The sequence below is a fragment of the Melopsittacus undulatus genome, chromosome 1, assembly GCF_012275295.1.
Source record: "Melopsittacus undulatus isolate bMelUnd1 chromosome 1, bMelUnd1.mat.Z, whole genome shotgun sequence".
NCBI lineage: Eukaryota > Metazoa > Chordata > Aves > Psittaciformes > Psittaculidae > Melopsittacus > Melopsittacus undulatus.
The window spans coordinates 764325-833345 of NC_047527.1; the positions used below are offsets into that span (position 1 = coordinate 764325).

Consider the following 69021-nt stretch of genomic DNA (forward strand, 5'->3'; position numbering starts at 1 on the left):
TGTCAATGGATGTCAATGGTGATCAGTGGGTGTCAATGGGGATCAATGGTGATCAATGGGTGTCAATGGGGATCAATGGTGATCAGTGGGTGTCAATGGGGATCAATGGTGATCAATGGGTGTCAATGGGGATCAATGGGTGTCAATGGATGTCAATGGTGACCAATGGGTGTCAATGGGTTCAATGGATGTCAATAGGTGTCAATGGTGATCAATGGGTGTCAATGGATGTCAATTGGTATCAATGGTGATCAATGGGTGTCAATGGTGATCAATGGGTGTCAATGGGTATCAATGGAGTCAATGGGGGCCAATGAGTATCAATGAGTGTCAATGGTGATCAATGGGTATCAATGGGTGTCAATGGGTGTCAATGGTGATCAATGGGTGTCAATGGGTGTCAATGGTGATCAATGGGTGTCAATGGTGATCAATGGGTATCAATGGGTGTCAATTCCCTCCCCCAGGTTCTTCGCCTGCAGGGTCTCTCCTTGACCCCTCCCCCCCCCCGCCCCTCCCCATTGACCCCCATTGACCCGAGGTCAGGGTTCATGTTCCTGCGGGAGCTGAGCCTGCGCGGCGCCGGCTCCGGGGTCACGGATTGGCTCCTGAGGCAATAGGAGTCAATGGGTTCAATGGGTTCAATGGGTGTCAATGGGTTCAATGGGTGTCAATGGGTTCAATGGATGTCAATGGGTGTCAATGTGGGTCAATGGGTTCAATGGATGTCAATGGGGGTCAATGGGTATCAATGGGTGTCAATGGGTTCAATGGATGTCAATGGGGGTCAATGGTGATCAATGGGTGTCAATGGGGATCAATGGATGTCAATGGTGATCAATGGGTGTCAATGGGGATCAATGGTGATCAATGGGTGTCAATGGGTATCAATGGGTGTCAATGGTGATCAATGGGTGTCAATGGATGTCAATTGGTATCAATGGTGATCAGTGGTGATCAATGGGTGTCAATGGTGATCAATGGGTGTCAATGGTGATCAATGGGTGTCAATGGTGATCAATGAGTGTCAATGGGTGTCAATGGTTATCAATGGGTGTCAATTCCCTCCCCCAGGTCCTTCGCCTCCAGGGTCTCTCCTTGACCCCTCCCCCCCCCCGCCCCTCCCCATTGACCCCCATTGACCCGGGGTCAGGGTTCATGTTGCTGCGGGAGCTGAGCCTGCGCGGCGCCGGCTCCGGCGTCACCGATTGGCTCTTGAGGCAATGGGAGTCAATGGGTTCAATGGGGGTCAATGGGTGTCAATGGGTTCAATGGATGTCAATGGTGATCAATGGGTGTCAATGGGTGTCAATGGTAATCAATGGGTGTCAATGGGTTCAATGGATGTCAATGGGGGTCAATGGGCATCAATGGGAGTCAATGGGGATCAATGGTGATCAATGGTGATCAATGGTGATCAATGGGTATCAATGGGTATCAATGGGTGTCAATGGGTATCAATGGTGATCAATGGGTGTCAATGGGTGTCAATGGGTATCAATGGATGTCAATTCCCTCCCCCAGGTCCTTCGCCTCCAGGGTCTCTCCTTGACCCCTCCCCCCCCCCGCCCCTCCCCATTGACCCCCATTGACCCAGGGTCAGGGTTCATGTTGCTGCGGGAGCTGAGCCTGCGCGGCGCCGGCTCCGGGGTCACCGATTGGTTCCTCTGGCGCATCCTGAACTCCTCATCGAGGCTCCGGAGCCTGGACCTGAGCGGGTGCAGCCGCGTGACCCCCCCCGGCCTCATGGCCCTGCCTGCAGGTGGGTCACGTGGGGGTGGGCATGGGATGTGGGGTTGTGTCATGTGGGGTTGGGTTGTGTCATGTTGGGTTGTGTCATGTTGGGTCATGTGATGTTGGGTTGTGTCATGTGAGGTTGTGTCATGTTGGGTCGTGTCATGTTGGTCATGTGATGTTGGGTTGTGTCATGTTGAGTCATGTGATGTTGGTCATGTGATGTTGGGTTGTGTCATGTGAGGTTGTGTCATGTTGGGTCATGTGGTGTTGGGTCATGTCATGTCAGTCATGTGGTGTTGGTTCATGTGGTGTTGTTGGTCTTGTCCTGTTGGGTCATGTGGTTTTGGGTCATATTGTGTCGGTCATGTGATGCTGGTTCATGTCATGTAGGTCATGTCCTGTTGTCCATGTGGCGTTGACCATGTGATGTTGGGTCATGTGACGTTGGCCATGTGCTGTTGTCTCATGTGAATGTGACACTGACCATGTGACGTTGACAGTGTGACATTGGTCATGTGATGTTGGCCATGTCATGTTGGCCATGTGATGTTGTGTCATGTCCAGTTGGTCATGTGACATTGACCATGTGCTGTTGGCTCATGTCATGTTGATCACGTGACACTGGTCATGTGTTGTTGTCTCATGTGACATTGGCCATGTAATGTAGGCTCATGTGACATTGGGTCATGTCCTGTTGACCATGTCTCATTGGCCATGCGCTGTTGTCTCATGTGACATTGACCATGTGACGTTGGCCATGTGCTGTTGTCTTGTGTGACATTGGTCATGTGCTGTTGTCTCATGTGACCCTGTCCACGTGCTGTTGTCTCATGTCCTGTTTGGTCATGTGACGCTTCCCATGTGACAGTGGTCATGTGACGCTGTCCATGTACTGTTGTCTCATGTGACACTGTCCATTTGACACTGTCCATGTGCTGTTGTCTCATGTGACCCTGTCCATGTGACGCTGTCCATGTGACCCTGTCCATTTGCTGTTGTCTCATGTCCCGTTGGTCATGTGACCCTGTCCATGTGCTGTTGTCTCATGTGACGCTGTCCATGTGATGCTGTCCCTGTGCTGTTGACCATGTGCTGTTGTCTCATGTGACATTGGTCATGTGACACTGACCATGTGACACTGTCCATGTGCTGTTGTCTCATGTGACATTGGTCATGTGACCCTGTCCATGTGACATTGACCATGTGATGCTGTCCATGTGCTGTTGTCTCATGTGACCCTGTCCATGTGACGTTGACCATGTGACCCTGTCCATGTGCTGCCCCAGAGCTGGAGGTGCTGTCCTTGGCTCTCCCGGGGGGCTCGGAGCAGTTTTTGGCCCCCCCCTATGGCAGCTCCAAGGTCACGTGTCGCTGGGGGCGGAGCCTGCGCGAGCTGGACCTGAGCGGGCGCCAGTTCAATGAGCGGGACCTGGCAGAGGCCATGGCTGCCCTGGGGCCACAGGCACCACTGAGGGCACTCAACATGGCCAACACCAGGGTCAGCGCCAGAGCACTCAGGTATGGGGGTAATGGGGATCAATGGGTGTCAATGGGATCAATGGGTGTCAATGGGGATGAATGGGTGTCAATGGGGAGCAATGGGGATCAATGGGTGTCAATGGGGATCAATGGGTGTCAATGGGATCAATGGGTGTCAATGGGGAGCAATGGGGATCAATGGGTGTCAATGGGGATCAATGGGTGTCAATGGGATCAATGGATGTCAATGGGGATCAATGGGTGTCAATGGGATCAATCGGTGTCAATGGGATCAATGAGGATCAGTGAGGACCTGGCACAGGCCATGGCTGCCCTGGGGCCACAGGCACCACTGAGGGCACTCAACATGGCCAACACCAGGGTCAGCGCCAGAGCACTCAGGTATGGGGGTAATGGGAATCAATGGGATCAATGGGATCAATGAGGATCTATGGGGATCAATGGGTGTCAATGGGATCAATGGGTGTCAATGGGATCAATGAGGATCAATGGGTGTCAATGGGGATCAATGGGGATCAATGGGAGTCAATGGGATCAATGGGTGTCAATGGGATCAATGAGGATCAATGGGTGTCAATGGGGATCAATGGGTGTCAATGGGGATCAATGGATGTCAATGGGGATCAATGGGTGTCAATGGGATCAGTGAGGATCAGTGAGGACCTGGCACAGACCATGGCTGCCCTGGGGCCACAGGCACCACTGAGGGCACTCAACATGGCCAACACCAGGGTCAGCGCCAGAGCACTCAGGTATGGGGGTAATGGGGATCAATGGGTGTCAATGGGGATCAATGGGGATCAATGGGATCAATGGGTGTCAATGGGTGTCAATGGGGATCAATGGGTGTCAATGGGATCAATGGGTGTCAATGGGGATCAATGAGGATCAGTGAGGACCTGGTACAGGCCATGGCTGCCCTGGGGCCACAGGCACCACTGAGGGCACTCAACATGGCCAACACCAGGGTCAGCGCCAGAGCACTCAGGTATGGGGATCAATGGGTGTCAATGGGTGTCAATGGGGATCAATGGGTGTCAATGGGATCAATGGGGATCAATGGGATTAATGGGTGTCAATGGGATCAATGGGGATCAATGGGTGTCAATTGGGATCAGTGGGTGTCAATGGGATCAATGGATGTCAATGGGGATCAGTGGGTGTCAGTGGGATGAATGGATGTCAATGGGGATCAATGGGTGTCAATGGGATCAATGGGTGTCAATGGGGATCAATGGATGTCAATGGGGATCAATGGATGTCAGTGGGCTCAATGGGTGTCAATAGTTGTCAATGGGGATCAATGGGTGTCAATGGGATCAATGGGGATCAGTGAGGACCTGGCACAGGCCATGGCTGCCCTGGGGCCACAGGCACCACTGAGGGCACTCAACATGGCCAACACCAGGGTCAGCGCCAGAGCACTCAGGTATGGGGGTAATGGGGATCAATGGGATCAATGGGTGTCAATGGGGATCAATGGGGATCAATGGGTGTCAATGGGGATCAATGGGGATCAATGGGATCAATGGGTGTCAATGGGGATCAATGGGGATCAATGGGTGTCAATGGGGATCAATGGGTGTCAATGGGATCAATGAGGATCAGTGAGGACCTGGCAGAGGCCATGGCTGCCCTGGGGCCACAGGCACCACTGAGGGCACTCAACATGGCCAACACCAGGGTCAGCGCCATAGCACTCAGGTATGGGGGTAATGGGGATCAACGGGTGTCAATGGGATCAATGAGGATCAATGGGGATCAATGGGTGTCAATGCGGATCAATGGGATCAATGGGTGTCAATGGGGATCAATGGGTGTCAAAGGGATCAATGGGATCAATGGGTGTCAATGGGGATCAATGGGTGTCAATGGGGATCAATGGATGTCAATGGGGATCAATGGATGTCAGTGGGCTCAATGGGTGTCAATAGTTGTCAATGGGGATCAATGGGTGTCAATGGGATCAATGGGGATCAGTGAGGACCTGGCACAGGCCATGGCTGCCCTGGGGCCACAGGCACCACTGAGGGCACTCAACATGGCCAACACCAGGGTCAGCGCCAGAGCACTCAGGTATGGGGGTAATGGGGATCAATGGGGATCAATGGGTGTCAATGGGATCAATGGGTATCAATGGGTGTCAATGGGGATGAATGAGGATCAATGGGGATCAATGGATGTCAATGGGGATCAATGGATGTCAATGGGGATCAATGGGTGTCAATGGGATCAATGGGGATCAATGGGTGTCAATGGGGATCAATGGGTGTCAATGGGATCAATGAGGATCAGTGAGGACCTGGCACAGGCCATGGCTGCCCTGGGGCCACAGGCACCACTGAGGGCACTCAACATGGCCAACACCAGGGTCAGCGCCAGAGCACTCAGGTATGGGGGTAATGGGGATCAATGGGTGTCAATGGGATCAATGGGGATCAATGGGTGTCAATGGGTGTCAATGGGGATCAATGGGGGTCAATGGGTGTCAATGGGATCAATGGGTGTCAATGGGGATCAATGGGGATCAATGCGTGTCAATGGGATCAATGAGGATCAGTGAGGACCTGGCACAGGCCATGGCTGCCCTGGGGCCACAGGCACCACTGAGGGCACTCAACATGGCCAACACCAGGGTCAGCGCCAGAGCACTCAGGTATGGGGGTAATGGGGATCAATGGGTATCAATGGGGTCAATGGGGGTCAATGGGGATCAATGGGGGTCAATGGGGGTCAATGGGTGTCAATGGGATCAATGAGGATCAGTGAGGACCTGGCACAGGCCATGGCTGCCCTGGGGCCACAGGCACCACTGAGGGCACTCAACATGGCCAACACCAGGGTCAGCGCCAGAGCACTCAGGTATGGGGTAATGGGGATCAATGGGTGTCAATGGGATCAATGGGGGTCAATGGGGATCAATGGGGATCAATGGGTGTCAATGGGATCAATGGGTGTCAATGGGGATCAATGGGTGTCAATGGGGATCAATGGGTGTCAATGGGTGTCAATGGGGATCAATGGGGATCAATGGGTGTCAATGGGATCAATGGGTGTCAATGGGGATCAATGGGTGTCAATGGGGATCAATGGGTGTCAATGGGATCAATGGGTGTCAATGGGGATCAATGGGTGTCAATGGGATCAATGGGTGTCAATGGGATCAATGGATGTCAATGGGATCAATGGGTGTCAATGGGGATCAATGGATGTCAATGGGGATCAATGGGTGTCAATGGGTGTCAATGGGATCAATGGGGATCAGTGAGGACCTGGCACAGGCCATGGCTGCCCTGGGGCCACAGGCACCACTGAGGGCACTCAACATGGCCAACACCAGGGTCAGCGCCAGAGCACTCAGGTATGGGGTAATGGGGATCAATGGGTGTCAATGGGGATCAATGGGGATCAATGGGTGTCAATGGGGATCAATGGGTGTCAATGGGGATCAATGGGTGTCAATGGGTGTCAATGGGGATCAATGGGTGTCAATGGGATCAATGGATGTCAATGGGGGTCAATGGGTGTCAATGGGGATCAATGGGTGTCAATGGGGATCAATGGGTGTCAATGGGATCAATGGATGTCAATGGGGATCAATGGGTGTCAATGGGGATCAATGGGTGTCAATGGGATCAATGGATGTCAATGGGGATCAATGGGGATCAATGGGGATCAATGGGTGTCAATGGGTGTCAATGGGTGTCAATGGGTGTCAGTGGGTGTCAATGGGGATCAATGGGTGTCAATGGGATCAATGGGGATCAATGGGGATCAATGGGTGTCAATGGGGATCAATGAGGATCAGTGAGGACCTGGCACAGGCCATGGCTGCCCTGGGGCCACAGGCACCACTGAGGGCACTTAACATGGCCAACACCAGGGTCAGCGCCAGAGCACTCAGGTATGGGGGTAATGGGGGTCAATGGGTGTCAATGGGATCAATGGGTGTCAATGGGATCAATGGGTGTCAATGGGATCAATGGGTGTCAATGGGGATCAATGGAGTCAATGGGGATCAGTGAGTGTCAGTGGGGTCCATGGGTGTCAATGGGATCAATGGGGATCAATGGATGTCAATGGGTGTCAGTGGGGATTAATGGGTATCAATGGGTGTCCATGGTGATCAATGGGTGTCAATGGGTGTCAGTAGATGTCAGTGGGTATCAATGGGTGTCAATGGGTGTCTATGGGTGTCAATAGGTATCAATGGGTATCAATGGTTATCAACGGGTGTCAGTGAGTATCAGTGGGTGTCAATGGATGTCAATGGGTATCAATGGGTGTCAGTGGGTGTCAATGAGTATCAATGGGTGTCAATGGATGTCAGTGGGTATCAATGGGTGTCAATGGGGATCAGTGGGTATCAATGGGTGTCAATGGGTATCAATGGGTGTCAGTGGGGATCAATAGGTATCAGTGGGTGTCAATGGGTATCAATCGGTTTCAATAGGTGTCAATGGGGATCAATGGGTATCAATGGGTGTCAATGGGTGTCAGTGGGTGTCAATGGGTATCAATGGTTATCAGTGGGTATCAATGGGTGTCAATGGGAATCAATGGTTATCAATGGGTGTCAATGGGTGTCAATGGTTATCAATGGATGTCAATGGTTATCAGTGGTTATCAATGGGTATCAATGGTTATCAATGGATGTCAATGGTTATCAGTGGTTATCAATGGGTATCAATGGTTATCAATGGATGTCAATGGTTATCAATGGTTATCAATGGGTATCAATGGTATCAATGGTTATCAATGGCTATCAATGGTGTCTCCCCAGTGTCCTGCTGTCCTCCTGCCCTCACCTCTCCTTCCTGGACCTCTCCTCGTGCCGGCGCCTGCCCCGCGGCACCAAACGTGCCCATCGGGGCCGGAGCCAGGTCCGGAGGTGCCTGCGGGTGTTGGCAGGGCTGGACCCCGAGGAGGAGCCAGCCAATGGGGAGCCAGCTAATGAGGAGCCAGCCAATGAGGAGGCAGCCAATGAGGAGGCAGCCAATGGGGAGCCAGCTAATGAGGAGCCAGCCAATGGGGAGCCAGCCAATGAGGACGCAGACAGTGAGGACGCAGACAGTGAGGAGCTCCTCATCATGGAGCTCGACCAATGAGGAGCTCCCAACATGGAGCTCGACCAATGAGGAGCTCCCAACATGGAGCTCGACCAATGAGGAGCTCCCAACATGGAGCTCGACCAATGAGGAGCTCCCAACATGGAGCTCGACCAATGAGGAGCTCCCAACATGGAGCTCGACCAATGAGGAGCCCCCCAAACATGGAGCTCGACCAATGAGGAGCCTCCAATGAGAAGCCATCCAATGGGGAGCTCCTCTGCATGAAGCTCGACCAATGGGGAGCCCCCAAACATGGAGCTCGACCAATGAGGAGCCTCCAATGAGAAACCACCCAATGTGAACCTCAACCAATGAGGAGCCCCCCAGCATGGAGCTTGACCAATGAGGAGCCCCCCATTGAGGAGACCCGCCCCCAACAAGGAGCCACCCAATGAGGAGCCCCCCAACGTGGAGCTCGACCAATGAGGAGCCTCCAATGAGCAGCCACCCAATGGGGAACTCCTCTGCATGAAGCTCGACCAATGAGGAGCCCCCCAACATGGAGCTCGACCAATGAGGAGCCTCCAATGAGAAGCCACCCAATGGGGAGCCCCCAATGTGAAGCTCAACCAATGAGGAACCCCCCAACGTGGAGCTCGACCAATGAGGAGCCCCCCATTGAGGAGACCCGCCCCCAACAAGGAGCCACCCAATGAGGAGCCCCCCAACATGGAGCTCGACCAATGAGGAGCCTCCAATGAGCAGCCACCCAATGGGGAGCCCCCCAACATGAAGCTCGACCAATGAGGAGCTCCCCAGCATGGAGCTTGACCAATGAGGAGCCTCCAATGAGAAGCCATCCAATGGGGAGCCCCCCAACATGGAGCTTGACCAATGAGGAGCCCCCCAATGAGGAGCCCCCCCCAGTGAGGAGCCCCTCAATGTGAAGCTCAACCAATGAGAAGCCCCCTAGCATGGAGCTTGACCAATGAGGAGCCCCCCAATGTGAAGCTCAACCAATGAGGAGCCCTCCATTGAGGAGACCCGCCCCCAACAAGGAGCCACCCAATGAGGAGCCCCCCAACATGGAGCTCGACCAATGAGAAGCCTCCCAACATGGAGCTCGACCAATGAGGAGCCCCCCAACATGGAGCTCGACCAATGAGGACACCCCAAGAGGGGCTCCCCCCCCCCCATGAGGGGCTCCCCCCCCCCCCAAGAGGGGCTCCCCCCCCCCCCCCAAGAGGGGCTCTCCCCCCCCCCCATCTCCCCCCATCTATGGGGTGCCCCCCACAATAAAGCCTCTTCCCCACACGTGACTCCGCCCCCTGGGGGAGGGGCTATGGGGGGGGGGAGGGGGGGGTGGTCACGTGGGGTCTCGCCTGGCAGCAGCCGAAGTCATTTGCATATTGATGACCCTTAATGAGGGGGGAGCAGCTGGGGCCATGGGCACTCATTAAGGGGCTAATTAACCCCACCCCCACCCCAGCTGCACCCGACACCGCAGAGCCCCATTGGTCAGCCCTGAAACCCCATTGGGCAGCCCTGACCCCATTGGGCAGCTTCAGCACCCTATAGGGTGCCCCCTAAACCTCATTGGTCAGCCCTGACACCCCATTGGGCAGCCTGACACCCCATTGGGCAGCTTTAGGACCCTATAGGGTGACCCCTAAATCCCATTGGTCAGCCCTGACCCCATTGGGCAGCCCTGGCACCCCATTGGGCAGCCCCAGCACCCTATTGGGCAGCCTTAGGACCCTATAGGGTGACCCCTAAATCCCATTGGTCAGCCCTGACACCCCATTGGGCAGCCCTGACACCCCATTGGTCAGCCTCAGAACCCCATAGGCAGCTTTAGGACCCTATGAGGTAACCCCAGTACCCCATTGGTCGGCCCTGGCACCCCATTGGGCAGCCCCAGCACCCCATTGGGCAGCTTTAGGACCCTATAGGGTGACCCCTTAAACCCCATTGATCAACCCTGGCACCCCATTGGGCAGCCTTAGGACCCTATAGGGTGACCCCTAAACCCCATTGGTCAACCCCAGTACCCCACTGGGCGGCTTCAGCACCCTATGGGTAACCCCTGAGCCCCATTGGGCAGCCTGACACCCCATTGGGCAGCTTTAGGACCCTATAGGGTCACCCCTAAACCCCATTGGTCAGCCCTGACACCCCATTGGGCAGCCTTAGGACCCTATAGGGTGACCCCTAAACCCCATTGGTCAGCCCTGACACCCCATTTGGCAGCCCCAGGACCCCATTGGGCAGCTTCAGCACCCTATAGGGTGACCCCTAAACCCCATTGGTCAGCCCTGACACCCCATTGGTCAGCCCTGAACCCCATTGGGCAGCTTTAGGACACTATGGGGTGACCCCTGAACCCCATTGGTCAATCCTGACACCCCATTGGTCAGCCCCAGCACCCCATTGGGCAGCTTCAGCACTCTATGGGGTGACCATTGAACCCCATTGGTCAACCATGGCACCCCGTTGGTCAGCCCTGGCATCCCATTGGTCAGCCCTGGCACCCCATTGGGCAGCTTTAGGACCCTATGGGTAACCCCTGAACCCCATTGGTCATCCCTGACACCCCATTGGGCAGCCCTGACACCCCACTGGGCAGCTTTAGGACCCTATAGGGTGACCCCTAAACCCCATTGGGCAGCTTCAGCAGCCTATGGGTGACACCTTAACCCCATTGGTCAGCCCTGACACCCCATTGGGCGGCTTTAGGACCCTATGGGGTAACCCCTGAACCCCATTGGTCAGCCCTGAACCTCATTGGGCAGCTTTAGGACCCTATGGGTGACTCCAGCACCCCATTGGTCAGCCCTGACACCCCATTGGGCAGGTTTAGGACCCTATGGGGTGACCCCTAAACCCCATTGGTCAATCCTGACACCCCATTGGGCAGCCCTGATACCCCATTGGGCAGCTTTAGGACCCTATAGGGTAACCCCTAAACCCCATAGGGCAGCCCCAGCACCCCATTGCAGAGCATCGGCACCTATGGGGCACCATCAGTGCTCAATGGGGCACCCCCTGCACCCCATTGGGCACCCCCAGGCCTCAATGGGGCAGCCCCAGTGCTCAATGGGGCACCCCCAGCATCCCATTGGCCAACCCCTCCTCTCGCAGGTGCAACCCCCCCCCCCTTCATCCCCACCCCCCCCATTGCTCCACCCCCCCCTCCCAGGACCACCTAATGACATGCTAATGATATGCTAATGAGATGCTAACGAGGCCTCTCACACACACACTCCCCCTCCCCCCTCCCCCTCCTCTCCCCAAGGGGCTTTCCCGGGATTCCCCTCCCCCCCCACCCCGGGCTTCCCCCTCCCCCCCCAAGCCCCTCCCCCCCCAAGCCCCTCCCCCCTCCCATGCCCCTCCCCCCCCTCCCCCCCCCCCCCCCCCCCATCCCCGTTATAACGGACTCTCCTCCGCCGCCGTTCGCAGTCGCTGCCTCCTCTCCAAGCCCCTCCCTTGGCCACGCCCCCTCCTCTTAGCCCCGCCCCCTTTCCCCCCCCCCCCCCCTCGGTCCGGAGCTGTCCCCTCCGCCGGTGCTGAACGGGACCCACGGGGGGCTCCTTCCCCCCCCCCCCTCCCTCCGCCGGTGCCGAACGGGGACCCCCCCCCCCCTTTTTACCCCCCCCCCCCCCCCCCCCCCCCTTTTACCCCCGGCCCCCCCCCCTTTTACCCCCGGGCCCCCCCCGCTGATGCCCCACGGCGGGGGGGGGGTCGAGGCCTCGCCCGTTGCACAAAGGGCTCCCTTCCCCCCCCCCCCCCCCCCCAAGGGGGGGGGTCCCCTTTGTGGCCATGCCCCGGTCCTTCCTCGTGAAGAAGGTGAAGGGAGATGATTCCCAAACTGGGATCCCAGTTCCCTACGGCAGGAACCGGCCAGAGCTTGGATCCAGGCTGCACGGGAAGGGTGAGATGGGAACGGGAATGGGAACGGGAATGGGAATGGGAATGATGGGGATGGGAATGGGAATGGGAATGAACGGGAATGGGGATGGGAATGGGGATGGGAATGGGAATGGGGATGGGGATGGGAATGAACGGGGATGATGGGGATAATGGGGGGGGAACCGAACCGGCCCGAGGTCGGCTGTAATGCAAAGGTGAGGAACGGGAATGGGAACGGGAATGGGAATGGGAATGGGAACGGGAATGATGGGGATGGGAATGGGAATGATGGGGATGGGAATGGGAATGAACGGGAATGGGAACGGGAATGAACGGGGATGGGAACGGGAATGAACGGGGATGATGGGGAAGGGGGGGGGGGACCGAATCCCGGCTGCACAGTGAAGGTGAGGAACGGGAATGAACGGGAATGGGAACGGGAATGGGGACGGGAATGGGAACGGGAATGATGGGGAAGGGGGAACGGAACCGGCCCGAGCGGAGCCTTTTGTCTGCGGCTCCGCTGCTGTCGCGATAGCGGCGCCGGTCGCGGCCTTTGTGCGTTGCGTAACCGGCACCGGACCGGGGTGACCTTGAGAGGGAGGGACCGGGAACGGGAACGGGAGAACGGGAACGGGGGGGGGGGGACGGGAGATGGGGATGGAGGAAGGGGATAGGGGCAGGGATGGGGATGGGGATGCAGGAAGGGATGGGGACCAGAGAGGGATGGGAGCAGGGATGCAGGCAGGGATGGGGATGCAGGCAGGGATGCAGGAAGGCATGGGGATGGGGATGCAGGAAGGGCATAGGGACAGGGATGCAGGCAGGGATGCAGGCAGGGGACAGGGACAGGGATGGGGATGCAGGAAGGGGATAGGGACAGGGATGCAGGCAGGGATGGGGATGGGGATGGGGATGCAGGAAGGGATGGGGACCGGAGAGGGACGGGAGCAGGGGATGCAGACAGGGAGGCAGGCAGGGGATAGGGACAGGGATGGGGATGCAGGAAGGGGATAGGGACTGGGATGCAGGCAGGGATAGGGACCGGAGAGGGACGGGAGCAGGGGATGCAGACAGGGATGGGGATGGGGATACAGGCAGGGGACAGGGACAGGGATGCAGGCAGGGATGGGGACCAGAGAGGGACAGGAACAGGAGATGCAGGCAGGGATGCAGGAAGGGGATGGGGACCGGAGAGGGACAGGAGCAGGGATGGAGGCAGGGGACCGCAGGCAGGGATGCAGGCAGGGGATAGGGACAGGGATGCAGGCAGGGATGGGGACCGCAGGCAGGGATGGGTAAAGGGACAAGGACAGGGATGCAGGCACGGACAAGGGCAGGGACTGGGATGGGGACAGGAGCAAGGGAAGTGCTGGGAAACGACAGGGATGGAGTCAGGGGCAGGGATGGGGACAGGGATGCAGGGATGGAGAGAGGGACAAGGACAGGGATGCAGGAAGGGGCAGGGATGGGGACACGAACAAGGGAAGTGCTGGGAAATTACAGGGATGGAGTCAGGGACAGGGATGGGGAAGGGGACAAGGAGTTGAGGGCAGGGACCGGGATGGGGACAGAAAGAAGGGAAGAGCTGGGGAAAGGACAGGGATGGGGGTTACAGGCAGGGATGGGGACAAGGAGTTGCTGACAGGGACCGGGATGGGACCAGGGACAAGGACAGGGACTGCGGGCAGGGACAAGGGCAAGGATGGGGATGCAGGCAGGGATGCAGGCAGGGATGGGGACAGGGATGGGGATGGGGACAGGGATGGGGATGCAGGCAGGGATGCAGGCAGGGATGGGGATACAGGCAGGAATGGGGATGCAGGCAGGGACAAGGGCAGGGATAGGGACAAGAGGACAAGGGAAGGGACAGGGAGGGAGGCAGGGGCAGGGGCTTCGGGAAGGGAGCAGGATGGGACAGGAACAAGGGAAGTGCTGGGAACAAGGGAAAGTAGGAAAGGGGAAGGGATAGGGATGGGAATGGGAATGGGGACAGGGATGGGGATAGGATGGGGATGGGGACAGGGGCTCTGGGCAGGGAATGGGACAAGGACAGGGACAAGGAGCTGTGGGCAGGGAGAAGGATGGGAACAGGGAGAAGGGAAGGGACAAGGACAGGGATGGAGTATGGGACAGGGTAGGATGGGAACAGGGGCAGGGACCAGGATGGGACCAGGGACAAGGAACAGGGCAGGGATGGGAACAGGGATGGAGGCAGGGACAGGATCAAGGACGGGAGCTGCAGGCAGGGATGGGACAGGGGAAGGGATGGAGATAAGGAAGGGAACTGAGGGCAGTGATGGGCAGGAATGGGCAGGAAGGGGGCAGAGACCGGGCAGGAACAAGGCAGGGATGGGGATGGAGCCGGGGCAGGGATGGGCAGGGATGGGCAGGGATGGGCAGGGATGGGCAGGGATGGGGATGGATGGGCAGGAATGGGGCAGGAATGAGCAGGAATGGGCAGGAATGGGCAGGGATGGGCATGAATGAGCAGGAATGGGCAGGAATAGGCAGTAATGGACAGGGATGGGCAGAAATGGGCAGGGATGGGCAGGAATGGGCAGGAATGGGCAGGAATGGGCAGGAATGGGCAGGGATGGGGCAGGGATGGGCAGGAATGGGCAGGAATGGGCAGGGATGGGCAGGAATGGGCAGGGATGGGGAAGGGATGGGGCAAGAATGGGCAGGAATGGGACAGGAATGGGCAATATTTGGCAGGAATGGGCAGGAATGAGTAGGAATGGGGCAGGAATGGGCACTAATGGGCAAGGGTGGGCAAGGATGGGTCAGGAATGGGGCAGGGATGGGCAAGGATGGGCAGGAATGGGCAGAAATGGGCAGGAATGGGCAGGGATGAGCAGGGATGGGGCATGGAAGGGACAGAGACAGGCAGGAACAGGGCAGGAATGGGCAGGAATGAGCAGGAATGAGCAGGGATGGGCAGGGATGGGCAGGGATGGGCAGGGATGGGGCATGAATGGGGCAGGATCCGCTCAGGTCCCCCCATGTGTCCCCATGGTTCCCATCTCCCCCCCTCTCCCCCCCCCACCCCCAGGGTACCTCACTGACATCATGGCCCCATCATCCTACCCTGGCTCCGGCGCGGCAGCTCTGGCAGTGCCATCCCCCTCCGCCATCTACGGCACCGGGGACTCGGAGCCCCCCGACAGCCCCCACTCGGGCATGGCCGGCGGGTACATCAACGGCGACGCCGCGGTGAGCGAGGGCTACGCCGTGGACGCCTTCTTCATCACGGACGGGCGCTCGCGGCGCAAGGCGACGGCCTCGTCCTCGTCCTCCTCGGCCTCACCGCGCAGCCTCCAGCGCCACGCGTGCGGCGAGTGCGGTAAGACCTACGCCACCTCCTCCAACCTGAGCCGCCACAAGCAGACCCACCGCAGCCTGGACAGCAAGATGGCCAAGAAGTGCCCGACCTGTGGCAAGGTCTACGTGTCCATGCCGGCCATGGCCATGCACCTGCTGACCCACGACCTGAAGCACAAGTGTGAGGTGTGCGGTAAAGCCTTCAGCCGGCCCTGGTTGCTGCAGGGCCACATGAGGTCCCACACCGGAGAGAAGCCCTTTGGCTGTGCCCATTGCGGTAAAGCCTTTGCCGACCGCTCCAACCTGCGCGCGCACATGCAGACCCATTCGGCGTTCAAGCACTTCAAGTGCAAGCGCTGCAGTAAGACCTTCGCGCTCAAGTCCTATCTCAATAAGCACTATGAGTCTGCCTGTTTCAAGGGGGCTGGGAACGCGCTCAGCCCCCTGCCGCCGTGAGCTGGGTGACCCGCGGCAGCCGGCGGCGCTCGCGGCGTCCGATGCGGTCGATGGAGCTCATGGAACTCAATGGTGATCAATGGTGATCAATGGCACTCAATGGTACTCAATGGCATCCATCAGCACCCAACGGCATCCAGTGGCGCTCAGCAGCGTCCAACGCGCTCTACGGAGCTCAATGGAGCTCAATGGAACTCAATGGCGCTCAATGGAGCTCAATGGCGCTCAATGGAGCTCAATGGCGCTCAACGGCATCCAATGGCACTCAACGGCATCCATCAGCACCCAACGGCGCTCAATGGAGCTCAATGGCACTCAATTGTACTCAATGGCATCCATCAGCACCCAACGGCATCCAGTGGCGCTCAGCAGCGTCCAACGCGCTCAACAGAGCTCAATGGAGCTCAATGGAGCTCAATGGCATCCAATGGCACTCAATGGAACTCAATGGCATCCATCAGCACCAAACAGCATCCAATGGCGATCGGCAGCATCCAATGCACCCAACAGCGCTCAATGGAACCCAATGGCGCTCAATGGAGCTCAATGGAGCTCAATAGCACCCAGTGGCACAATGGTACTCAGTGGCATCCATCAGCACCCAACGGCATCCAATTGCACTCAATGGAGCTCAACAGCACCCATTGGCACTCAACGGTACCCAACAGCATCCAACACACCCAACGGAGCTCAACAGCACCCAGTGGTACTCAACGGTACCCAACGGCATCCATCAGCACCCAACAGCATCCAATGGCACTCGACAGCATCCAATGCACTCAACGCTGCTCAATGGAGCTCAACAGCACCCAATGGAGCCCAGCCCAACCCATTCACCATCACCCAAGCCAACGGCACCCAACGCTGCTCAACGGCACCCAACGCGCTCAATGTCACCCAATGCAACCCAGTGCCACTCAGTGTCACCCAGGGTGTGGGGTGACACCCCCAGCCCCATGGTGCGCCCCAAGACGAGGGTGACCCCCCTATAGACTTGCATGGGTGCCCCAACCCCACGGAGCACCCATCCCTGGGGTCACCCCAACGCTTTGCATGGGTACCCCATGGTGCACCCCAAGATCAGGGTGACCCCCCCCTCCATAGACTTGCATGAGTGCCATCACCCTGTGGTGCACCCCAAGAGCTGGGTGACCCCCTATAGACTTGTATGGGTGCCCCCACCGCACGGAGCACCCAACCCTGGGGTCCCCCTCCTCTTGCATGTGGTGCACCCCAAGAGCTGGGTGACCCCCCCCATTGACTTGCATGGGTGCCCCGTTGCCGTGATGGACCCCAATGCTGGGGTCACCCCTCTTCGTTGCATGGGTGCCCCATGGTGCACCCCAAAACCAGGGTGACCCCCCACCCATTTTGCATGGGTGCCCTGGTCCCATGGGGCAGCCCAGCCCTGGGGTCACCCCCCCATTGCATGTGGTGCACCCCAAGAGCTGGGTGACCCCCCCATTGCCTTTCATGGGTGCCCTGGTCCCATAGAGCACCCAAAGATCAGGGTGACCCCCCCCCCATAGACTTGCATGAGCGTCACCACCCCATGGCGCATCCCAGCGCTGGGGTCACCCCATTTCTTGGCATGGGTGCCCCATGGTGCACCCCAAGAGCTGGGTGACCCCCACCCCCCCCCCCATAGACTTGCATGGGTGCCCTGTAGCCATGATGCACCCCAAGATCAGGTTGACCCCCCCCCCCCACCCCTTGCATGGGTGCCCCCACCCTGTGGTGCACCCCAAGACCAGGGTGATCCCCCATAGACTTGCATGAGTGCCATGACCCCCGTAGTGAACCCCAAAAGCTGGGTGACCCCCCTATAGCCTTGCATGGGTGCCCTGGTCCCAAGGTGCACCCCAATCCTGGGGTCACCCCCCCCCCTTCCCCTTGCATGTGGTGCACCCCAAGAGGAGGGTGCCCCCCCATAGACTTGCATGGGTGCCCTGGTCCCATAAAGCACCCCAAGACCAGGGTGACCTCCCCATAGGCTTCCATGGGTGCCCCCACCCCATGGTGCACCCCAAAACCAGGGGCCCCCCCATAGGGGCCCCCGGCCTCACGCCATAGCCCAAACCGGGGTGCCCCCCCCCATTTTATATGGGTGCACCCCAAGACCAGGGACCCCCCCCTCCCTTCGCATGGGTGCCCCCACCCCGTGGTGCACCCCAAGATCAGGGTGACCCCCCCCGATTCCTCGCATGGGTTCCCCTCCCCCCCTGTGCCGTCCCCCACATTAAGGGTGACCCCCCCATTGCAGGGGTCCCCCCACCCCGCAATAATCCCCCCCCCCCGGCACAGAGTTAAACCCCCCCCATAGCACCCGGGTACCCCCAACTTTGCAGGGACCCCCCCCAATCCCGGGTACCCCCCCCCCCCACCCCGCATGTCCCCCCCCCTCCCCTCCCCCCCCCGGGGCACCCCAACCTCGCAGGGGGTGCCCTCATTTTGGGGATCCCCCCCCCCCCCTTCCACGGGTGCCCCCCCCCCACATCCGGGTACCCCACAATAGATACCGGTACCCCCATCAATGGGGGGCTCCGACCTCCCCCCCACCAGAGGGCGCCCCAACCTCCCCCCCGTAGGGGGCGCCCTCCCCGCAGAGCACAAGCCCCGCCCCCTCCCCCTAAGCCCCGCCCCCTCCCCCTAAGCCCCGCCCCCTCCCCCCTCCTCAACGATGCCAAAGCCTGAAGGGAGGCGGATAAAAGGGGGGGGGGGAGGGGAAAAGGGGGGGGGTGGGGGAGGGGATTTGGGTGCCCCTCCCCCTCCTCCATCCCCTCCCCCCCTCCCCTCCCCCCCCCGGGGGGGTCTCTGCATGCGAACCCCCCCCCCCCCCCCCCCCCCCCGCTCGAGGCTCTTTCCCATTCAGTTTTGCCAAACTGTAGATAGAGGTGGGGGAGGGGCAGCCCCCACCCCTCCCCCCACCCCCCCCCGAGCCCCTCCCCCCCCCCAACCCCCCCCATGAGCAATAATTGGCACCACAAAGGGGCCGGGGGGGGGCGGGGAACCCCCAACCCCACCCCCGTGGGGCTGCTGATATCAGGGATGAGGCCGGAGTAGCGCTGCCCCCCCCCAACCCCCCCCCCATCCCCCACCACCCCTGACCCCCCCTGACCCCCACCCGGGGACCTCGTACATGCCTCGCACACGCCTGGTCACGCGTGTACATGGCACAGACATGGAGAGCACACACAGAACATACATGGGACATACACAGCACATACATGGGACATACATGGCACATACATGCCATGTGCAGTGTACATGGAGAGCACACACAGCACATACATGGGACATACACAGCACATACATGACACATACATTGCATGTGCCGTGTACATGGAGAGCACACACACAGCACATACATAGCACATACATGGCACATTCATGAAGAGCACACACAGCACATACACAGCACATACATGACACATACATGGCACATACATTGCATGTGCAGTGTACATGGAGAGCACACACAGCACATACATAGCACATACATAACACATACATGGCACATACATGGAGAGCACACAGCACATACATGGCACATACATGGTATGGTCAGTGTACATGGGGAGCATACACACAGCATATACATGACACATACATGGCACATACATGCCATGTGCAGTGTACATGGAGAGCACACACAGCACATACATGGGATATACACGGCACACACATGGCACATACATGGCACACACATGGCACATACATGGCACATACACAGCACATACATGGCACATACATGGCATGTGCCGTGTACATGAAGAGTACATACATGGCACATATATGGCATGTGCAGTGTACATGGACAGCACACACACAGCACATACATGGGACATACACAGCACATACATGACACATACATTGCATGTGCAGTGTACATGGAGAGCATACACACAGCACATACATGGCACAGACATGGCACATACATGGCATGTGCAGTGTACATTGAGAGCACACACACAGGACATACATGGCACATACATGGCATGTGCTGTGTACATGGAAAGTACATACATGGCATGTGCAGAGTACATGGAGAGCACACACACAGGACATACATGGCACATACATGGCATGTGCAGTGTACATGGAGAGCACATATATGACACATACATTGCATTTGCCGTGTACATGGAGAGCACACACACACGGCACATATACGGGACATACATGGCACATACGCAGCACATACATGGCACATACATGGCATATGCCATGTACATGGAGAGCACATACACGGCACATGCAGTGTACACGGAGAGCACACACACGGCACATGCAGTGTACATGGTGAGTACACACAGAGCACATACATGCTACATACATGGCCTGTTGGGCAGGGACCACAGGTTGAGTACTGCACACACAATGTACATGCAGTGTACATGCAGTTACATGCAGTTACATGCAGTTACACGCAGTTTATATGCAGTTACATACAGTTACATGCAGTTACACTCAGTTACATGCAGTGACACACAGCTTACACGCAGTTACATGCAGTTAAATGCAGTTACATGCAGTTACATTCAGTTACACGCAGTTTACATGCAGTTACATGCAGATACACGCAGTTTACATGCAGTTACACGCAGTTACATGCAGTTACATACAGTTTACATGCAGTTACATGCAGTTACATGCAGCTACATGCAGTTACATGCATTTACATTCAGTTACATGCAGCTACATGCAGTTACATACAGTTACATGCAGTTACATTCAGTTACATGCAGTTATATGCATTTACATTCAGTTACACGCAGTTACAGGCAGTTACATGCAGTTTACATGCAGTTACATGCAGTTACATGCAGTTGCATGCAGTTACATGCAATTACATGCAGTTACATGCAGTTACATGCAGTTACACGCAGTTTGCATGCAGTTACATGCAGTTACATGCAGTTACATGCAGTTACATGCAGTTACACGCAGTTTGCATGCAGTTACATTCAGTTACATGCAGTTACTCAGTTACATGCAGTTACATGCAGTTACACGCAGTTACATGCAGTTACATGCAGCTACATGCAGTTACATGCAGTTACATGCAGTTACATACAGTTTACCTGCAGTTACATGCAGTTACACGCAGTTACATGCAGTTACACACAGTTGCATACAGTTACACGCAGTTGCACGCAGTTTACATGCGGTTACATGCAGTTACACTCAATTACATGCAGTTACACGCAGTTACACACAGCTTACATGCAGTTACATGCAGTGACACACAGCTCATACGCAGTTACATGCAGCTACATGCAGTTACACTCAGTTACATGCAGTTGCATACAGTTACACACAGTTGCACGCAGTTTACATGCAGTTACATGCAGTGCGTGGTCTCTGTGTGCTGTGCAGGCAGCCAATGGGCAGGACAGGCAGGAAGAGCCTTCACTGCACCCACTGCACCATGGACACACGGACACACTGCAACCACTGCATCCACTGCAAGCACTGCACCCACTGCAATCACTGCACCCACTGCAATCACTGTACCCACTGCAATCACTGTACCCACTGCACCGACTGCCTGCTGCAGGTGCTGCACCCATTGCATCCACTCCATGCATGGACACCCTGCACCCACTGCACCCACTGCATCCACTGCACCCACTGCATCCACTGCACCCACTGCACCCAGTGCAGACACTGCAGACCCTGGCATCAGCACCACTGCAGATGCAGTCACTGCACCCACTGCAATCACTGCATCCACTGCACCCACTGCAGACCCTGCACCCACTGCATCCACTGCAGACCCTGGCATCAGCACACTGCAGATGCAGTCACTGCACCCACTGCAAACACTGCACTCACTGCACCCACTGCAGACCCTGGCATCAGCACCACTGCAGATGCAGTCGCTGCACCCACTGCAAACACTGCACCCACTGTATGCCCCGTGCTCACTGCAGGCCCTGCGGACGCTGCCTCACTGCAGGCACTGCAAGGGCTGCAAACGCTGCACCCACTGCATGCACTGCACCCACTGCATGCACTGCACCCGCTGCAGACACCATGGGCACTGCGCTCATAGAGTGCACTGTGGACACTGCAGATGCCACAGGCTCCCATTGTCACTGCACTCATTCACTGCACCCACTGCAAGCATAGCACCCATTGGCACTGCACTCATTCACTGCACCCACTGCAAGCACAGCACCCATTGACAAGCAGCTCCCACTGCATTCACTGCACTCACTGCAGACACTGCATTCACTGCATTAACTGCATTCACTGCACACACAGCACCCATTGGCACTGCACTCATTCACTGCATCCACTGCATTAACTAAATTCACTGCATTCACTGCACCCATTCACTGCATTCACTGCACCCACTGCAAGCACAGAACCCATTGACACTGCATTCACTGCATTGACTGCACCCATTCACTGCACCCATTGACACTGCATTCACTGCATTCACTGCATTCACTGCACCCATTCATTGCACCCATTGACACTGCATTAACTGCATTCATTGCATCCACTGCACCCATTGACACTGCATCCACTGCACCTATTGACACTGCATCCATTGCACCCACTGCAAGTACAGAACCCATTGACACTGCATTCACTGCATTGACTGCACCCATTCACTGCACCCATTGACACTGCATCCACTGCATCCACTGCACCCATTGACACTGCATTCACTGCACCCACTGCAAGCACAGGACCCATTGACACTGCATTCACTGCATACACTGCACCCATTCACTGTGTTCACTGCATTCACTGCACCCATTCACTGCACCATTCACTGCACCTGTTCACTGCATTCACTGCATTCACTGCACCCATTCACTGCACCATTCACTGCACCCATTCACTGCATTCACTGCATTCACTGCATTCACTGCATTCACTGCATTCACTGCACCCATTCACTGCATTCACTGCACCCCCATTCTGTGTCCCCAACCCCCCCCCGCAGTGGGCAGGCCCCAGGGCAAACGCGGGGGGGGACCCCCCCACCCTCACCTCAAGCCCCGCCCCCTCCCTCCCTTGGCCCCGCCCCCTCCCCAGGCCCCGCCCCCCCATTCAGGTAGCAGCACGCGGGGGGGTCCCGCGCTCCCCGCCCCCCCCCCCCCACGTGCCAGGACCCGGCTCAAGGGATCACGAGTAATAACGGTAATAATTAATGCTAATGATTAATGGTGGTCAATGATTGGTGCTCATTGATGGGTAATTAACGGATCATTAATGGCTAATTAATGGTTAATTAGCGACTGATTACTGGTTCATTGACGGTTAATAACGGTTAATTAATGACTAATTAATAGGTAATTAACGGTTATTAACGGTTAAAGGATAATTAATTGTTAATTAACTATTAACTAGCTACTAATTACTGGTTCATTAACGGTTAATAATGGTTAATTAATGACTAATTAATTATTAACTAACGGTTATTAACGGTTAATGTCTAATTAATGTTTAATTAACGGTTAACTAGTGACTGATTACTGGTTCATTAACGGTTAATAACGGTTAATTAATGATTGATTAATTGCCAATTTACGGTTACTAACGGTTAATAGCTAATTAATGGTTAATTAACGGTTAACTAGTGACTAATTACTGGTTCATTAACGGTTAATAACGGTTAATTAATAAGTAATAAATGGCTAATTAACGGTTATTAGCGGTTCGTGGCTAATTAATGGTTAATTAACTGTTAATCGACCGTTAATTAATGACTTATTAACGATTAACGGCTAATTGATGACTAATTACAGGTCATTTGCATGTTAATGGTTAATTAATGACGCGTTAATTACGGGTTAATGAGCGGCCGGTGATTGATGACCAATAAAGCACAACCCGGCCCCCCCCGGCCGCACCTCCGGGGAGGGAATCGTCAATGGAGGCTCCGTTCATTGGGAATGGCAAAGGGAAAGGGAATGGGAATGGGAATGGGAAAGGGAAAGGGAATGGGAATGGGAAAGGGAAAGGGAATGGGAATGGGAATGGGAAAGGGAATGGGAATGGGAAAGGGAAAGGGAATGGGAAAGGGAAAGGGAATGGGAATGGGAATGGGAAAGGGAAAGGGAATGGGAAAGGAAAAGGGAATGGGAAAGGGAATGGGAAAGGGAAAGGGAATGGGAAAGGGAAAGGGAAAGGGAATGGGAATGGGAAAGGGAAAGGGAAAGGGAATGGGAAAGGGAAAGGGAATGGGAAAGGGAATGGGAATGGGAAAGGGAAAGGGAATGGGAATGGGAATGGGAAAGGGAAAGGGAATGGGAAAGGGAAAGGGAATGGGAATGGGAATGGGAAAGGGAAAGGGAATGGGAAAGGAAAAGGGAATGGGAAAGGGAATGGGAAAGGGAAAGGGAATGGGAAAGGGAAAGGGAAAGGGAATGGGAATGGGAAAGGGAAAGGGAAAGGGAATGGGAAAGGGAAAGGGAATGGGAAAGGGAATGGGAATGGGAAAGGGAAAGGGAATGGGAATGGGAATGGGAAAGGGAAAGGGAATGGGAAAGGGAAAGGGAATGGGAATGGGAATGGGAAAGGGAAAGGGAATGGGAAAGGAAAAGGGAATGGGAAAGGGAATGGGAAAGGGAAAGGGAATGGGAAAGGGAAAGGGAAAGGGAATGGGAATGGGAAAGGGAAAGGGAATGGGAAAGGGAAAGGGAATGGGAATGGGAATGGGAAAGGGAAAGGGAATGGGAAAGGAAAAGGGAATGGGAAAGGGAATGGGAAAGGGAAAGGGAATGGGAAAGGGAAAGGGAAAGGGAATGGGAATGGGAAAGGGAAAGGGAATGGGAATGGGAAAGGGAAAGGGAATGGGAAAGGGAATGGGAATGGGAAAGGGAAAGGGAATGGGAATGGGAATGGGAAAGGGAAAGGGAATGGGAAAGGGAATGGGAATGGGAAAGGGAATGGGAATGGGAATGGGAAAGGGAATGGGAATGGGAAAGGGAAAGGGAATGGGAAAGGGAATGGGAATGGGAAAGGGAAAGGGAATGGGAATGGGAAAGGGAAAGGGAATGGGAAAGGGAATGGGAAAGGGAATGGGAATGGGAATGGGAATGGGAAAGGGAATGGGAAAGGGAATGGGAATGGGAAAGGAAAGGGAATGGGAATGGGAATGGGAAAGGGAAAGGGAATGGGAAAGGGAATGGGAAAGGGAAAGGGAATGGGAATGGGAATGGGAAAGGGAAAGGGAATGGGAAAGGGAATGGGAAAGGGAAAGGGAAAGGGAAAGGGAATGGGAATGGGAAAGGGAAAGGGAATGGGAATGGGAAAGGGAATGGGAATGGGAATGGGAATGGGAAAGGGAAAGGGAAAGGGAATGGGAATGGGAAAGGGAAAGGGAATGGGAAAGGGAAAGGGAAAGGGAAAGGGAATGGGAATGGGAATGGGAAAGGGAATGGGAATGGGAAAGGGAATGGGAAAGGGAATGGGAATGGGAATGGGAATGGGAAAGGGAATGGGAAAGGGAATGGGAATGGGAAAGGAAAGGGAATGGGAAAGGGAATGGGAAAGGGAATGGGAATGGGAATGGGAATGGGAAAGGGAATGGGAAAGGGAATGGGAATGGGAAAGGAAAGGGAATGGGAATGGGAATGGGAAAGGGAAAGGGAATGGGAAAGGGAATGGGAAAGGGAAAGGGAATGGGAATGGGAATGGGAAAGGGAAAGGGAATGGGAAAGGGAATGGGAAAGGGAAAGGGAAAGGGAAAGGGAATGGGAATGGGAAAGGGAAAGGGAATGGGAATGGGAAAGGGAATGGGAATGGGAATGGGAATGGGAAAGGGAAAGGGAAAGGGAATGGGAATGGGAAAGGGAAAGGGAATGGGAAAGGGAAAGGGAAAGGGAAAGGGAATGGGAATGGGAATGGGAATGGGAAAGGGAATGGGAAAGGGAAAGGGAATGGGATTGAGTGCCTGGGGCTGCTCCCCCGGATCCCCTGCCCCATAGAACCCTTGCCCCATTGATCCCCTGCCCCATGGATCCACAGCCCCATAGAGAGCCCTGACCCATGGAAACCCCTGACCCACGGATCCCCCTCACCCATAGACCCCCTCCCGACCCATTGATTCCCCCCCCCGGCCCCATAGATCCCCACACACACGCAGCCCATGGATCCCCCTGACCCACACGTATCCCCTGACCCATAGACAACCTCCAGCCCCATGGATCCCCCTGAGCCACAGACCCCCCCCTGACCTATAGATCCGGATCCCCCCCAGCCCCATTGATTCCCCCTGACCCACACATCCTCCCCCCCCGACCCACAGACCCCCTGGACCTATGGATCCTCTGCCCCATGGATCCCCCTGTCCAACAGATCCTGCCGCCCCATAGATCCCGTGTGCCCCATAAATCCCCCAGCCCCATGGATCCCCCATGCCCAGCCCCATTGATCCCCATAGATCCCCCCGCCCCATGGATCCCCCCATGCTCAGCCCCATTGATCCCCATAGATCCCCTGTGCCCCATGGATGCCCTGCCCCATATATCCCCCTGCCCCATGGATCCCCCATGCCCAGCCCCATTGATCCCCATGGATCCCACTGTCCAACAGATCCTGCCGCCCCATAGATCCCATGTGCCCCATAGATCCCCCTGGCCCAAAGATCCCCCACGCCCAGCCCCATTGATCCCCATAGATCCCGTGTGCTCCATGGATCCCCCATGCCTAGCCCCATTGATCCCCATAGATCCCCCCACCCCATAGATCCCCCCCACGCCCAGCCCCATTGATCCCCATAGATCCCCTGTGACTCGTTGATGCCCTGCCCCATAGATCCCCATAGATATCCCACCCCATAGATCCCCCCATGCTCAGCCCCATTGATCCCCATGGATCCCCATCCCCATGGATCCCCACGTACCCAGCCCCATTGATCCCCATAGATCCCCTGTGCCCCATGGATGCCCTGCCCCATAGATTCCCCCGCCCCATAGATCCCCCCATGCCCAGCCCCATTGATCCCCATAGATCCCCTGTGCCCCATGGATCCCCCTGCTCCATGGATCCCCCATGCTCAGCCCCATTGATCCCCATGAATCCCGTGTGCCCCATGGATCCCCAGCCCCATAGATCCCCCCCATGCTCAGCCCCATTGATCCCCATGGATCCTCAGCCCCATAGATCCCCCCCATGCTCAGCCCCATTGATCCCCATAGACCCCATAGATTCCCTGTGCCCCATAGATCCCCCCATGCTCAGCCCCACTGACCCCCATAGATCCCCCCACCCCATAGATCCCCCCATGCTCAGCCCCATTGATCCCATACATCCCCCTTCAGCCCCACGGATCCGGAGCCCCTCCCCCCCCCCCGGCCCCTCCCCCCCCTCGGGCCCCACCGATCCCTGCCCCTCCCCCCCCGGCCTCGCCCCTGCCCTTGGCCTCGGGTATTTTTAGCTGCGGTGGCCCCGAGGGGGGGGGCGGGGAGGGGGGGCTCTATGGGGCATTATGGGATGCTATAGGGTGCTATAGGGTGCTATGGGGTGCTATAGGGTGTTATGGGGTTCTATGGGGTGCTATGATGTACTATGGAGTGCTATGGGGTGCTATAGGGTGCTATGGGGTGCTATAGGGTGCTATGGGGTTCTATGGGGTGCTATGGGGTTACTATGGGGTGCTATGGGGTGCTATGGGGTACTATGGGGTATTATGGGGTCCTATGGGGCTCTATGGGGTCGTATGGGGCGCTATGGGTCACTATGGGGGGCTATGGTGTGCTATACAGTGCTATAGGGAGCTATGGGGTCCTATGGGGTGCTATAGGGTGCTATGGGGTACTATGGGGTATGATGGGGTCCTATGGGGCTCTACGGTGTCGTATGGGGCACTATGGGTCACTATGGGGGGCTATGGCGTGCGCTATACGGTGCTATAGGGAGCTATGGTGTGCTAAGGGGTCCCATGGGGTGCTATGGGGTGCTATGGGTGCTATGGGGTACATGGGGTGCTATGGGCCTGGGTTCAAGGGATGTTGAGCTCAGGATATGTCGGGCTGGGTTCAAGGGATGCTGTGGGGTGCTATGGGGTGCCAAGCTCTATGGATCTCTATGGGGTCTCTATGGGACCTCTATGGTCTCTATGGGGTCTCTATGGCTCTCTATGGTCCCTATGCGTCTCTATGGACCTCTATGGGTCTTTATGGTCTCTATGGGTCCCTATGGGGTCTCAATGTATCTGTAGGGGTCTCTATGGGTCCCTATGGGTCCCTATGGGTCTCTATGGGTTTCTATGTCTCTCTATGGGTCCCTATGGGGTCTCTATAGGTCTCTATGTGCTCTCTATGGGTCTCAATGGGTCCCTATGGATCCCTATGTCTCTCTATGGGGTCTCTGTGCCCACATCCGGTGGGGGAGGGGCTGTGGGTGGAGCCGGAGCCGCCCCTGACCTTGGGGATGGGGATAAAGGGGGAGCAGAGGGGATGGGGCTGAGAACTGGAGCCGGGATTGGGATCCAGGATCAAGACCCGGATCAGGATCTAGGATCGAGATTGGGATCGGCATCGGGATCCAGGACCGGGATCAGGATCGGTACTGGGATCAGGATCCAGGGTCAGGACTGGGATCAGGATTGAGACCGGGATTGAGATCGGGATCAGGACTGGGATCAGGGTCAGGACCAGGACCCAGGACCAGGATCAGGACCAGGATTGGGATCCAGGATCAGGACCCAGGACCCGGATCGGGATCAGGATCAGGATCTAGGATCAGGATTGGGTTTGGGATCAGGATCTAGGTCTGGGATCGGGATCGGGATCAGGACCCAGGACCAGGACCCGTATCCAGGATCCAGGTCCCAGATTGGGATCGGGATCAGTTCCGGATCAGTTTGGGATCAGTTTGGGATCAGTTCCGGGATCAGTTCAGGATCAGGATCTAGGATCAGGATCCAGGACTGAGATCAGCTCTAGATCAGTTCCGGGTCAGTTCCAGATCAGTTCGAGATCAGGATCAGGACCCAGAATCCAGGATCCAAGATCAGGATCAGGATCCAGGATCGGGATCAGCTTGGGATCAGCTCCGGATCAGGACCAGGACTGGGATCCAGGACCAGGATCAGTTCTGAATCAGGATCTAGGATCAGGATCAGTTCCGGATCAGCTCCAGGATCCAGGTTCCAGGACCAGGATCAGTCCCAGTCCCCATTCCCGATGCCCTCCCCTCCCCCCCCTCCCTCTCTCCTCAATGCCCCTCCTGGGTCCGGGGCCTTGGCTCAACCTCCTGCGGCTCTGGCGCCAGACGGGATCCCAGAGCCTGCACCTGAGGATGCGCGAGGCCTTCGGCAGCCTCGGGCCCATATACAGGTGGGGGCATTGATCACATTGACCCCATTGATCCTATTGATCCCATTGACCCCATTGATCCCATCCCATTGACCCCATCCCATTGATCCCATCCCATTGATCCCATAGCATCCCATTGACCCCATCCCATTGATCCCATCCCATTGACACCCTCCCCATTGATCCCCTCCTATTGACCCCATCCCATCAACCCCATCCCATTGATGCCATTGACCCCGTGCCATCGATCCCATTGACCCCCTCCCATTGATCCCATTGACCCCATCCCATTAATCCCAATGACCCCATCACATCCCATTGACCCCATCACATCCCATTGACCCCATCACATCCCATTGATCCCATTGACCCCATTGATCCCATTGAGCCCCTGCCATGGATCCCATCCCACTGACCCCATCACATCCCATTGAGCCCACCCCATTGATCCCATCCCATTGATCCCATTGATCCCATTGACTCCATCTCATTGATCCCATTGATCCCATTGACCCCATTGATCCCATCGATCCCATCCCATTGACCCCCTCCCATCGATCCCACTGACCCCCTCCCATTGATCCCATCCCATCAGTCCCATCCCATTGATCCCATTAACCCCATTGATCCCATCGATCCCATTGATCCCATTGACCCCATTGACCCCATTGATCCCATCGACCCCATTGACCCCATTAACCCCATTGACCCCATCGCTCCCATTGACCCCATTGACCCCATTAACCCCATCGACCCCATTGACCCCATTGACCCCACTAACCCCATTGACCCCATTGATCCCATTAACCCCATTGATCCCATTGACCCCATTAACCCCATCGACCCCACTGACCCCACTGACCCCATTAACCCCATTGACCCCACTGACACCATTGATCCCATTGATCCCATTGACCCCATTAACCCCACTGACCCCACTGACCCCACTGACCCCACACACAGGGAGCGGGTGGGCACCTATGAGTGCGTGAACGTGCTGCTCCCGCGGGATGCGGCTCAGCTGTTCCGGGCTGAGGGTCCATCCCATCGATCCCATTGACCCCATTGATCCCATTGATCCCATTGATCCCATTGATTCCATTGACCCCATTAACCCCATTGACCCCATCGCTCCCATTGACCCCACTGACCCCACGCACAGGGAGCGGGTGGGCACCTATGAGTGCGTGAACGTGCTGCTCCCGCGGGATGCGGCTCAGCTGTTCCGGGCTGAGGGTCTCTTCCCGCGGCGCATGGGGATCGAGGCCTGGAGCGCGCACAGGAGGCTGCGCAACCACAAGTGTGGGCTCTTCCTGCTGTAAGGGGTCATGGGGTCATGGGGGTCATGGGGGTCATGGGGGTCATGGGGGTCATGGGGGTCATGGGGGTCATGGGGTCATGGGGTTCATGGGGGGTATGGGGGTCATGGGGGTCATGGGGGGTATGGGGGTCATGGGGGTCATGGGGGTCATGGGGGTCATGGGGGTCATGGGGGGTATGGGGTATGGGGTCATGGGGTTCATGGGGGTCATGGGGGTCATGGGGGGACATGGGGGTCATGGGGTCATGGGGGTCATGGGGGTCATGGGGGTAATGGGGGTCATGGGGGTCATGGGGGTCATGGGGTCATGGGGGTCATGGGGATCGAGGCCTGGAGCGCGCACAGGCGCCTGCGCAACCACAAGTGTGGGCTCTTCCTGCTGTAAGGGGTCATGGGGGGGTCATGGGGGTCATGGGGTCATGGGGGTCATGGGGGTCATGGGGTCATGGGGGTCATGGGGGTTATGGGGTCATGGGGGTCATGGGGGTCATGGGGATCGAGGCCTGGAGCGCGCACAGGCGGCTGCGCAACCACAAGTGTGGGCTCTTCCTGCTGTAAGGGGTCATGGGGTCATGGGGGTCATGGGGGTCATGGGGGTCATGGGGGGGTCATGGGGGTCATGGGGTCATGGGGGTCATGGGGTCATGGGGGTCATGGGGTCATGGGGGGTATGGGGGTCATGGGGTCATGGGGGTCATGGGGGGTATGGGGGTCATGGGGGTCATGGGGGTCATGGGGGTCATGGGGTCATGGGGGTCATGGGGGGTATGGGGGGTATGGGGGTCATGGGGGTCATGGGGGTCATGGGGTCATGGGGGTCATGGGGGCTATGGGGCCTGGAGCGCGCACAGGCGCCTGCGCAACCACAAGTGTGGGCTCTTCCTGCTGTAAGGGGGCATATGGGGCTGTGGGGGTATGTGGATATGGGGGTATGGGGGTGTGGGGGTATGGGGGTATGGGGTATGGGGATATGGGGCTGGGGGGCTATGGGGGTAGGGGGTGATGGGGATATGGGGGTCATGGGGCTATGGGGGATATGGGGCCTGGAGCGCTCACAGGCGCCTGCGCAACCACAAGTGTGGGCTCTTCCTGCTGTAAGTGGTCATGGGGTCATGGGGATATGGAGGTATGGGGTTATGAGTGATATGGAGATAGGGGTGATATGGAGCTATGGGTATATGGGGCTATGGGGCTATTTGTGATATGGGTGATGTGGGGTGATGGGGCTATGGGGGCTATGGGGTGATGGGGCGATGGGGCTATGGGGGCTATGAGTGATATGGGTGATATGGGGCTATGGGGGATATGGGTGATATGGGGCTATGGATGATATGGTGCTATGGGGCTATGGGGATATGAGTGCTATGGGGCTATAGGTGATATGGGTGATATGGGGCTATGGGTGATACGGGGCTATTGGTGCTATGGGTGATATGGGGGCTATGGGTGATATGGTTGCTGTGGGTGCTATGGGTGCCATGGTTGCCATGGTTGCTATGGATGCTATGGGTGCCATGGTTGCCATGGATGCAATGGGTACCATGGGTACCACGGGTACCACGGTTGCCATGGGTACCACGGTTGCCATGGATGCAATGGGTACCATGGCTGCAGTGTGTACCACGGGTACCACGGGTACCACGGATGCAGTGGGTACCACAGATGCCATGGGTACCACGAGTACCATGGATGCTATGGTTGCCATGGGTACCATGGTTGCCATGGCTCCACGGATGCAGTGGGTACCGTGGCTGCAGTGGGTACCACGGATGCCATGGTTACCATGGTTGCCATGGTTACCCCGGTGTAGGAACGGCCCATCGTGGCGCTCAGAACGCCTGGCTCTGAACCCAGCTCTGTTGAGCCCCTCGGGTGCCCGGCGGTTCCTGCCCCTCCTCGATGCCGTCGCCAAGGACTTCGCGGCTGCTCTAGGCCGGAGGCTGCGGCAGAGCCCGAGCGGGACCCTCACCATTGACCCGCACCCACTGCTCTTCCGGTTCACACTGGAGGGTGCGGGGGGGGGGACGGGGGGGGCAATGGGGGAGGTCAATGGGGGAGATCAATGGGAGATCAATGGGAGTGATCAATGGGAGAGATCAATGAGGGATCCAATGGGAAACATCAATGGGAGACATCAATGGGAGACATCAATGGGGATCCAATGAGAGACATCAATGGGGATCCAATGGGAGAGATCAGTGGGAAACATCAATTGGGGATCCAATGGGAAATCCAACGGGAGATCAATGGGAGAGATCAATGGGGGGTCCAATGGGGGGATCCAATGGGAGATCAATGAGAGAGATCAAGGGGGGATCCAATGGGAGAGATCAATGGGGGATCCAATGGGGAATCCAATGGGGAATCCAATGGGGAATCCAATGGGGAATCCAATGGGGGATCCAATGGGGGATACAATGGGAAACATCAATGGGGGATCCAATGGGAGATCCAATGGGGGATCCAATGGGAGAGATCAATGGGAGATCCAATGGGGGATCCAATGGGAGAGATCAATGGGAAACATCAATGGGGGATCCAATGGGAGATCCAATGGGGGATCCAATGGGAGAGATCAATGGGAGAGATCAGTGGGGGATCCAATGGGAGACATCAATGGGAGACCCCAACAAGAACTCAATGAGATGGGATGGGGTTGGGATGGATGTGACCCTGGGGACTCCTCATCCATGAGCATGGGGGGACCCAACAGAGAACCCCAACTGGGGCACCTCTATTGGGATTAACCAATGGGACACAGCAATGGGACTCAATGGGAGAAGATGGGATGGGATGGGATGGGGATGGGGATGGGATGGGGATGGGATGGGATGGGGATGGGATGGGGATGGGATGGGGATGGGATGGGGATGGGATGGGGATGGGGATGGGATGGGGATGGGGATGGGATGGGGATGGGATGGGATGGGATGGGATGGGGATGGGGATGGGGATGGGGATGGGATGGGGATGGGGATGGGATGAGGATGGGATGGGGATAGGATGGGATGGGGATGGGATGGGGATGGGATGGGTATGGGGATGGGATGGGGATGGGATGGGGATGGGATGGGGATGGGATGGGGATGGGATGGGATGGGATGGGGATGGGGATGGGGATGGGGATGGGGATGGGATGGGGATGGGGTGGGATGGGGATGGGATGGGGATGGGATGGGGATGGGATGGGATGGGAATGGGATGGGATGGGAATGGGATGGGATGGGAATGGGGATGGGATGGGGATGGGATGGGGATGGGATGCGATGGGAATGGGATGGGGATGGGGATGGGATGGGGATGGGATGGGGATGGGATGGGATGGGAATGGGGATGGGATGGGGATGGGATGGGGATGGGGATGGGGATGGGATGGGGATGGGATGGGGATGGGATGGGGATGGGATGGGGATGGGGATGGGGATGGGATGGGGATGGGATGGGGATGGGATGGGATGGGATGGGATGGGATGGGGATGGGATGGGGATGGGGATGGGATGGGGATGGGATGGGGATGGGGATGGGATGGGGATGGGATGGGATGGGGATGGGGATGGGATGGGGATGGGATGGGATGGGGATGGGATGGGGATGGGATGGGATGGGGATGGGATGGGATGGGGATGGGGTCAGATGGGGACATGGGGACCCCCCCCATACCCCGCCTCAAATGACCCCCCCCTTACCCCTCAGCCAGCAGCTATGCCCTCTATGGGGAGCGCTTGGGGCTGCTGGGGGGGGGGGAGGCCCCGGGGGGGGCACAGCAGTTCCTGGGGGCGCTGGAGGTGATGCTGAGGACAACCCCCCCCCTGCTGTTCCTGCCCCCCCCCCTGCTGCGCCTCCTGCCCTCCCCCATCTGGCAGGAGCATCTGCGTGCATGGGACATCATCTTCCAGCATGGTGAGGGGAGCTGTGGGGCACCCCATGGATAACCCCTATGGGGCACCCCCTATGGGACACCCAATGATGACCCCTATGGGGCAGCCCATGGATAACCCCCTTCCATGTGACCCTTCCATGTGACCACATTCTGGGCTCCCCCCTTAATTCATTGACTCCCCTCCCACCCCCATCCCCCCCCCCATGACACCAGATGACCCCCCCATTGCGCCCCATTAACCCCTATTGCCCCACATGGCTCTCTACTGCCCCCCCACCCCATTGCCGCCCAATAACCCTCCCATTACCCCCCAATGACCCCCCCATTGCTCCCACTTTCCCCCCACCCCATTGCCCCCCCATAAACCCCCTTAACCCTTCAATCACTGCCCATAACCCACATGATCCCCCCATTGCACCATCATCCCCCATTCCCCCATCACCCCCCATTGTCCCCCATTGCCCCCTTCCCCCCCACCCCATTGCCCCCAGTTCTCCCCATTGCCCCACCACTCACCCCTTGCCCCACCCCCTCCCCCTTGCCCCGCCCCCCCGCCCTGCCCCTCCCCCCCGCCCTGCCCCTCCCCTCACCCTCTGCCCCGCCCCTCATTCCATAGCCCCACCCCACCCCATAGCCCCGCCCCTCACCCCATAGCCCCGCCCCTCACCCATTGTCCCGCCCCTCATTCCATAGCCCCGCCCCATCCCCTTGCCCCGCCCCTCTATCTCTTGCCCCGCCCCCCTCTCCCTTGCCCCGCCCGTCACCCCTTGCCCCGCCCCCTGGCCCCCGCCCTTCACCCACTCTCTGTTGCCCCCTTGCCCCGCTCCCTCACTCCATTGCCCCGCCCCTCACTTTCTTGCCCCGCCCCTCAGCGCTAGCCCCGCCCCCCTCTCACTCGCCCCGCCCCTCACCCCTTTTCCCCTCCCCTCTTTGCCCCGCCCCCTCACCCCTGGCCCCGCCCCACCCTGCTCTCTGTCGCCCCCTAGCCCCGCCCCTCACCCCTGGCCCCGCCCCTCATCCCCTAGCCCCGCCCCTCACCCGCTCTCTGTCGCCCCCTTGCCCCGCCCCCTCGCCACTTGCCCCGCCCCTCATCCCATGGCCCCGCCCCCTGGCCCCTCCCCTCACCCCCCTGTGTCGCCCTCAGCTGACGTCAGCATCCGGCGCATTTACGGCGCGTTCCGCAGTGGGGGCGGGGCCGGGGTGGGGGAGGGGCTCCTGGCTCAGCTCCTGCTCCAGGCCAGGCTGCCGCTCGACGCCATCAGAGCCCACGTGACCGAGTTCACCGCGGGGGGCGTGGACACCGTGAGGGGCGGGGCTATGGGGGGCGGGGCTAAGGGGGGCGGGGCTATGGGGGGCGGGGCTAAGGGGGCGGGGCTAAGGGAGGGGCGTGGACACCGTGAGGGGGCGGGGCTAAGGGAGGGAGGGGCGTGGCTAAGGGAGGGGACGGGGCTACGGGACGGGTGTGGCTAAGGGGGCGGGGCTACGGGAGGGGCGTGGGCACAGCGAGGGGGCGGGGCTAAGGGGGGAGGGGCTAAGGGAGGGGTGTGGACACCGTGAGTGGGCGGGGCTAAGGGGGGGGGCTACGGGAGGGGCGTGGACACCGTGAGGGGCGGGGCTAAGGGGGGGCGGGGCTATGGGAGGGGCGTGGACACCGTGAGGGGGCGGGGCTAAAGGGGAGGGGCTACGGGAGGGGCGTGGGCACAGTGAGGGGGCGGGGCTAAGGGGGGGCGGGCTAAGGGAGGGGCGTGGACACCGTGAGGGGGCGGGGCTAAGGGGGAGCGGCTAAGTGGGAGGGGCAAAGGGGGGGCAAAGGGGGGCGGGGGGAGGGGGATGGGGAGGGCACGGGGGGACGGGGGCATGGGGCAAAATGGGGGTCGGTGTGGATCTGTGGGGGCAGTTATGGGGCAGTTATGGGGTAGTTATGGGGCAGTTGTATGGCAGTTGTGGGACAGTTACAGGTCAGTTATGGGGCAGTTATAGGTCAGTTTTGGTTCAGTTATAGGGTAGTTATGGGGCAGTTTTAGGGTAGTTATGGGTCAGTTATGGGACAGTGGGAGTCAGTAGGTCTACACTATGGGTGTCAGTTATGGGTCTCAGTTATGGGTCTCAGATGTGTGTCACGTGACTCCCCCCCAGACCGCCGTCCCGCTGCTGTTCACGCTGTTCGAGCTGGGCCGGAACCCACGTGTTCAGGGGGCACTGAGGGAGGAGCTGCGAGCGGCGGGGGTGGGGCCAAGCCTCGAGGGGGCGGGGCCAAGGCCAGAGGGGGCGGGGCCGAGGCCAGAGGGGGCGGGGCCGGTCCCGGTGACCCCTGACCCCACGGAGCTGCTGGGCTCCCTCCCGCTGCTGAAAGCGGCCATCAAAGAGACCCTGAGGTGAGGGGGGGGCACTGTGGGGTCATTGTGGGGTCACTGGGGGGTCATTGTGGGGTCACTGTGAGATCATTGTGGGGTCACTGTGGGGTCACTGGGGGGTCATTGTGAGGTCAATGTGGGATCAATGGGAGGTCAATGTGGGGTCACTGGCGGTCATTGTGGGGTCATTGTGGGGTCACTATGGGGTCACTGGAGGGTCATTGTGGGGTCACTGTGGGGTCAATGGGGGATAATTGTGAGGTCAACATGGGGTCACAGTGGGGTCATTGTGAGGTCAATGTGGGGTCACTGGGAGGTCAATGTGGGGTCACACTGGGTGCATTGTGGGGTCAATGTGGGATCACTGTGGGGTGATTGTGGGGTCACTGTTGTGTCACTGTGGGGTCATTGTGGGTCACTATGGGGTCACTGTGGGGTCAATATGGGGTCACTGTGGGGTTACATTGGGGTCATTGTAGGGTCACTGTTGGGTCACTATGGGGTCATTGTGGGATCAATGTAAGGTCAATACGGGGTCACTGTGGGGTCAATATGGGGTCTCTGTGGGGTCATTGTGGGGTCACTGTGGGGTCATTATGGGGTCACCGTGGGGTCAATATGGGGTCACTGTGGGGTCATTGTGAGGCACTGGGCATCACTGGGGGGCACTGGGGGGCATTGAAGAACCTTTGGGGCTCACATGGGGCTCACATGGGGCTCACTTGGGGGTCACTGATGGTCCCTGTGGGGCACTGGGGGGGGGGTGTGGGGTGGTTCAGGCCCCCCCTTGGCTCCAGCCCCATTGCACCCCCCAGGCTGTACCCAGTGGGGGTCACAGTGCAGCGGTACCCAGCCACGGACGTGGTGCTCCACAAGTACCTGGTGCCCGCAGGGGTGAGTGTGGGATCAATGGGGCCGGGTTGGGGTCAATGGGGAACCCCCCCCCACACTGACCCCTGCCCCCCAGACCCTGTGCCAGGTGTCTCTGTACGCTATGGGGCGCAGCCCGGACGTGTTCCCCCACCCCGAGCGCTATGACCCATGGCGCTGGTTGGGTAATGGGGACAACAGCTTCAAGGCGCTGGCGTTTGGGTTTGGGGCCCGGCAGTGCATTGGCAGGCGCCTGGCAGAGGCTGAGATGATGCTGTTCCTTATACATGTGAGCCTATGGGGCCATGGGGGGTGTGGGTCAATGATGGTTGGGTTGGTCAATGATGGTTGGGTTGGGTCAATGATGGTTGGGTTGGGTCAGTGATGGTTGGGTTGGGTCAATGATGGTTGGGTTGGTCAATGATGGTTGGGTTGGGTCAATGATGGTTGGGTTGAGTCAATGATGGTTGGGTTGGGTCAATGATGGTTGGGTTGGTCAATGATGGTTGGGTTGGGTCAATGATGGTTGGGTTGAGTCAATGATGGTTGGGTTGGGTCAGTGATGGTTGGGTTGGTCAATGATGGTTGGGATGGTTCAATGATGGTTGGGTTGGTCAGTGATGGTTGGGTTGGTCAATGATGGTTGGGATGGGTCAATGATTGTTGGGTTGGTCAATGATGGTTGGGATGGGTCAATGATGGTTGGGTTGGTCAATGATGGTTGGGTTGGTCAATGATGGTTGGGTTGGTCAATGATGGTTGGGTTGGGTCAATGATGGTTGGGATGGGTCAATGATGGTTGGGATGGTCAATGAAGGGTTGGGTTGGTCAATGATGGTTGGGTTGGTCAATGATGGTTGGGATGGTTCAATGATGGTTGGGTTGGTCAGTGATGGTTGGGTTGGTCAATGATGGTTGGGATGGGTCAATGATTGTTGGGTTGGTCAATGATGGTTGGGATGGTCAATGATGGTTGGGTTGGTCAATGATGGTTGGGTTGGTCAATGATGGTTGGGTTGGTCAATGATGGTTGGGTTGGTCAATGATGGTTGGGTTTGGGTCAATGATGGTTGGGTTGGTCAATGATGGTTGGGATGGTCAATGAAGGGTTGGGTTGGTCAATGATGGTTGGGTTGGTCAATGATGGTTGGGATGGTTCAATGATGGTTGGGTTGGTCAGTGATGGTTGGGTTGGTCAATGATGGTTGGGATGGGTCAATGATTGTTGGGTTGGTCAATGATGGTTGGGATGGTCAATGATGGTTGGGTTGGTCAATGATGGTTGGGTTGGTCAATGATGGTTGGGTTGGTCAATGATGGTTGGGTTGGTCAATGATGGTTGGGTTGGGTCAATGATGGTTGGGATGGGTCAATGATGGTTGGGTTGGGTCAATGATGGTTGGGTTGGTCAATGATGGTTGGGTTGGGTCAATGATGGTTGGGTTGGGTCAATGATGGTTGGGTTGGGTCAATGATGGCTTGCCTTGACCCAACCATGGTTCCCCTTGACCCAATGGGTCTCCCCTTGTCCCAGTGCCCCATGGCCATGACCCAACCTCTTGCCCCCCCCCCAGGTCCTGCGGAACTTCAGCATCGAGGCCGTGTCCACTGAGGACGTTCCCACCGTGTTCCGCTTCATCCTGATGCCGGAGACGTCACCGCTGCTCACCTTCCGCAGCCTGAGCTGAGCCGCCCGGATCGCATGCAAATCAGATGCAAATCACATGCAAATCATATGCAAATCGCATGTAAATCATATGCAAATCACACCGAAGTTTCAGGCTACTCACAGGCTAATAGCACATATGTAAATCACACGTAAGTCACACAGAAACCGTGCACAGATCACCTGTAAATCAAATGTTGATAGCGTGGAAATCACACACATGTAAATCACATGCAAATAGCATGGAAATCACATACATGTAAGTAACATATAAACTATGCATAAATCACATGTAAATTACAAGCAGATCACAGAAAAATCACACACGTGTAAATTATATATAAGACATACATAAATCACATGTAAATCATATGCAGATCACATGGAAATCATGCACATGTAAATTACATGTAAGTCATACATAAATCACACGTTAATCTCATGCAGATCATACGGAAATGGCACCCATGTAAATCACATATAAACCATATGCAAATTGCATGTAAAATACATGCAGATCACTTCTAAATCACACACATGTAAATCACATGGAAATCCCCCACAAACCACACACAAATCACATATGAATCACCCACGTCAATCACATGCAAATCACATTCAGATCACATGCAAATCATCCAGAAACCACATGTAACCCTACAGAAACCACATGCAAATCACATGCAAATGCACGTAGATCACATGTAGAACATTTGCAGTTCACATGTCAATCACATGCAGATCACATGACAATCACATGCAGACCAACTCAACTGCAAATCACATGTAAATCATATGCAAATCACATGTAGATTGTATGCAAATCGTATGTAAATCACAGGAGGTGCCCCAGGGGCTGCTGGGACCCCAGACCCCCAATAAACTTCTCCTGCAGGCTCCTTGGTGGCCTCATTTGGGGGGCGCGGGTGGGACCCCAAAGGTTGGGGGGGGTACAGGAGACCCCCCCATGCACCCCCGTGCCCCACACAGTGGCCATTGCCCCCCATTGACCCCATTGCCCCCCCCATAACCCCACCTGCACCCCCCCCATTGCCCCCCATAGCCCCCATATGCCCCCCCATAAACCCCCCAGTACCCCTCCATTGCCCCCCATAACCCCCATATGTCCCCCCATTGCCCCCCCTGCACCCCCCCTTTGCCCCTCCATAGACCCCTTTGACCGCCATAAACCCCCTGTACCCCCATAGCCCCCATATGACCCCAATAACCCCCCCTCTACACCCCCATTGCCCCCATATGCCACCCATAACCCCCCATTGCCCCCCATAGCCCGCATATAACCACCCATAACCACCCATGTACCCCCCCTTTGCCCCCCACTGCCCCCCATATGCCCCCCCATAACCCTCCCTGCACCCCCCATTGCTCCCCCTAACCCCCCCATTGTCCCCCCATAACACCCCCTGTACCCCCCATTGCCCCCCATAGCCCCCATTGCCCCCCCATAACCCCGCTGAACCCCCCATTGCCCCCTATTGCCCCCAATAGCCCCCATCTGTCCCCCCCATGCCCCCCCATCCCCACTCACCCCATTCCCACCCATTGTGACCCCCCCCATCCCTCCCCTTGCACCCCAATACCCTCCATGAGGCTCCCATTGACCCCCATAACCCCCCCTGTACCCCCCACTGCCCCCCATTGACCCCCCCATAACCCCTCCTGCAGCCCCCCATTGCCCCCATAGCCCCCATTGACCCCCCCATAACCCCCCCTGTACCCCCCATTGCCCCACCTGTACCCCCCCATAACCCCCATATGCCCCCCCTAACCCCCCATGTACCCCCCATTGCCCCCCATAGCCCCCATTGACCCCCATAAGCCCCATTGCCCCCCCTGTACCCCCTATTGCCCCCCATAGACCCCACTGCCCCCATAATCCCCCCTGCACCCCCCTGAACCCCCTCATTGCCCCCATAGCCCCCATTGCCCCCCATAATCCCCCCTGCACCCCCCTGAACCCCCCCATTGCCCCCATAGCCCCCATTGCCCCCCATAACCCCCCATTGCCCCCCATAGCCCCCATTGCCCCCATAACCCCCTCTGTACCCCCCACTGCCCCCCATAGCTCCCATTGGCCATCTCCTCCCCTCCCCGCCTCCCCATTGGCTCCCAGTCCCCGCAATCCCCCCTCCCCATTGGCCCATCCTTCTCCCCGCCCCGCCTCTCCTCGCCTCCCATTGGCTGAGCGGGGGCAGGGGGCGGGGCCAGGAGCGGACACGGGGCCTGGGCCCGGCCATGGGCGACCGCGACCGCGGGCTCCGGGGGGGGGGGGGGGGGGCGCGCGGCGGCGGCGCGGGGGGGGCTCGGGGAGCGCGCACCCCCCCCCCGGAGAGGGGTCACGTGGGCAGCGAGACCCCCGAGCATGAGTTCCGGTAACGGGGGTGGGGGAGGGGGGAGATGGGGGGGAGGGGGCCAGGGGGGAAGGGGGGGCCTTGAAGGGGGGGGTTGGGGGGGGTGGGAGGGGGATGGGGGTGTTTGAAGGGGGGGTTGGGGGGGGATGTGTTTTGGGGGGGAGGGGTTTGAATGGGGGGGGAGGGGGCTGGGGGTGTTTGAAGGGGGGGTTTTAGGGGGGGGAGGGGGTTGGGGGCTGTAAAGGGGGGTTTGGGGGGGAGGGGTTGGGGGGGTTTGAATGTGGGGCAGGGGGGAGGGGGTGTTTAAAGGGGGGTTTGAGGGGGGAGGGGAGGCGGTTGGGGGGGGTTTTAAAGGGGGGGTTTGGGGGGGTTGAAGGGGGGGGAGGGGGCTGGGGGGAGGGGAGGCGGTTGGGGGGTTTAAAAGGGGGGGTTTGGGGGGAGGAGTTTAGGGGGGGGTTTGAAGGGGGGTTGGGGGGGAGGGGGTTGGGGTGTGTTTAAAGGGGGGGTTTGGGGGTGTCCCCCCCCCCATTGCCTTGTTGGGTCCTATTCCCCTCCCCCCCCCTCGGGACCCCCCAAACTGAGGAGCAAAAGGGGGGGGCAGGAAGTTTACCCCCCCCTCCCCCCCCAGTTTGGGGTGCGGTGGGGGAAGGGTTGACCTCGTGACCCCCCCCTCCCCCCCTCCTTTGGGGTGCGGTGTGGGAGGGGCTGACCCCGTGACCCCCCCCTCCCCCCTCCCTCCTTGGGGTGCGGTGGGGGTGGGGCTGACCCCGTGACCCCCCCTCCCCCCCCGTTGTTATCCGGGGACTCTGCCCCCACCACACCCACACCAGAACTGGGGGGGGAGGGGGGGGTCAAAGGTGTCCCCGGGGGGGGGAGGGGCTCTTGTGGGGTGGGGGAACCCCCCGTGAACCCCCCCCTGAACCCCTTTTACCCCTCCCTTTTGTGCCCCCCCCCCCCCCGTGTATTGGTTCTGTCCTGTGCCCATTGCCCCCAATGGGGTCCCCCCATTGACCCCATCCTCTCCCCCATTGACCCCATATCTACCCCATTGACCCCATTTTTTCCCCCCCATTGACCCTGTCCTCTCCGCCATTGACCCCATGCCCCTCCCCATTGACCCCATGTCCCTCCCCCATTGACCCCATGTCCTTCCCCCATTTACCCCATGTCCCCCTATTGACCCCATTTTTCCCCCATTGACCCCATTTTTCCCCCCCCATTGACCCCATGCCCCTCCCCCATTGACCCTATACACCCCCATTGACCCCCTTTTCCCCCCCATTGACCCCATATCTCCCCCATTGACCCCATATCCCTCCCCATTGACCCCATTTTTCCCCCCATTGACCCCATTTTCCCCCCATTGACCCCATGTCCTCCCCATTGGCCCCATGTTACCCCCCATTGATCCCATATCCCCCCATTGACCCCGTGCCCCTCCCCCATTGATCCCATGCCCTTTCCCCATTGACCTCATATCTCCCCCATTGACCCCATGCCCCTCCCCCATTGACCCCATATACCCCCATTGACCCCTTGCCCCTCCCCCATTGACCCCATGCCCCTCCCCCATTGACCTCATTTTTCCCCTCATTGTCCCCATGCCCCTCCCCCATTGACCCTGTGACCTTCCCCCATTGACCCCATCTCCCCCCACTGACCCCATGTTTATCCCCCCATTGACCCCATGCCCCTCCCCCATTGACCCCATATCCCCCCATTGACCCCATGCCCCTCCCCCATTCACCCCATGCCCCTCCCCCATTGACCCCATATCTCCCCCCATTGACCCTATGCCCCTCCCCCACTAATCCCTTGCCCCTCCCCCATTGACTCCCTGACCCCCCATTGACCCCCTGACCCCCTGTCCCCCCATTGACCCCTGACCCCTGACCCCAGGTGCCACCGCCTGCAGGACTCCCTGCTCAGCTCCGCCAGCGGGTACAGCAATTACCGAGGGGTGCTCAACTGGTGCGTGGTCATGCTGGTGAGTGAGCACGTGACACACCACGTGACACACCACGTGACACCCCTGTGGGCACCCCAACATGGAGACCCCCATGACACCCCATGGACACCCTATGGACACCCCATGTGACCCCCCCCATGGAGACCCCCATGACACCCCATGGCACCCTATGGACACCCCATGTGACACCCCATGTGATGCCCCATGTGACACCCCCCCATGGCACCCCCCCATGGGCACCCCCACATGGACACCCCGTATGGCCCCCCCATGGAGACCCCATGGACACCCCCATGGACACCCCCATGGCACCCATGGATACTCCATGGAGCCCACCATGGCACCCATAGATCCTCATGGACCCCCCCCCATGGAGCTCCCTATAGCACCCATAGATCCTTAGGGACCCCTTCATGGCACCCATAGATCCTCATGCACCCCCCCCCATGGCACCCATAGATCCTCATGGAGCTCCCTATGGCACCCATGGATCCTTAGGGACCCCTTCATGGCACCCATGGATCCATGGTACCCGCCATGGAACCCCTTATGGCACCCATGGATCTATGGGTACCCCAATGGGACTGATAGATCCTCATGGACCCCCCCCATGGAGCCCCCTATGGCACCCACGGACGCCCCCATGGAGCCCCCCATGGCACCCATAGACCCTCATGGACAACCCCCCATGGAGGCCCCTATGGCACCCATAGATTCTCATGGACCCCTCCATGGATACCCCCAATGGGACCCATAGATCCTCATGGATCCGTCTATGGAGCCCCTCATGGCACCCATGGACACCCTATGGCACCATGGACACCCATAGATCCTTAGGGACCCCTTCATGGCACCCATGGATCCATGGACCCCCCCATGGTGCCCCTTATGGCACCACCGCCTATGGATTCCCCCATGGAGCCCTCCATGGCACCCATGGATCTATAGACACCCCCTATGGCACCCATGGATCCTCATGGAGCCCCCTATGGCACCCATGGACACCCCCATGGCACCCATAGATCCTCATGGATCCCCCATGGAGCTCACTATGGCACCCATGGTACCATAGACACCCCCATGGTGCCCATGGATCCATTGTACCCCTATGGACCCCCCATATCACCCATGGCCCCCTATGGCACCCATGGATCCATGGAACCCCCCATGGCACCCATAGACCCTCATAGACCCCCCATGGCACCCATAGACCCCCATGAACCCCCCCATGGCACCCATAGATCCCCATGGAGCCCCCTATGACCCCCATTCCCCCCCATGCCCCCCCTCACCCTGTGCCCCGGGGGGGTGGGGGCAGGGCTGTGACCTCCCCTCCCCCCCCCGGGTGGGGCCCTCGTGTCCCAACCACGTGTGGGTGCTGCAACAGTGGGGGTGGCGCAAGAGGGGGGGGAGGGGAGGGGAAGGGGGGAGGGGGAAGGGGAGATGGGGGGGTTTAATGGGGGGGCAATGGGGGGGGAGGGGTTTGGGGGGTGTTTGAAGGGGGGGAGGGGGGGAGGGGAGGGGGTTGGGGGTGTTTGAAGGGGGGGAGGGGGTTAGGGGGTGTCTGAAGGGGGGTTTTGGCGGTGCCCCCCCCCCCATTCCCTTCTCCTGCCCCAGATCCTCAGCAATGCTCGGCTCTTCCTGGAGAACCTCATCAAGTGAGAGCCCCTCCCCCCCCCAAACACTGACCCCCCCCCGCGACCCCCCCAGTGACCCCTCGAGTGCCCTCCCAGTGACCCCCATAGTGACCCCCATTGCCCCCATAACCCCCCCAGTGACTCCCCCCAGTGCCCCCCAGAGTGACCCCCCATTGACCCCCATTGCCCTCCCAGTGACCACCCCAGTCCCCCCCATTGCCCCATGCCCCCCCCAGTGCCCACCCATTACCCCCCCTTTGCCCCTAGGACCCCCTCAGTGCCCAACCCAGTGCCCCTCCCATTGCCCCCATAACCCCCCCAGTGACCCCACAAGTGCCCCCCCATTGCCCTTAGGACCCCCCACATGACCCACCCATTGCCCTCCCAGTGACCCCTCCAATGCTCCCCATTGCCCCCCAATGCCCCCCATTGCCCCCCATTGCCCCCCAATGACCCCCAATGAACCCCCTCATTGCCCCCCCTTGACCCCCCCATTGCCCCCCAATGCCCCCTCATTGTCCCCCATTTCCCCAATGCCCCCCCCGTTGCCCCCCCATTTCCCCTACGACCCCCCGTGACCCCCCCACTGCCCCATCATTGCCCCCCATTGCCACCCCATTGCCTCAATGACCCCCCCCATTACCCCCTTATTGCCCCCCAGTGCCCCCCCAGACCCCTCTATGGGGCTGGGCCCCCCCCCCCCAGCCCCCCCCGGGGGGGTTCCCAATGGATTACGGGGGGGCAGTTTTGGACCATCCCATTGGGAAGCATTGGGGGGGGGGGGGGGGGGTGTGTGCCCCCCCCCATCCCATGCCCCCCCCTCTCCATGGCTCAGGTACGGGATCCTGGTGGATCCCATCCAAGTCGTGTCCCTGTTCCTGAAGGATCCCTATTCCTGGCCCTCCCTGTGCCTCATCATCGGTGAGTGCCCCCCCCCCCATTAACACACTGGGGATGGGGGGGGTCCTGACCCCCCCCCCTTTGCCTTCATCCCCCCTCACCTCCTCTTCCTCCCCCCATTAACACCCTGGGGATGGGGGGGGGCCCTGACCCCCCCCTTTGCCTTCATCCCCCCTCACCTCCTCTTCCTCCCCCATTACCAGTGGCCAACGTCTTCGCCCTGGTAGCCCTGGCCCTGGAGAGGCGCTTGGCAACGGTGAGGACTTGGGGGGGGGGGGGTACCCCCCTTTGTGTGCCCCCCCCCCATCCCTTATAACCCCCCCCCCCCCATAGGGCTCAATGTCCGAGGCCACCGGAGCCTTCCTCCATGCTCTCAACCTCATCACCATCCTCTGCTTCCCGGCCGGCACCGTGCTCGCTGTCAGCTCCATCACCCCCGGTGAGGATATGGGGGCAGGGGCCATTGATCACTAATGATCCCACTTATCCCATTGATTCCATTGACTCTCAGTGACTCCCATTGATCCCCATTGGTCCTCATTAACTCCCATTGATCACCATGGACTCCCATTGACTCCCATTGACTCCCATGGACTCCCATTGATCCCCATTGAGTCCCATTGACTTCCACTGACCCCATTGACCCCATTGATCCCCATGGACTCCCATTGACTCCCATTGATCGCATTGACCCCACTGACTCCCTTTGACCCCATTGACTCCATTAACCCCTTTGACCCTATTGACTCCATTGACTCTCATTGATCCCATTAACTCCCATTGACCCCATTGACTCCCATTAACCCCATTGACTGCCATTGACCCCATTGATCCCATTGACTCCCATTGACCCCATTAACCATATTGACTCCCATTGACGAGCATTGACTCCCACTGACCCCATTGACCCCCATTGACTCCCATTGACCCCATTGACCCCCACTGACTGCCACTGTCTCCTATTGATCCCATTGACTCCCATTGATCCCATTGACTTCCATGGACTCCCATTAATCCCCATTGATCCCCATTTACCCCATTGATCCCGTTGACCCCATTGACCCCATTGACTCCCATTGACCTCCACTGACCCCATGGACCCCCATGAACTCCCACTGACCCCATTGACTCTCATTGACTCTCATTGACTCTCATTGACTGCATTGACTCCCATTGACTCTTATTGACCCCATTGACTGCCATTGATCCCATTGACCCCATTGATCCCAATTGACTCCCATGGACTCCCATTGATCCTATTGATCCCACTTACCCCATTGACCCCATTGACTCCCATTGACTCCCATTGATCACACTGACCCCATTGATTTCCATTAACTCCCATTGACTCCCACTGACCCCCATTGACCCCATGGATTCCTATTGACTCCCATTGATCCCATGGACTCCCATTGACTCCCATTGATCCCATTGACACCCACTGACCCCACTGACTCCCACTGACCCCATTGACACCCACTGACCCCATTGACACCCACTGACCTCCCTTCCCATCCCATATCCCACAGTGGGCTCCGTCTTCGCACTCGCCATCTACACCATCCTCTTCCTCAAGCTCTTCTCCTTCCGGGATGTGAACCGCTGGTGCCGGGAGGCCAAGGACCAAGGTTTGCAATGGGGGGGTCCTGGGGGGCTCCTCACACCCATGGGGGGTCCTCATGGTCCTTGTGTCCCCCCCCCCCTTTTCCTTTCCCACAGTTCCAGAGGGCAGGAATGCCAATGGGGACGTTGGGATGAGCGAGGTCTCGTACCCAGACAACCTGACCTATAGCAGTGAGTGCTGGGGGTGAGGGAGGGGGGGCCCTAAGGTGATGATGATGGGGGGGTCCCTGAGGTGATGATGATGATGATGGTGGGGGGGTCTCTAAGGTGATGATCATGATGGGGGGTTCCTAAGGTGATGATGATGATGATGATGATGATGATGATGATGATGATGATGTGGGGGCCCTAAGGTGATGATGATGGGGGGGGTCCCTAACGTGATGATGGGGGTGTCCCTAAGGTGATGATGATGATGATGATGTGGGGGGGTCCCTAAGGTGGTGATGATGATGGGAGGGGGGTCCCTGAGGTGATGATGATGATGATGATGGGGGGTCCTTAAGGTGATGATGATGACGGGGGGGTTCATAAGGTGATGATGATGATGATGGGGGGTCCTTAAGGTGATGATGATGATGATGGGGGGTCCCTAAGGTGATGATGATGATGGGGGGGGGTCCATAAAGTGATTATGATTGGGGGCCCTAAGGTGATGATGATGATGGGGGGGGAGGGGTCCCTAAGGTGATGATGATGGGGGGGTCCTAAGGTGATGATGATGATGATGGGGGGTCCCTAAGGTGATGATAATGATGATGGGGGTCCCTAAGGTGATGATGATGATGGGGGGGGGACCCTAAGGTGATGATGATGGGAGGGGGGACTCTGAGGTGATGATGATGATGATGATGATGATGGGGTGGGGTCCCTAAGATGATGATGATGATGGGAGGGGGGTCCCTGAGGTGATGATGATGATGGGGGGGGGGTCCTTAAGGTGATGATGATGATGGGGGGTCCCTAATATGGTGATGAAGATGGGAGGGGGGTCCTTAAGTTGATGATGATGATGGGGGGGGTCCTAAGGTGATGCTGATGATGATGATGGGAGGGGGGTCCTAAGCTGATGATGATGATGATGATGATGGGGGGTCCCTGATGTGATGCTGATGCCCCCCCCCCATAGATCTCTATTACTTCCTCTTCGCCCCCACCCTCTGCTATGAGCTCAACTTCCCCAGATCCCCTCGTATCCGGAAGCGCTTCCTGCTGCGGCGCCTCTTTGAGATGGTTTGAGATGGGGGGGGCTTGGGAGGGGGGGCCTGAGTTGGGGGGGGGGCTGGGGGGCGGGGCTAGGATGAGGATGAGGGGGTCAATGGGGTGGTGATGATGGGGGGGTCCCTAAGGTGATGATGATGGGGGGGTCCCTAATGTGGGGAGGTGATGGGGGGGGTCCCTGGGGTGATGATGATGATGTGGGGGTGATGGGAAGGGGTCCATAGGTGATGCTGATGGGGGGGTCTCTAATGTGGGGGGGTGATGGGGGGGGTCCCTGGGGTGATAATGATGATGGGGGGTCCCTAAGGTGGGGGGGGAATTGGGGGGGTCCCTAAGCTGATGCTCATGGGGGGGTCCCTAAGGTGGGGGGGGTGATGGGAAGGGGTCCCTAAGGTGATGATGATGATGGGGGGGTCCCTAAGGTGGAGAGTGATGGGGGGGTGGTCCCTAAGGTTATGCTGATGGGGTGTCCCTAAGTTGGGGGGATGATGGGGGGCGCCCAGATGATTTGGGGGGATCTGGAATTGGGGGGGGGACACCTTGGGATAAGGACATAAAGGGGGGGGGGCTGGAGGTGGGGGGTCCCTGATCTGGGGGTGCTGATCCCCCCCCCCCGTTTCCAGCTCTTCTTCATGCAGCTGCAGGTGGGGCTGATCCAACAGGTACTGGGGGGGGGGGGGTCCTGGCCCCACTGTGGGGGTGCAGGGGGGGGCACAGGTCCCAGCAGCTCTTCCCTTGCAGTGGATGGTGCCGACGATCCGAAACTCCATGAAACCCTTTCGGGTGAGGGGGGGGCACTGACTGATCCCAGTGATCCCATCCCATTGATCCCAGTGATCCCAGTGATCCCATCCCTGCTGCATCCCTGCTGCATCCCATTGATCCCAGTGATCCCATCCCTGATGCATCCCATTGATCCCATTGATCGCATCCCATTGATCCCAGTGATCCCATTGATCCCATCCCTGCTGCATCCCATTGATCCCATTGATCCCATCCCTGCTGCATCCCATTGATCCCAGTGATCCCATTGATCCCAGTGATCCCATCCCTGCTGCATCCCAGTGATCCCATCCCTGCTGCATCCCATTGATCCCATCCCTTCCTGATCCCATTGATCCCATCCCTTCCTGATCCCATTGATCCCATCCCTGCCTGATCCCATTGATCCCATCCCTTCCTGATCCCATTGATACCATCCCTGCCAGATCCCATTGATTCCATTGACCCTATTCCTGCTTGGTCCCATTCACCTCATCCTTGCTCCATCCCATCCCTGCCTGTGGGACATGATTCTCTACATGATCTCATCCATCCCATCCCTGCCTGCTCCCATCCTTACCATTCCATCCCTGCCTGTTCCCATTGATCCCATTCCATAACTACCTGCTCCATCCTGTCCCATCTCCATCCATGTTTCATCTCCATCCCTGTTCCATCCCATCCCTGTTCCCATCCATCCCATCCCTGTTCCCATTGATCCCATTCCATCACCACCTGCTCCATCCCATCTCCATCTGTGCTCCACCCTATCCCTGTTCCTATTGATCCCATCCCTGTTCCCATTGATCCCATTCCATCACTGCCTGCTCCATCCCATCCCATCTCCATCCATGCTCCATCCCATCCCTATTCCCATCCATTCCGTCCCTGCCTGTTCCCATTGATCCCATCCCATCCCATCTTCATCCATGCTCCATCCCATCCTTTCCCTGTTCCCATCCCTGCCTGTTCCCATTGATCCCATCCCATCTCCATCCATGCTCCATCTCTGCTCCATCCCATCCCTGTTCCCATCCCTGCCTGTTCCCATTGATCCCATCCATCCTGCTCCATCCCATCCCTGTTCCCATCCATCCCATCCCTGCGTGTTCCCATTGATCCCATATCCATCTCTGCTCCATCCCATCCTTCCCCTGTTCCCATCCCTACTTGCTCCCATTGATCCCATCCATCCTGCTCTATCCCATCCCTGTTCCCATCCATCCCATCCCTGCCTGTTCCCATTGATCCCATCCATCCTGCTCTATCCCATCCCTGTTCCCATCCCTACCTGCTCCCATTGATCCCATCCATCCTGCTCCATCCCATCCCTGTTCCCATCCCTACCTGCTCCCATTGATCCCATCCATCCTGCTCCATCCCATCCCTGTTCCCATCCCTACCTGCTCCCATTGATCCCATCTCCATCCTGCTCCATCCCATTCCTGTTCCCATCCCTACCTGCTCCCATTGATCCCATCCATCCTGCTCCATCCCATCCCTGTTCCCATCTCTCTCCCACAGGATATGGACTATTCCCGGATCATTGAGCGGCTCCTCAAGCTGGCTGTGAGTGCCTGACCCCCCGGGGGGATCCCATTGATCCCATTGACCTCATCCCTGCCTGATCCCATTGATCCCATTGACCCCATCCCTACCTGATCCCATTGATCCCATTGACCCCATCCCTGCCTGATCCCATTGATCCCATTGACCCCATCCCTACCTGATCCCATTGACCCCATCCCTACCTGATCCCATTGATCCCATTGACCCCATCCCTGCCTGATCCCATTGATCCCATTGACCCCATCCCTGCTCCATCCCTGCCTGATCCCATTGATTCCATCCCAGCTCCATCCCTGCTGTATCCCACTGATCCCATCGACCCCATTCCTGCCTGATCCCCTCCCTGCTCCATCCCTCCCTGATCCCATTGATCCCATCCCTGCCTGATCCCATTGATCCCATTGACACCATCCCTGCCTGATCCCACTGATTCCATCCCTACCTGATCCCATTGATCCCATTGATCCCATCCCTACCTGATCCCACTGATCCCATTGACCCCATTCCTGCCTGATCCCATTGACCCCATCCCTGCCTGATCCCATTGACCCCATCCCTGCCTGATCCCACTGATCCCATTGACCCCATCCCTGCCTGATCCCACTGATCCCATCCCTACCTGATCCCATTGACCCCATCCCTGCTCTGATCCCATCCCTGTGTGATCCCCTCCCTGCTCCATCCGTTCCTGATCCCACAGATCCCATCCCTGTGTGATCCCATCCCTGTGTGACCCCATTGACCCCATCCCTGCTCCGATCCCATTGACCCCATGTATCCCATCCCATTGCAGGTCCCAAACCACCTCATCTGGCTCATCTTCTTCTACTGGTTCTTCCACTCCTGCCTCAATGTGGTGGCTGAAGTGATGCAGTTTGGGGACCGGGAATTCTACCGGGATTGGTGGTGAGTTCCCGGGATCCCCTCCCCCCCCATCCCCCCCCCTCCCCTCCCCCCCCCCCCCTCCCCTCCCCCCCCATCCGCATCCGGATCCTCATCCCATTCCCATCAGGAACTCGGAATCTGTCACCTACTTCTGGCAGAACTGGAACATCCCTGTCCACAAGTGGTGCCTCAGGTAGGGGGGGGGAGACCCCTGAGCCCCATTTATGGGGACCCCACTGTACCCCACTTACAGGTGATGGGAACCCCTGAGCCCCATTTATGGGGACCCATTGAACCCCATTTATGGGAACCCCTGAACCCCACTTATGGGAACCCCCTGAGCCCCATTTATGGGAACCCCCTGAACCCCGTTTATGGGGACCCATTGAACCCCATTTATGGGTGATGGGACCCCCCTAAATCCCATTTATGGGTGCTGGGAACACCTGAAACCCTATTTATGGGTGCTGGGACCCCCTTGAGCCCCATTTATGGGGACCCCCTGAGCCCCATTTATGGGTGCTGGGACCCCTGAGCCCTGTTTATGGGGTCCCCCTGAACCCCATTTATGGGGACCCCTTGAACCCCATTTATAGGGACCCCCTGAGCCCCATTTATGGGGACCTATTGAACCCCATTTATGGGGACCCCTGAACCCCATTTATGGGGACTCCTAAATCCCATTTATGGGTGCTGGGAACCCCTGAGCCCCATTTATGGGGACCCCCCTGTACCCCATTTATGGGTGCTGAGACCCCCCTGAACCCCATTTTTGGGTGCTGGGACCCCCTGAGCCCCATTTATGGGTGCTGGGACCCCGTTTTTGGGGTGCTGGGCCCCATGAACCCCATTTTTAGGGTACTGAGACCCCCCTGAACCCCTTTTTTTGGGTGCTGGGACCCCATTTTTGGGATGCTGGGACCCCGGATTTGGGGTGTTGGGACCCTTGTGAACCCCATTTTTGGGGTGCTGGGACCCCCCTAAACCCCATTTTTGTGGTCCTGGCCCCCCTGAACCCCTTTTTTGGGGTGCTGGGACGCCCTGAACCCCATTTATGCAGACCCCTTGAACCCAGTGTTTTGGTGCTGGGATGCCCTGAACCCCATTTATGCGGTAATGGGACCCCCCTAAACCCCATTTTTGGGGTCCTGGCCCCCCGAACCCCATTTATGGGTGCTGGGACCCTGTTTTTGGGGTGTTGGGACTCCCTGAACCCCATTTATGGGGACCCCTTGAGCCCAGTGTTTTGATGCTGGGATGCCCTAAACCCCATTTATGGGTGCTGGGACCCCATTTTGGGGTGTTGTGACCCCCCCTGAACCCCATTTATAGGTGCTGGGACCCCGGTTTTGGGATGCTGGGACCCCCCTAAACCCCATTTTTGGGGTCCTGGCCCCCTTGAACCCCATCTATGGGGACCTCCTGAACCCCAATTTTGGGTGCTGGGACCCCCTTTTTTGGGGTACTGGGACACCCCTAAATCCCTTTTTTGTGGTCCTGGGCCCCCTGAACCCCATTTATGGGGACCCCTTGAACCCAGTGTTTTGGTGCTGGGATGCCCTGAACCCCATTTATAGGTGCCAGGACCCCAGTTTTTGGGGTGCTGGGACCCCTGAACCCCATTTATGGGTTCTGGGACCCCCCTGAACCCCATTTATGGCTGCTGGGACCCCAGTTTTGGGGTGCTGGGACCCCAGTTTTGGGGTGCCGGGACCCCAGTTTTGGGGTGCTGGTCCCCCCCCGACCCCATTTTCGGGGTGCCCCCCCAGGCACTTCTACAAGCCGATGCTCAAGAGAGGAGCCAGCAGATGGTGGGCTCAAGTGGCTGTTTTCTTGGCCTCTGCCTTCTTCCATGAGGTCAGTTTTGGGGGGGCCCCCCCCTGCACCCCAAATCCCCCCCCCCCATTGCTATGGGGCTGACCCCTATCCCTGCAGTACCTGGTGAGCGTCCCCCTCAAGATGTTCCGGCTCTGGGCATTCATGGGGATGGCAGCACAGGTATGGGGGGGACCCCTAAAATGGGGGGGACCCCAAAAATGGGGGGACCCCTAATATGGAGGGACCCCTAAAATGGGGGGGGTACCCCTGAAATGGGGGACCCCTAATATGGGGGGACCCCTAAAATAGGGGGACCCCTAAAATGGGGGGGGTCCCTAAAATGGGGGGGACCCCTAAAATGGGGGGGTCCTCGAAGGGGGGGGGGCACTGAGATGATGGGGATGTGGGGAATGGTCCCCACAGGTGATGGGGGGGGCAATGTGAGGGTGATGATGATGAAGGAGGGGTCCCCAATGTGGTGAAGGGGGGTCCCCAATGTGATGATGATGAGGGGGGGTCCCCAGTGTGAGGGTGATGATGATGAAGGAGGGGACACAATGTGATGATGATGAAGGGGGGTCCCCAATATGATGATGATGAAGGGAGGTCCCCAGTGTGATGATGGGGGATGCCTAATGTGGTGATGATGATGATGATGATGATGGGGGGGCCCCAATGTGATGATGAGGGGGGGTCCCCAATGTGAGGGTGTTGATGGGGGGGTCCCAATGCGATGATGATGATGAAGGGGGGTCCCCAGTGTGGGACTGGTCGGGAGCCATTGGTGCCCAGGTCCCCTGGGACACAATGGGGCTCCTATGGGGCTGCCCCATTCCCTTCCCATTTCCATCCCATTCCCACCCCATCCCCTCCCCATTCCCACCCCATTCCCACCCCATTCCCACCCCATCCCATCCTAACCCCATTCCCTCCCTATTCCCTCTCCATCCCTCCCCATCCCCTCCCCATCCCCTCCCCATTCCCACCCCATTCCCACCCCATTCCCACCCCATCCCCTCCCCATCCCCATCCCATTCCCTCCCCATCCCCATCCCCATCCCATCCCCATCCCATCCCCATCCCATTCCCATCCCATTCCCTTCCCATCCCATCCCTACCCCATTCCCATCCCATTCCAGATCCCTCTGGCCTGGTTCGTGTCCAAGTTCCTGCGTGGGAATTACGGGAATGCTGCCGTGTGGATGTCCCTCATCATCGGGCAGCCTATTGCCGTCCTCATGTACGTCCATGACTACTACATCCTCAACTCCGAGGGCCACCGCTGACCTCCGGCATTCCCATGGGATCCAGGCCGGAGCGGAGCCCGGAGCCGCCGCTGACCTCCGGCATTCCCATGGGATCCGGGCCGGGATGCGGCTCCCGGGATCCCCTTGGCCGCAGCTTGGAGGCTATTGAAGGGCTTGGGATGAGGATGGGAAGGGACTGGTCCCATTCCTGGCCCCAAGATGATTCCCGATGGGAATGGCAGGGGGGGCTCCAGGCCCCTGATAAAAGTGGTTTTGGTTTTTCCAAGTCCAATCCAGGTCCTTGTGGGATTGGGAATGTTGGAAGTGGGAGCGGAGCCGGGAATTGGGATGCGGCAGCCCCCAAACTGGGGCTGGGAGACACAAAGTGGGGGCAAAGAAGACACAAACTGGGATCAGGAATCCCAAGAAGTGGGATTGGGAATCCCAAAACTGGGATCGGGAACCCTAAAACTGGGATCCGGAATTGCAAACTGGGATTGGGAATCCCAAAACTGGGTTTGGGAACCCAAAAACTGGATTTGGGAATCCCCAAACTGGGATTGGGAACCACAAAACTGAGATCAGAAATCCCAAAACTGGGATCAGGAACCCAAAAACTGGGATCGGGAATCCGAGAACTGGGATCTGGAATCACAAAACTGGGATCGGGAATCCCAAAACTGGGATTGGGAATCCGAGAACTGGGATCAGGAATCGCAAAACTGGGACCGGGAACCCAAAAACTGGGACTGGAAATACCAAACTGGGATTGGGAATCCCAAAACTGGGACTGGGAATACGGAAACTGGGATCGGGAATCCGAGAACCATGATCGGGGATCCCAAAACTGGGATCGGGAACCCAAAACCTTGGATCAGGAATCGCAAACTGGGATCAGGAATCCCAAAAACTGGGATTGGGAATCACAAACTGGGATTGGGAACCCAAAAACTGGGATCGGGAACACAGAAACTGGGTTTGGAAATCCCCATAACTGCAGTTGGGAACCTCAAAACTGGGATCGGGAGCCCCCAAACTAGGATCGTGAACCACAAAACTGGTGTTGGGAATACAGAAACGGATTGGGAACCCTGAAACTGGGATCGGGAATCCCAAAACTGGGATCAGGAATCCCAAAACTGGGATCGGGAATCCGAGAACTGGGATCAGGGATCGCAAAACTGGGACTGGGAACCCAAAAACTGGGATGGAGAATCCCAAAACTGGGATCGGGAACACAGAAACCAGGATCGGGAATTGCAAAATGGGGATGGGGAATCCCCAAACTGGGATCAGGAATCCCAAAACTGGGATTGGGAACCCCAAAATGGGGATTGGGAACCTCAAAACTGGGAGTGGGACCCCCCGGATTAGGATCGGGAATCCCAAAACAGATCGGGAATCACAAAACAGGGATGGGGAAACCCCAAACTGGGAATGGGAACCCAAAAACTGGGATCGGGATTCGCAAAACTGGGACCAAGAACCCAAAATGGGGATCGTGAGCCCCCAAACCAGGATTGTGAAACCCCAAACTGGGATCGGGAATCACGAAACTGGGATCGGGAATCACAAAACTGGGATCGGGAATCCCCAAACCCTAACCCTAAACCTAACCCTAACTCTAACCCATCCTATTCCTATTTCCATTCCCATCCCCATTCATTTCCCATCCTATCCCCATTCCTATTCCCATTCCCATTTCATTCCCATCCTATTCCTATTCCCATTCCATTCCCATTCCCATATGCTCGCACTCGGGCTCTGGGATGAGCCAGACGGATGCACTGGGAGCAGCTGGTGCCAGGATGGTGCTGAAGCCACGGGGCAGGGCCCATCAATAGAGAGCACTGCTCCATCCCAAATCCATCCCAAACCCATCCTAAACTCATCCCAAACCCATCCCAAACCCATCCCAAACTCATCCCAAACTCACCCCAAACCCATCCCAAACCCATCCCAAACTCATCCCAAACCCATCCCAAACACATCCCAAACTCATCCGAAACCCACCCCAAACCCATCCCAAACCCATCCCAACCCCATTCCAATCCCAACCCCATCCCAAACCCATCCCAAACTCATCCCAAAACCATCCCAAACAATCACAAACCCATCCCAAACACATCCCAAACTCATCCCAAACTCATTCCAAACCCATCCCAAACCCACCCCAAACCCATCCCAAACCCATCCCAAACCCATCCCAAACCCATCCCAATCCCATCCCAAACCCATCCCAAACTCACCCCAACCCCATCCCAAACCCATCCCAAACTCATTCCAAACCCATCCCAAACCCACCCCAAACCCATCCCAAACCCATCCCAAACCCACCCCAAACCCACCCCAAACCCATCCCAAACCCATCCCAAACCCATCCCAATCCCATCCCAAACCCATCCCAAACTCACCCCAAACCCATCCCAAACTCATCCCAAACCCATCCCAAACCCATCCCAAACCCATCCCAAACCCATCCCAAACTCACCCCAAACCCATCCCAAACTCATCCCAAACCCATCCCAAACCCACCCCAAACCCATCCCAAACTCATCCCAAACTCATCCCAAACTCATCCCAAACCCATCCCAAACTCACCCCAAACCCATCCCAAACCCACCCCAAACCCATCCCAAACCCACCCCAAACCCATCCCAAACCCATCCCTAACCCATCCCAAACTCACCCCAAACCCATCCCAAACTCACCCCAAACCCATCCCAAACCCATCCCAAACTCACCCCAAACCCATCCCAAACCCATCCCAACCCCATCCCAAACCCATCCCAAACTCATTCCAAACCCATCCCAAACCCACCCCAAACCCACCCCAAACCCATCCCAAACTCATCCCAAACCCATCCCAAACCCATCCCAAACCCATCCCAAACCCATCCCAAACCCATCCCAAACTCATCCCAAACCCATCCCAAACCCATCCCAAACTCATCCCAAACCCATCCCAAACTCACCCCAAACCCATCCCAAACCCATCCCAAACCCATCCCAAACCCATCCCAAACCCATCCCAAACTCACCCCAAACCCATCCCAAACCCATCCCAAACTCACCCCAAACCCATCCCAAACCCATCCCAACCCCATCCCAAACCCATCCCAAACTCATTCCAAACCCACCCCAAACCCATCCCAAACTCATCCCAAACCCATCCCAAACCCATCCCAAACCCATCCCAAACCCATCCCAAACCCATCCCAAACTCATCCCAAACCCATCCCAAACCCATCCCAAACTCATCCCAATCCCATCCCAAACCCTCGGTACCCAACAGGACGGATCCTCCGGTCCGGCAGGGGGCGCAAGGGAGCTGGTTCAGACGGCGCGCTGACGTCATGACGGCGGAGGCAGGAGGGTTCAATAGGGAGTGTTGGACTGGTTGTACTGGGATGGGGCATTGGTGCCTTACTGGTTATACTGGGATGGGGCTTTGGTGCCTTACTGGTTATACTGGGATAGGGCATTGGTGCCTTACTGGTTATACTGGGATGGGGCATTGGTGCCTTACTGGTTATACTGGGATGGGTCAGCAGTACCTTACTGGTTATACTGGGATGGGGCATTGGTGCCTTACTGGTTATACTGGGGTGGGTCAGCAGTACCTTACTGGTTATACTGGGATGGGGCATTGGTGCCTTACTGGTTATACTGGGATGGGGCATTGGTTCCTTACTGGTTCTACTGGGATGGGTCACTGGTACCTTACTGGTTATACTGGGATGGGGCATTGGTACCTTACTGGTTCTACTGGGATGGGACATTGGTACCTTACTGGTTATACTGGGATGGGTCAGCAATGCCTTACTGGTTATACTGGGATGGGTCAGCAGTGCCTTACTGGTTATACTGGGATGGGACATTGGTGTCTTACTGGTTATACTGGGATGGGGCATTGGTGCCTTACTGGTTATACTGGGATGGGTCACCGGTGCTGTACCAGTTATACTGGCCTGGGTCAGCAGTGTCTTAGTGGTTATACTGGTTTGCACTGGTTTATACTGGGTTGTACCGGTTTGCACTGGTTTATACTGGGTTGCACTGGTTCATACTGGTTTAAACTGGTTTATACTGGGTTGCACTGGTTTATACTCGGTTGCACTGGTTCATACTGGTTTATACTGGGTTGCAGTGGTTCATACTGGTTTAAACAGGTTTATACTCGGTTGCACTGGTTCATACTGGTTTATACTCGGTTGCACTGCTTCATACTGGTTTATACTGGGTTGCACTGCTTCATACTGGTTTATACTGGTTTATACCAGTTCACACTGGTTCACACTGGTTCATACTGGATTGCACTGGTCCATACTGGTTCATACCGGTTCACACCGTTCACACTGGTCCATACTGGTCCATACTGATCGTGATTGGCCGCCGGGATCCGGTCCCGTTCCCGGTCCTGGATCGTGATTGGCCACTGGGATCCGGTCCCGGTCCCGGTCCTGGATCGTGATTGGCCGCTGGGATCCGGTCCCGTTCCCGGTGCTGGATCGGCATTGGCCACTGGGACCGGACTGGATCGTGATTGGCCGCCGGGATCCGGTCCCGGTCCCCGTTGGCTGCCCGGCCCCCCCCCCCCCCCCCGGCTCCTCCCCTCCCCCTCCGGGATTTAACGGCCCCGGACGGAGCCGGAGCCAGACCCGAAGGGAACCGGAGAGGAGACGGAGACATGGGAGGGAGCGGGGGGTGAGCATGGGGGTAATGGGGTAATGGGGGGCAATGGGGGGTAATGGGGGCTATGGGGTGATGGGGGTAATGGGGGAAGGGGGCAATGGGGAGCAATGGGGGCAATGGGGATCTATGGGGGCAATAGGGGCAATGGGGTAATGGGGAGCAATGGGACACAGGGATGAGGCGGATAAAGGGACACTGGGAACGGGACACGGGGATACGGGAGGAGAAAGGGACACTGGGAACCGGACCACTGGGACATGGGATGAGGGGGATAAAGGGACACTGGGAATGGGACCACCGGGACCACTGGGACACGGGGATGTCGGGATACGGGAACACCGGAACACGGGGATGCAGGGACACCGGGATGCGGAGATAAAGGGACACCGGGAACGGGACACGGGGATGCGGGAGAGGAAGGGACACTGGGAATGGGACCATCGGGACCACTGGGATACGGGGATACGGGAGGAGGAAGGGACACAGGGAACCGGACCACTGGGACATGGGGATGTTGGGATACGGGGACACCGGAACACGGGGATGCAGGGACACCGGGATGCGGGAATGCGCAGGCACCGGGATGCGGGGATAAAGGGACACTGGGAACGGGACACGGGGATGAGGGGGATAAAGGGACACTGGGAACGGGATCACCGGGACATGGGGATGAGGGGGATAAAGGGACACAGGGAATGGGACCACCGGGACCACTGGGACATGGGGATGTTGGGATGCGGGGACACCGGAACACGGGGATAAAGGGACACCGGGAACGGGACACGGGGATATGCGGACCCCGGGATTCTGGGATGCGGGGACACCGGGAAGGGGACTGCAGGGACACCGGGACACGGGAACACCGGGATGCGGGAATGCGCAGGCACCGGGATGCAGGGATAAAGGGACACTGGGAACGGGACACGGGGATGCGGGAGAGGAAGGGACATTGGGAATGGGACCACCAGGATACGGGAATGAGGGGGATAAAGGGACACAGGGAACGGGACCACCGGGACATGGGGATGTTGGGATACGGGAACACCGGGATGCGGGAATGCGCAGGCACCGGGATGCAGGGATAAACGGACACCGGGAACGGGACCACCGGGACCACTGGGACACAGGGATGCGGGAACACGGGAACACCGGGAACGGGAACACGGGGACATGGGGATGAGGGGGATAAAGGGACACTGGGAACGGGACCACTGGGACACAGGGATGCGGGAACACGGGAACACCGGGAACGGGAACACGGGGACATGGGGATGAGGGGGATAAAGGGACACTGGGAACGGGACCACCGGGACCATTGGGACACCGGGATTCTGGGATGCGGGAACACCGGGAAGGGGACTGCAGGGACACCGGGACACGGGAACACCGGGATGTGGGAACACCGGGATGTGGGGGGGGGCCCTTGGGGGGGTCCCAGGGCAGCTCAGGGGGGTTCGGTGCCTCCCCCCCCCCCCATTGCACCCCCGAACCCCAGCAGCGGGGGGGGGGGGGGGGGGCAGGAGGAGCCCCCGGGGGGGGGGTTGGGTTTGGGGGTCCCTGCTCAGGGTCCCCCCGTGTCCTCCGCAGGACCCCGGCTCTGGCCATGGGTGCGCTCCTGGTGCTGGCGGCAGTGATGGCCGAGGGTAAGGGGGGGGCACCCATGGGTGCTGTGAGCACTGCAGGGGGGGGGGCACCCATGGGTGCTGTGGGCACTGAAGGGGGGGGCACCCATGGGTGCTGTGGGCACTGCAGGGGGGGGCACCCATGGGTGCTGTGGGCACTGCAGGGGGGGGGCACCCATGGGTGCTGAGGGCACTGCAGGGGGGGGGCACCCATGGGTGCTGTGGGCACTGCAGGGGGGGGGCACCCATGGGTGCTGAGGGCACTGCAGGGGGGGGGGCACCCATGGGTGCTGGGGTCACTGCGGGGGGGGGGGGCACCCATGGGTGCTGTGGGCACTGCAAGGGGGGGGCACCCATGGGTGCTGGGGTCACTGCGGGGGGGGGGGGCACCCATGGGTGCTGTGGGCACTGCAGGGGGGGGCACCCATGGGTGCTGAGGTCATTGCAGGGGGGGGGCACCCATGGGTGCTGAGGGCACTGCAGGGGGGGGGCACCCATGGGTGCTGTGGGCACTGCGGGGGGGGGCACCCATGGGTGCTGTGGGCACTGCAGGGGGGGCACCCATGGGTGCTGTGGGCACTGCAGGGGGGGGCACCCATGGGTGCTGTGGGCACTGCAGAGGGGGGGGGCACCCATGGGTGCTGCGGGCACTGCAGGGGGGGACACCCATGGGTGCTGTGGGCACTGCGGGGGGGGGCACCCATGGGTGCTGTGGGCACTGCAGGGGGGGGCACCCATGGGTGCTGAGGGCACTGCAGGGGGGGGGGCACCCATGGGTGCTGAGGGCACTGCAGGGGGGGCACCCATGGGTGCTGTGGGCACTGCAAGGGGTGGGGGGCACCCATGGGTGCTGCGGGCACTGCAGGGGGGGGGGGGGCACCCATGGGTGCTGTGGGCACTGCAGGGGGGGCACCCATGGGTGCTGAGGGCACTGCAAGGGGGGGAGCACCCATGGGTGCTGTGGGCACTGCATGGGGGGGGCACCCATGGGTGCTGTGGGCACTGCAGGGGGGGCACCCATGGGTGCTGTGGTCACTGCATGGGGGGGCACCCATGGGTGCTGCGGTCACTGCAGGGGGGGACACCCATGGGTGCTGAGGGCACTGCAAGGGAGGGGGCACCCATGGGTGCTGTGGTCACTGCATGGGGGGGGCACCCATGGGTGCTGCGGTCACTGCAGGGGGGGACACCCATGGGTGCTGTGGGCACTGCAAGGGAGGGGGCACCCATGGGTGCTGCGGCCCTGAGGGGGGGGGGGCAGCGGGGGGGGCTCTGGGGCTCACGTGCCCCCCCCCCCCCCCCCCCCCATCCATTCCAGAGCCTGTGAGCACAGCCAAGGTGGAAGCTTCTGGAGAGAGTGAGTGGAGGGAGGGGGATGTGGGATGGGGGATATGGGATGGGGGATCAGGAATGGGATGTGGGATATGGAATGTGGGATATGGAATGTGGGATGTGGAATGTGGGATGTGGGATGCAGAAGTCGGATGTGGGATGAAGGATGCAGAGGTGGGATGCAGGATGCTGGATGCTGGAGCAAAGTGCAGGAGCTGGATGTAGGATATGGAATGTGGGATGGGGGATGAAGGATGTGGGATGGGGGATCAGGAATGGGATGCAGGATGTGGGATGTGGAGTGCGGGAGTGGGATGAAGGATGAAGGATGCAGAAGTGGGATGTGGGATGCTGGAGCAAGATGCAGGAGGGGGATGTGGGATATGGAATGCAGGATGGACTGGGATGAAGGATGTGGAAGTGGGATGAAGGATGCAGAGGTGGGATGCAGGATGCTGGGAGCGGGAGTGAGATGCAGGAGCTGGATGTGGGATATGGAATGCAGGATGTGGGATGCAGGACATGATATGTAGGAGGGGGATGTGGGATGTGGGATATGGGATGTGGGAGCATCCGGAGGGTGCTGGGTGTGTGGGGCTCTGCTTTGGGGGGACTTTGGGGGGTTCTGCCCCTCCTGACCCCCCTGGTGCTGCCCCCCCCAGGTGATCTGACCACCTCAGCACAGCGCCTGGGAACAGGTAGGGATGGATGGGATGGGATGGGTGCAATGGGATGGGATGGGTGTGATGGGATGGATGTGATGTGATGCAGTGGGATGGATGGGATGGGTGTGATGGGATGGGATGGGTGTGATGGGATGCAATGGGATGGATGGCATAGGATATGGTGAGATAGGATATGATGGGATGGATGTGATGTGGTGGGATGGATGGGATGGGATATGGTGGGATGGATATGGTGGGATGGATAGGATGGATGTAATGGGATGGATGAGATGGGATACGGTGGGATGGATGTGATATGATGGGATAGATGGGATGCAATGGGATGGGATATGGTGGGATGGATGGGATGGATGTGATGGAATGGGATGGATGGGATGCAATGGGATGGGCGGGATGGGAAGGATGTGATGGGATGGATGGGATGCAATGAGATGGATGGGATGGGATGAACGGGATGCAATGGGATGGATGGGATGGGATATGGTGGGATGCATGTGATGTGATGTGATGGATGGGATGAATGGGATGGATGAATGGGATGCAGGGATCCCCTGCACTGCACATAGCCCCATGCAGTGCCCGCAGTGCCCCATGCCCTGCTCTGGGATCCCCATCCCCACATCCCAGCACATTCCCATCCACAGGAATCACCTCCTTGCGCTTCGAGGACACCCAGAGCTCATCCTCTGCTGATTCCGGAACCCGGGAATCCCATGGGAGCGACTCCTCCAGCCTGGACACCCTCAACAGCGGATCCCTCACTGTCGACACCCTCGCTGGGGAGGGCCGTGGGGGTGGGTGCTGGGGTCCCCATTGGGTACTGGGGTCCCCATTGGGTGCTGGGGTCTCCATTGGGTGCTGGGGTCCCCATTGGGTGCTGGAGTCCCCATTGGGTGCTGGAGTCCCCATTGGGTGTGGGGTCCTCATTGGGTGCTGGGATCCCCATTGGTATCCATTGGATGCTGGGGTCCCCACTGGTGCTGGGGTCCCCACTGGTATCAATTGGGTGCTGGGGTCCTCATTGCCACCACCTGGATGCTGGAATCCCCATTGGTACCATTGGGTGCTGGGGTCCCCATTGGTACCCATTGGGTGCTGGGGTCCCCATTAGGTTCTGGGGTCCCCATTGGGTGCTGGGGTCCCCATTGGGTTCTGGGGTCCCCATTGGGTGTTGGGGTCCCCACTGGTATCCATTGGGTGCTGGGGTCCTCATTGTCACCAACTGGGTGCTGGGGTCCCCATTGGCACCCACTGGATGCTGGGGTCCCCATTGGCACCCATTGGGTGCTGGGGTCCCCATTGGGTCCTGAGGTCCCCATTGGTTGCTGGGGTCCCCATTGAGTGCTGGGGTCCCCATTGGTCTCCATTGGGTGCTGGGGTCCCCATTGAGTGCTGGGGTCCCCATTGGTCCCCATTGGGTGCTGGGGTCCCCATTGTGTGCTGAGGTCCCCATTGGGTTCTGGGGTCCCCATTGGGTTCTGGGGTCCCCATTGGGTGCTGGGGTCCCCATTGGTACCCGTTGAATGCTGGGGTCCCCATTGGGTTCTGGGGTCCCCATTGGTCCCCATTGGGTTCCGGGGTCCCCATTGGGTGCTTGGGTCCCCATTGGGTGCTGGGGTCCCCATTGGTCCCCATTGGGTTCTGGGGTCCCCACTGGTTGCTGGGGTCCCCATTGGTCCCTATTGGGTGTTGGGGACCCCATTGGTACCCATTGGATGCTGGGGTCCCCATTGGGTGCTGGGGTCCCCATTGGGTGCTGGGGTCCCCATTGGGTGCTGACCCTCATCTCTCGCCCTCCCACAGGTCCCATCCTGGATGTTCCATCCCAATCCAAGGAGTCAGAGGAGGGTGAGCCCCCCCCCCAGCACCCCCAAATGGGGCTTGGGACCAAATGGGCTTGCTGGGGGTATCCCTATTGCCCCATAAGTGTGGGGTGCCCCATGGCCTGCAGGTGCCCCATTACTGGGGGCTGCAGCAGCAGCTGGGGGTATCCCTATTGCCCCATAAGTGTGGGGTGCCCCATGGCCTGCAGGTACCTCATCACTGAGGGGTACCCCATTACATTGGGTGCCCCATAAGCCCCTCTTTGCCCCCCAGGACTGGAGCACGACGTGGACTCGGAGGAGGCGCTGACGTCCCAAGGTGACACCAGGCGGTGACATTGGGGTGATGGGGTGGGGGTGACATTGGGGGTGACATTGGGGGTAACAGGGGTTAGGGGTGACATTGGGGGGGTGACACTGGGAGGTGATGTGGGGTGACAATGGGAGGGTGACATTGGGGTGATGGAGTGGGGGTGACATTGGGGGTAACACAGAGTGACAAGGGGGGTGACATTGGGGGTGACATTGGGGGGGTGACAGGGCCTGGGGGTGACCCTGGGGGGGTGACACTGGGAGGTGATATTGGGGTGATGCTGGGGGGTGACACTGGGGTGACACAGATAGGGTGACATTGGGGTGATGGAGTGGGGGTGACATTGGGGGTAACACAGAGCGACAAGGGGGGTTGACAGGGCCTGGGGGTGCTATTGGGGTGATGGGGTAGGGGTGACCCTGGGGGAGGGTGACACTGGGAGGTGACATTGGGGTGATGGAGTGGGGGTGACACAGGGTGACACCAGGGGGGTGACACTGGGGGGGGTGACAGGGCCTGGGGGTGCCATTGGGGTGATGGAGTGGGGGTGACATTGGGGGTGACACTGGGGGGTGCCATTGGGGTGATGGGGTGGGGGTGACCCTTGGCGGGGGGGGGTGACCCCGTGGCTGTTGCTGCTCCTCCCTCCGCAGGGCTCTGAGGTATCCGGATGTCTCCATGTCCCCTCCTCGGCCCCACTGCTCCCTGCCCCACATCCCCCCAGCCCCATAGCGGGGGGGAGTCATGGGGGCGGCCGGACCCCCCCGTGTCCCTGTGGTTGCACCTGGAGCATCCCTGTCCCCATTGGTACCCAATAAAGGTCCCTGCAGCAGCTCCTGGTTCCCAATGGCAACGGGGGGGGGGGGGGGGGGGGGGAGGGATGGAGCCCCCCCCAGCGCGGCTCCATCACCACTGGGATCCCCAGTCCCATTCTTGGCACTGCTGCCATCCCAATGGCATCTCCCAGCCCCATTCATCCCTATGGCATTTCCCAGCACCATTCATTCCAATGGTATCTCCCAGCTCCATTCATCCCTATGGCATCTCCCAGCCCCATTCATCCCTATGGCATCTCCCAGCCCCATTGATCCCAATGGCATCTCCCAGCTCCATCCTGGCGTTGCCCCCATCCCAATGGCATCTCCCAGCCTCATTCATCCTAATGGCATCTCCCAGCCCCATTCCTGGTGCTGCCACCATTCCTATGGCTTCTCCCAGCCCCATTCATCCTAATGGCATCTCCCAGCTCCATCCTGGTGCTGCTGCCATCCCAATGGTGTCTCCCAGCCCCATTCATCCCTATGGCATCTCCCATCTCCATTCCCGGCACTGCCGCCATCCCTATGGCATCTCCCAGCCCCATTCATTCCTATGGCATCTCTCAGCCCCATTCATCCCAATGGCATCTCCCAGCCCCATTCCCGGTGCTGCCGCCATCCCTATGGCATCTCCCAGCCCCATTCATCCCTGTGGCATCTCCCAGCTCCATCCTGGCTCTGCCGCCATCCCTTTGGAATCTCCCAGCCCCATTCATCCCTATGGCATTTCCCAGTTCCATTCATCCCTATGGCATCTCCCAGCTCCATCCTAGCACTGCTGCCATCCCTATGGCATCTCCCAGCCCCATTCATCCCTATGGCATCTCCCAGCTCCACTCATCCCAATGGCATCTCCCAGCCCCATTCATCCCTATGGCATCTCCCAGCCCCATTCCTGGCGCTGCTGCCATCCCTATGGCATCTCCCAGCCCTATTCATCCCTATGGCATCTCCCAGCTCCATCCTGGTGCTGCAACCATCCCAATGGCACCTCCCAGCCCCATTCCTGGCTCTGCTGCCATCCCTATGGCATCTTCCAGCCCCATTCATCCCAATGGCATCTCCCAGCCCCATGGAGCCAACCCTTGGGTACCACAGCACCTCCAATGGGGGCACCGTCCCAGCCCCATGGACCCATCCCCGATCCCGGCATCGATCCGGCCCATCCACAGCATTCCCAAGTCTCGGCCCTTTCATCCCTGGCTCCGAGGGATGCTCTGGTTGTTACTGGGATCCAGCAGCCGGAGGCACTGGAGCTGCTCAGACCCACACTGCTGGAGACTGTGGGGATGCTGGGGCTGGTCCTGGTCCCTTTACCCCATCTGCTCCCAAGGGAATCCCATCCATTCCCAAGGGAATCCCATCCGTTCCCAAGGGAATCCCGTCCATTCCCAAGGGAATCCCATCCATTCCCAAGGGAATCCCGTCCATTTCCAAGGGAATCCCATCTGCTCCCAAGGGAATCCCATCCATTCCCAAGGGAATCCCATCCGTTCCCAAGGGAATCCCATCTGTTCCCAAGGGAATCCTGTCCGTTCCCACAGGAATCCCATCCATTCCCAAGGAAATCCTGTCTGTTCCCAAGGGAATCCCATCCATTTCCAAGGGAATCCCCATCCGTTCCCAAGGGAATTCCATCAATTCCCAAGGGAATTCCATCGGTTCCCAAGGGAATCCCATCCATTCCCAAGGGAATCCCATCCATTCCCAAATGAATCCCATCCATTCCCAAGGGAATCCCGTCCGTTCCCAAGGGAATCCCATCTGTTCCCAAGGGAATCCCATCCGTGCTGGGCTGTGCAGAGCTCTTTATATCCAGGTACAACCCGAGGCTGCTCCCATCCCATCCCATCCCATCCCAGCCCCGCAGAGTCCGTGCCCATGGAGAACCCGAGGGTCCAACCGGCACTGGCGAGGCCGCGGCATTCCCAAGGGCAGGAATACACCGGGAGTCACAGAGCAGAGGGAAAGCGGAGCCATGGGGGGGGGGGTCCCAATGGGATCCGAGGCTGGGACCACGAGGACCTGGAGCCGGATCCATCCTGCTTCCTTCCAACTGGCATCCGCCTGCCATGGGGCAGGAGATGGGAATGGGGGAAGCACTTTCCTTAGGGAAAGCTCCTCTAGGGAAGGCTCAGGATCCCATTTCCCTAGGGAAAGCTCAGGATCCCTTTCCTTATGGAAAGCTCAGGATCCCATTTCCTTAGGGAAAGCTCAGGATCCCGTTTCCTTCGGAAAAGCCCAGGATCCCTTTCCTTAGGGGAAGCTCAGGATCCCCTTAGGAAAAGCTCAGGATCCCCATTCCCAAGGGAAAGCTCAGGATCCCTTTCCTTAGGGAAAGCTCCTCTAGGGATGCTCAGGATCCCATTTCCTT

At 58.4% G+C, this 69021-nt stretch overlaps 5 protein-coding genes across 5 annotated transcripts in view; all 5 read left to right on the forward strand.

The window, feature by feature from the left end:
* LOC117436882 (F-box/LRR-repeat protein 6) overlaps window positions 1-1552 on the forward strand; it is a 9184-nt gene extending 7632 nt beyond the window's left edge. Inside the window, exons 7-8 of the mRNA XM_034068829.1 lie at window positions 1075-1220; window positions 1525-1552. Of these exons, the coding sequence (XP_033924720.1) occupies window positions 1075-1220; window positions 1525-1552 (174 nt within the window). The remainder of the gene's footprint in view (window positions 1-1074; window positions 1221-1524) is intronic.
* A 40-nt stretch (window positions 1553-1592) lies between these two features.
* Window positions 1593-9386, forward strand: LOC117436279 (F-box/LRR-repeat protein 6-like). The gene is made up of 3 exons (XM_034063984.1): window positions 1593-1762; window positions 3024-3255; window positions 8021-9386. Exons 1-3 carry the CDS (start codon window positions 1609-1611, stop codon window positions 8343-8345), a joined length of 711 nt encoding a protein of 236 aa, XP_033919875.1. The 5' UTR covers window positions 1593-1608; the 3' UTR covers window positions 8346-9386.
* A 2721-nt stretch (window positions 9387-12107) lies between these two features.
* On the forward strand, window positions 12108-15977 carry SCRT1 (scratch family transcriptional repressor 1). The gene is made up of 2 exons (XM_034066583.1): window positions 12108-12219; window positions 15253-15977. The coding sequence occupies exons 1-2, from the start codon at window positions 12108-12110 to the stop codon at window positions 15975-15977; spliced, it is 837 nt and encodes a 278-aa protein (XP_033922474.1).
* A 13188-nt stretch (window positions 15978-29165) lies between these two features.
* Window positions 29166-39377, forward strand: LOC117436883 (cytochrome P450 11B, mitochondrial-like). Its single transcript, XM_034068857.1, has 10 exons — window positions 29166-29284; window positions 30426-30581; window positions 32395-32594; window positions 34279-34485; window positions 35610-35767; window positions 36602-36691; window positions 36752-36840; window positions 37635-37713; window positions 37787-37978; window positions 39264-39377. The coding sequence occupies exons 1-10, from the start codon at window positions 29166-29168 to the stop codon at window positions 39375-39377; spliced, it is 1404 nt and encodes a 467-aa protein (XP_033924748.1).
* Window positions 39378-41611: 2234 nt separating this feature from the next.
* DGAT1 (diacylglycerol O-acyltransferase 1) lies at window positions 41612-55619 on the forward strand. Its single transcript, XM_034068869.1, has 17 exons — window positions 41612-41748; window positions 43627-43714; window positions 45314-45354; window positions 46169-46254; window positions 46437-46489; window positions 46567-46672; window positions 47763-47861; window positions 47953-48027; window positions 48986-49089; window positions 49701-49739; window positions 49819-49860; window positions 51364-51408; window positions 52202-52314; window positions 52421-52486; window positions 54063-54150; window positions 54229-54291; window positions 55251-55619. Exons 1-17 carry the CDS (start codon window positions 41612-41614, stop codon window positions 55395-55397), a joined length of 1392 nt encoding a protein of 463 aa, XP_033924760.1. The 3' UTR covers window positions 55398-55619.
* Window positions 55620-69021: the final 13402 nt, after the last annotated feature.

Excerpts from the sequence above, each read along its gene's own strand:
- LOC117436279 (XM_034063984.1), top strand. The coding sequence starts at position 1,609 with ATGTTGCTGCGGGAGCTGAGCCTGCGCGGCGCCGGCTCCGGGGTCACC. Across the intron at positions 1,763-3,023 it reads CCTCATGGCCCTGCCTGCAG|AGCTGGAGGTGCTGTCCTTG; the intron begins GTGGGTCACGTG and ends GTGCTGCCCCAG. Across the intron at positions 3,256-8,020 it reads GTCAGCGCCAGAGCACTCAG|TGTCCTGCTGTCCTCCTGCC; the intron begins GTATGGGGGTAA and ends GTGTCTCCCCAG.
- SCRT1 (XM_034066583.1), top strand. The coding sequence starts at position 12,108 with ATGCCCCGGTCCTTCCTCGTGAAGAAGGTGAAGGGAGATGATTCCCAA. Across the intron at positions 12,220-15,252 it reads ATCCAGGCTGCACGGGAAGG|GGTACCTCACTGACATCATG; the intron begins GTGAGATGGGAA and ends CCCCACCCCCAG.
- LOC117436883 (XM_034068857.1), top strand. The coding sequence starts at position 29,166 with ATGCCCCTCCTGGGTCCGGGGCCTTGGCTCAACCTCCTGCGGCTCTGG. Across the intron at positions 36,841-37,634 it reads GCCATCAAAGAGACCCTGAG|GCTGTACCCAGTGGGGGTCA; the intron begins GTGAGGGGGGGG and ends TGCACCCCCCAG. Across the intron at positions 37,714-37,786 it reads AGTACCTGGTGCCCGCAGGG|ACCCTGTGCCAGGTGTCTCT; the intron begins GTGAGTGTGGGA and ends CCTGCCCCCCAG.
- DGAT1 (XM_034068869.1), top strand. The coding sequence starts at position 41,612 with ATGGGCGACCGCGACCGCGGGCTCCGGGGGGGGGGGGGGGGGGCGCGC. Across the intron at positions 46,673-47,762 it reads TGTCAGCTCCATCACCCCCG|TGGGCTCCGTCTTCGCACTC; the intron begins GTGAGGATATGG and ends CATATCCCACAG. Across the intron at positions 54,151-54,228 it reads CCTCTGCCTTCTTCCATGAG|TACCTGGTGAGCGTCCCCCT; the intron begins GTCAGTTTTGGG and ends CTATCCCTGCAG.